Source organism: Lolium perenne, chromosome 6, assembly GCF_019359855.2.
Source record: "Lolium perenne isolate Kyuss_39 chromosome 6, Kyuss_2.0, whole genome shotgun sequence".
Lineage (NCBI taxonomy): Eukaryota > Viridiplantae > Streptophyta > Magnoliopsida > Poales > Poaceae > Lolium > Lolium perenne.
The window spans coordinates 11,765,901-11,836,484 of record NC_067249.2 but is presented as its reverse complement, the minus strand read 5'-3'; the positions used below and the strand labels follow the sequence as shown (position 1 = coordinate 11,836,484).

The window sequence follows — 70,584 nt, the reverse complement described above, 5'->3', positions numbered from 1 at the left end:
AGAAGGATGGTGCAAATCGTTTATGCACGGACTATCGTAAGCTTAACGATGTCACCATCAAAAACAAATACCCCTTACCCAAGATCGAAGACTTGTTTGACCAACTCACCGGATCCCGAGTTTTCTCGAAGATTGATCTTAGAACTGGATACCACCAACTGAAGATCCGAGCCACCGACATTCCAAAAACTGCCTTTACCACCAGATATGGGTTGTATGAGTACAACGTCATGTCGTTTGGATTGACCAATGCCCCCGCTTATTTCATGAATCTCATGAATAAGATCTTCATGAACTTCTTGGACAAATTTGTCGTTGTTTTCATCGACGACATTCTGGTCTACTCCAAGTCCGAAGAGGAACATGAACAGCATTTGGAGATTGTTCTAGAAACCCTTAGACAGCACCAATTGTATGCCAAGTTTAGCAAGTGTGAGTTTTGGCTGGAAGAAGTTGGATTCCTCGGACACATCTTGTCTGCAGGAGGAATTGCCGTAGATCCCGCCAAGATCAAAACTGTTATGGAATGGAAAGCCCCAACCACACAAACTGAGGTCCGTGCTTTTCTTGGATTAGCCGGATATTACCGCAGATTTGTCGAAGGTTTTTCGAGCATCGCTCGACCAATGACCCAACTGCTAAAAAAGGACAGAAAGTTTGAGTGGACCGACAAGTGTGAAGAGAGCTTTCAACAGCTCAAGAGTAGACTGACAACCGCCCCAATCCTGATCATGCCTGACATCGCAAAGCCCTTTGACGTATATTGCGACGCCTCCAAGACTGGACTTGGATGCGTGCTTATGCAAGAAGGAAAGGTTGTATCCTACCTTTCGAGACAACTCAAGCAACATGAACAGAATTACCCAACCCACGACCTCGAGCTTGCAGCCGTGGTCTTAGCCCTGAAAGTTTGGCGTTATTACCTCATGGGTAATCGATGCGAGATCTACTCCGACCACAAAAGCCTCAAATATATATTCACCCAGAAGGAGTTGAACATGAGACAACGCCGATGGATCGAATTGATCAAGGATTACGACATGGAGATTCACTACCACCCCGGCAAGGCCAATGTGGTAGCGGATGCTTTGAGTCGACTGTCATGCCAGTTGAACTCCATGCTCGCAACCGAACAGCCCAGTTTGCACCAAGAGTTTGAACAGTTCAGGCTTGAACTCGTTAGTGAAGGATTCCTAGCCAGCATAGAACTGCAACCCACCTTGGTTGGTCAGATCAAGGAAGCCCAGAAGGACAACGCTAACATTGACGGAATCAAGAAACAGATAGCCGCAGGAAAAGCCCCCGGATTCACCATTGACGAAGCCGGAGTGCTTTGGTACAAAGAACGTCTCTGCGTACCATCGGACTCTGACTTGAAACAAGTCATCCTGCAAGAAGCCCATGACACCCTTTACTCAATCCACCCCGGAGGTACCAAGATGTACCAAGACCTGAAAGAACAATTTTGGTGGCACGGAATGAAGAGAGAGATCGGTAGCTATATCGCTAAGTGTGACATCTGTCAGAGAGTCAAGGCAGAGCACCAAAGACCCGCCGGACTGTTGCAACCCCTTCAGATTCCGGAATGGAAATGGGACTCCGTAGGAATGGACTTTATCACCGGACTGCCCAAATCCAGCAAAGGCAATGATTCCATATGGGTAGTGGTCGATAGACTGACCAAAGTCGCCCATTTCATCGCCGTCAAAACCACCTATCAAGGCCCCAAGTTGGCTGAACTTTACATCTCCAGAATAGTTGCTTTGCATGGAACCCCCAAATCGATAGTGTCAGATAGAGGATCACAGTTCACCTCAAGGTTCTGGCAGAAGGTGCATGAAGGACTAGGCACTCGCCTAAATTTCAGCACCGCCTATCACCCTCAGACCGATGGACAGACTGAGAGAGTAAACCAGATACTGGAAGACATGCTTAGAGCATGCGTACTGGAATACGGATCCAAGTGGGAAGACTGCCTACCTTACGCAGAATTCTCATACAACAATAGTTACCAAGCCAGCCTGCAGATGGCCCCCTTTGAAGCCTTGTACGGAAGGAAGTGCCGTACCCCCCTGAACTGGTCAGAAGTCGGAGAGAGTCAAGTTTTCGGCCCGGACGTTCTTCGGGAAGCCGAAGAGAAGGTTCACAAGATCCGCGAGTATCTCAAGACTGCGCAATCCAGACAGAAGAGCTACGCCGACAAGAGACGTCGGGAGATGACCTTTGAGATCGGAGATTTCGTCTATCTCAAAGTATCCCCCTTGAAAGGGATGCAAAGGTTTCAGCTGAAAGGAAAGCTTGCACCTCGCTATGTGGGACCTTTCCAAGTCCTCAGTCGCCGAGGTGAAGTATCTTATCAACTGGAGTTGCCTGAAGAAATGTCGGCTGTGCACGACGTTTTTCACATCTCACTTCTCCGGAAATGTCTTGAAGTCCCTGAGAAGACCGAAGTGTTCAAGAACATCGATCACCGATCGGTAGATATCAATCAGGATCTGACTTACCGCGAAGTGCCGATTCGCATACTGGAAGAAGCTTACCGAACCACCCGCACCCGAAGCATCAAGTTTCTGAAGATCCAATGGAGCAATCATACCGAGGATGAAGCCACCTGGGAACGCGAAGACTTCATGAAGAAGGAGTACCCAGATCTCTTTAGTACCTAACTTTCTTTTCGATCTCGGGACGAGATCTTTTGTAAGGGGGAAGGGTTTGTAACACCCCAAATTTCAATAAAAAGAAAGTTAGAAGATTCCAGAATTACAAAATTTCAAACCAACAAAAACTTTTCTTTTGCATATAGTACCATGCATAGGACTTGTGCATTTGAGTGATATGCCATGATGATTGTTATTACTTGTTCTTGATATGCTCTAAAACCCTAGAGTGATCATGTGAAGATCCCCAACCAAATAAATCAAAGAGGAAGAAAATCCAACAAAAGGCAAAACCCTAAAAACCCTCACATATGCCCTATGGCATTTTTATAAATTTTGACCCTAGACCTATTTGGTCTTCACCATTAGTTGAATAATGTTACTAAACACTTATTACAACTTTTGGAACCAAGGTTTCACAATTCAATTGAATTTCAAACCCATTTCCCACTCACATGTGATGATGACCAAATCTGCCAATTTTAGTCTGATCACCACTTTGAGCCCCTGCAATTCAATTTTCTCAAACCAATTCTTGCTAACTCTTTGCACCATTTCAAAGTCAACATCAAGGTGAACAACTTTGATAAAGACCACCCTGCCAAATTCATCTTTGATCACTAGCTATGCTCATCCAAAGTCTTGACTTTTTAACATTGTCAACAATCTTCACTTAGCCATTTTGGGCCATTTTTGAAATCTAATTTTTCCACCACCACCTCAATTCATCTCTGGTCTTTTATAACAAATCTCAACACTTACATATCACCAACATTCACCTTTTGACTTTTTCCAAATTTGGATATTTTTGTGAATTCCAAAATTGGGCACTATTTGCAACTATTGCAAATAGTGATCTACCTCACCTAATTCAAACCAAAGCTACACTACATTGTTCCCTGGTCCCCTTAAACCCTCAAGGCAACATAGTGGAGCTAAGGAGGGAGAGAGAGCAAGCATGGCATGGCCATGCCGGCCACATGCCGGCCATGCCGCACCACCCCCTCTCCCCTTGCTTCCCCAACCCTGGCCCCTGCGCCACAGCATGCCACCGCCTCTCCTACGCCACCCTAGCCCAGCCCTGGTCGAGGAGGAGCTCGACAACGCCCAGACCAGCACGCGTCCATGGCGCCCTGGACGCCGCTCACGTCGCGCGTGTGCACGCCGCGGACACACACTGGCCACGCGCCGCGCCATCACCACGAGCACGCCCTGGACTCGCTGACTAGCCGTTGAGCACGCACTCGACACCGCAACGCTCCCAGACATGGCCAAGACCACGACCCGTGCCCGCCGCCGCCGGAGACGACGACGCGATCCCGCGACCAGCACGGCAGACACGGAAGCAATGCTTCGCCCACAGACGCCGCCCGACCGCGCCATCGCCACCTACAGATTCGCCTGGACGAGGAGAACACCGTAGCACCCTTGCCTAGCCCAACACCTCGCCGGAACCGCCGCACCTCGGTCGACTTCTTCACGGCCAAGCAGCACCCTTGGCCATCTATAAATACCGCGTTCCCTGGACGAAGTTGAGCACACCATCTCGTTCACCATCCTCCACTGCTTCTCCTCCACCCAACCACTCGCTCGATTCTCGCCGGAGTTGCTCCAATTTGAAGCTCGGAGCCCGCCAGTACCGCACCTCGCCGCCGTCGATTGGAGCTGATCCAGGAGTTGCCGCCGGTGCCAGGAGCTTCGCCGTCGTCCACATCGACATCACGCACACTGCCAGCCACCGCGGGAGCCCTGGTTAGCTCTCCCACCCCCTAGCGCCGCCGTGCCCGCAACCCTTTCTCGCCGGAGAAGAAGATGGCTCTGAGCCGTCGATCTACCCTCTAATCCTACGCTCCACGTCGCCCCGTACCGTTTCGGGTTTAAACGCCCACTGACGGGTGGCCCCCACCCTGTCAGCAGGCCCGCGCGCACTGGATGCGCTGCTGGGCCGTTTTCTTTGTTTTAAACCATCTCGGCCCGTTAGCGTTTCCCGCCGGCCCTTTTATTCAAATTTCGTTTAAATCTTTTCCATCCAAATTCAATACTGCCCAAACTTTGAAATTAAATAGTTTCAAATTGGCTAAACCAAATTTAGTGAATTTGATATCGTTGGAAAGCCACTGAAATTCTCTATCCAATGCCACTGGCCTCAGGGTCAAATTCGTTGTAGAATTAATGTGACAAAAATAACAAGCCAGGGACTTTTCCCTATTCAAATAATTCTTAAAAATCAACCAAAATAGATATTAAGTTAATTCCAACTCTAGTAGCTCACATTTGACTTACACTAGTTGTTTATGCAATAAAATGGTGTGGTCACTTTGCATGATCATGCCATGGTTTAATGAATGGATATTTTGACTAGTTTAACTAGTTGATATTATCCAAAACTATTAGAATTAAATTGTGTGAAGTATTACACTTCATTTAAACTTGTCTCACATGAATTCATGGGATGTTTGGACCCCTGGTTCCAAACTCTCTTATATGAATTTCTTGAGATTTAAATCAAATATAGTGTTATTTAAATGGTATGAGGTGATCCACCTCATTTAAATCATTCTCCCAAATGATGATGATGATGAACATTTGACTTAGGTCAAGAGGAGTTCATCCCTGATTGTTGGAGAAATTAAATCTTAAGAAGATTTCAATGAGAGGAAATTATTTCTCAAGAACCCTATGGAAACTATCATTTACATATGGAATACAAATTCTATTTAAACCCCACAACCCATGCACCCTAGTTTATTTAGGTGTGTGCATAGAGTAGTTTGTATGTTTATTTGTGATGTGTGGAATAGCCATTGAATTAGTGAGTAATTATACTCGTATTCAAATTTAGACGGTAGCACCGGAGAGTACGCCGAAGAAGAAGGTTGCTACCAGGAGGAGGAGGAGGAACAGTTTGAGAACTACCAAGGCAAGCTAAAATACTATGCAAGCTTTTATTCTTGCAAAATGCAAAGCCCCTTGGGGCAAGGCACCATGTTTCTTACCTTTTCTTATATGAACCCAATCCCAAGTTTTTGCTTTACAAGTTTTTACTTGTTTTCTAAAGGAGTTACTTTTATAGTTAACTTTGGTCAAAATACAAGTTGGTCATTAGAGTAGTGAGTTAGTCTCTTCCCAGCAAAGCAAGGTAGCACCCCTCATGAATTAGAGCTAGTGCTAATGAACTAAACTTGGCTACTCTAGATGGGAACTTTGTGTTTTTGAAAGGATTTTGAAACCTTGGAATGAAGATGCATTCCATTGAATGAATTTTTGAAGGTGAATATGACCAAGAGAAGATAGTGATTTTTGATAAAACATGATGTTGGTTTGAATGCGATACCTTTCCAATTATTGAGTACCCCCACAATACCTGATTATGGGTAGGGCTTAACTGGAAGTTTATGCGTCTTAGTATGGGTTCCCTCTAAACAAGCGTCATCGGGGTTATGCCGAAAGCTGCCTCTACCACAAAAGAAACGATACGATATGATGCGAAATGAGGTGAATGTCCGGCCCAAGCCCTGTGCAGTTCCCAGGCTGACTGTCTGTCTTCACTGGGAGGCCAAGCTCATGGGGAGAGGTGCTCATACTAGGGTTCGTAAGTGAAAGGTTATGGTTGATGATCCGCGTACTGTGTTACGATTATTCGGGGAAATCCCGACGGATGAAATCAAATGTTGTGGCACAAGTGTGCAACCTCTGCAGAGTGTAAACCTATTCGAATAGCCGCGTCCACGATTCTGATGACGGTTGGAAAGGCCATACAGTTTCCGATGTCATATCTTTGAAAATGATGTTGAAAGGTGATGGTGAAATGACTTGTGGTGGATTGAATTGAAATCACCACTTGAATGGTGGGAATGACACTAATGTTCCCCCTTGAGTTAGTTAGCACTTGAGTAAGCTTTTCTCAAAACTTTGTGAACTAAAACTAGCTTTATGCAAATAAACTAGAGCTTAGCAAACCCTACTAGAATGTCTAACACTTACACTAGTATTACTTTGCGAGTACTCAACGTACTCACGGCTTTGTCCCTGGCTATTCAAATGGCCAGAGTATGAAGACGATCAAGGAGATGACCAGCAGGACGCCTACGACAACTAAGCGCCTTCCGACGTCAAGCGTTGGCCTGTGGACTCGAGAGTCCTTGTATCTTACGCTTCCGCTATGTTGAACTATGAACTTGTGTTTGTTCGTTGATCAATAGATCAACTATTCGTGTAATATGGATCAGGTGATTCCAAATTTGTAAGACTTATGGTTTGTAATGAATGATGACTGTGAAACTTAACTATTATGCCTCGCAACAACAATATTCCTGGGATTGCGATGTATGACATAATAGGCATTCAGACTTAAAAATCCGGGTGTTGACAATAATCCACAAAAATATAATAGCATCAATATTTTATCTCATCATTGACCCAACAAGGTTTGGATACATCTCTCGGATACTCCATCATCACTATGATACTCCAAGAAACGTGATTTGTAGAACAATTTCATAACTCTCTTAGATGTTCGCTAAAACTCGTAATTCAAATATTTCCACTATGATCCAATCATAGATATTTGACTTTTCTATTACGATGATTTCCACCTCATGCTGAAATTTATTTGAATCCATTCAAATGTTTCAAACTTCTTCCTTATCGAATATATCCACATATATACTCAATTCATTGTTGGAAGTTTTCATGAAGTAGAAGAATCTCCCGCACACAACTTGCCCAGTGAACCTCATACATCATCATGTATATTTCCACTAAGTTAGTTGTCCGTTCAACTCTTGGCCTATGAACGGTATTTCAGTCATTCTCTTTAGAAAAGATTTGCAAGCGCCAAACGATTCAAAAATCGAATGACTCCAAAAATCCATTTGCATGGAGTTCCTTCATGCGTTCCTTTCTAATATGACCTAAATTGCGGTTCCACAAATAAGTGGAATTCAAATCATTTGCCTTATGGCATTTTAGCGTCAGTATTATGTATGTGTGTTTCACCATTAAGATTTATAATAACTTATCCATCGTACATGGAGTAATGTCATAATTTGAACAACTCATTGTTTTCATTTGACCAGAGCAAAATAACAATTATTAAGTTCTTTATTATAAATTCTAAGGGCTAGATAGGATGCCAACGACGAACATAATAACACTTTATTTTTGTTCCAGAAGTGCATTCCTATCATATTCCTTGTCAGTCACTTAGGCCATTGTATTCTTGTATTGCGTTGTTTTGTATGACATTTCATACCAACCAATATGGTACTAATACCCAAGAATTTCATTGTGTGACCAAACTAGGAATACAACCATAACATGTATATCATGTATATACACCTGAGCTAGACTTTCTAGTCTTTTTTCTTTCTGCCAAAATATCTTTTGTAGTTTCTCTTTTAGCTTTCCTCATTATTCAGAAAATACTTCACCTTCAATAACTTCTAGGTTTGTTGGTCAAATACCAATGACCTTGAGGTTCTTACTTTGAAGTTGATCATCATATGACAAGTGTTTCAGATTTCACTATTAGTAACTTTGTAATATGATGAACAATTTCACTCATAATTTTATCCATTATATCATGACGACTTTCCGAGACCATGTCTGTACATGTTAGGCTCGTAAAGTTTTAACCTTGGTATTCGCATGTGCAAATCTGGCTTGCACTCGTTGTATGCACACGTAGAATCTATCACACCCGATCATCACGTGATGCTTCGAAACGACGAGTCTTAGCAACGTTGCATACTAAGGACGATAACTTCATGGATATGCGAATATTATTAGTGCCCCAATAGTTGGAGGATTGTGACGCCTGGCGTCTTCAACCTTCATACATTCCCATAAAACTTATGAGATTATGTAGTCTCACCAAATTATATTCTATCATCTTGCAATAAGGTCTTAGATATCACATATATCTCATACCTCGCTTATTTCTGAAAACTAAATTTTCAGCTCCTTACTTTTCAAACAGATTTGAACTTCAAGTTTCACGGAGACAAGATGACTTTAGGTACTAATTGAAACCATAGCTCTTTGAATCAACAATGTGAGGTTTACTAAAAGTTTGCAATAGGACTTAATCATTTCTTGATTCTTTAACAATACGGTACCAGTCCGTAAAGTTTCTTGTCAGATTTTAACAGTATTTCTATCTCAATTACAAGACTAGCGCTTGGTAGAAAACGGATGCCAATACTACAAAATTAATTCAAAATACTACTCAGACTATGTTTATGATAATTAGTTCATGTTTTAATCTAATTACTAATGAACTCCCACTTAATACAACATCCCTCATAGTTGTTAAGTGGTACACGATCCAAATCCACTATACCAAAACCGATCATCACATGAGATGATGTAGCTTCAATGGTGAACATCAACATGTTGATCATATCATCCATATGACTCGTGTTCAACCTTTCGGTTTCCGTTGTCCCGAGGCCATGTCTGTACATGCTAGGCTCGTCAAGCAAACCCAAGTATTCCGCGTGTGCAACATGGCTTACACCCGTTGTATATGAACGTTGAATCTATCACATCTGATCATCACGAGATGCTTTGAAACGACGAACTTTGGCAATGGTGCATACGAGGGGAGAACACTTTATTATCTTGATATTAATGTGAGGGATCATCTTATAATGCTACCGTCGCGATCTAAGCAAAATAAGATGCATAAAGGATTAACATCACATGCAATTCATATGTGATATGATATGGCCCTTTAGTCTTTGCGCCTTCGATCTTCATCTCCAAAGCACGGACATGATCTCCATCATCAACGAGCATGATCTCCATCATCGTCGGCGTAGCGTCAAGGTCCATGGCGCCATCTTCATGATTGTTCACCTCATGTAGCAACTATTACAACTACTTTGAAATACTACTCAACATGAAATTTAAAGACAACCATAAGGCTCCTGCCGGTTGCCACAATACAATAATGATCATCTCATATATAGTCATCATCACATTATGGCCATATCACATCACCAAACCCTGCAAAAACAAGTTAGACGTTCTCTAATTTGGTTTGCATATTTTACGTGGTTTAGGGTTTTCGTGTGAGATCCAATCTACCTACGAACATGAACCACAACGGTGATACTAGTGTTGTCAATAGAAGAGTAAATTGAATCTTCACTATAGTAGGAGAGACAGACACCCACAAAGCCACTTATGCAATACAAGTTGCATGTCGAGCGTGGAGCAAATCTCATGAACGCGGTCATGTAAAGTTAGCCCGAGCCGCTTCATCCCACTATGCCACAAAGATGCAAAGTACTCAAACTAAAGACAACAAAAGCATCAACGCCCACAAAACCATTGTGTTCTACTCGTGCAACCATCTATGCATAGACACGGCTCTGATACCACTGTAGGATAACGTTGCATAGAAAACAAAAATTTTCTTATCGCGAACACGCAATCCAAGCCAAGATGCAATCTAGAAGACGGTAGCAACGAGGGGATGATCAAGACTAACCCTTGAAGAGATTCCAAAGCCTATAAGAGTAGGCTCTTATTGCTGCGGTAGACGATCACTTGCCGCTTGCAAAAGCGCGTAGAAGATCTTGATCACGATCGCTTCCGGCGCCACGAACGGGCAGCACCTCCGTACTCGGTCACACGTTCGGTTGTTGATGAAGACGACGTCCACCTCCCCGTTCCAGCGGGCAGCGGAAGTAGTAGCTCCTCTTGAATCCGACAGCACGACGGTGTGGTGTCGGTGGCGGTGGAGAACTCCGGCGGAGCTTCGCTAAAGCTACGCGGGAGATATGGAGGAGAGGGGGGCGGCTAGGGTTTGGGAGGGGGTGGCCGGCCTCAAGGGGGTGCGGCCAACTTGTGGCTTTGTGGTGGCCGGCCCCCTCCCCTATGCCCCTCATTATATAGGTGGATCCCCAAGTGTTGTTGTCCAAGTCTTCGAATAAGACCCGAACCAAAAACCTTCCATATGAGGGGGAAACCTAGCCAAGCTAGGACTCCCACTAGAGGTGGGAGTTCCACCTCCCATATGGGGGGGTTGGCCGGCCCCCTAAGGGGGAGTCCACTTGGGACTCCTCCCCCACTAGAGTTGGCCGGCCATGGAGGTGGAGTCCCATGTGGACTCCACCTTCCTTGGTGGTTTCTTCCGGACTTTTCTAGAACCTTCTAGAACCTTCCATAGAACCTTCCGCGACATTTTAATTCACATAAAATGACATCCTATATATGAATCTTATTCTCCGGACCATTCCGGAACTCCTCGTGATGTCCGGGATCTCATCCGGGACTCCGAACAAATATTCGAACTCCATTCCATATTCAAGTTCTACCATTTCAACATCCAACTTTAAGTGTGTCACCCTACGGTTCGTGAACTATGCGGACATGGTTGAGTACTCACTCCGACTAATAACCAATAGCGGGATCTGGAGATCCATAATGGCTCCCACATATTCAATGATGACTTTAGTGATCGAATGAACCATTCACATACGATACCAATTCCCTTTGTCACGCGATATTTTACTTGTCCGAGGTTTGATCATCGGTATCACTCTATACCTTGTTCAACCTCGTCTCCTGACAAGTACTCTTTACTCATACCGTGGTATGTGGTCTCTTATGAACTTATTCATATGCTTGCAAGACATTAGACGACATTCCACCGAGAGGGCCCAGAGTATATCTATCCGTCATCGGGATGGACAAATCCCACTGTTGATCCATATGCCTCAACTCATACTTTCCGGATACTTAATCCCACCTTTATAACCACCCATTTACGCAGTGGCGTTTGATGTAATCAAAGTACCTTTCCGGTATAAGTGATTTACATGATCTCATGGTCATAAGGACTAGGTAACTATGTATCGAAAGTTTATAGCAAATAACTTAATGACGAGATCTTATGCTACGCTTAATTGGGTGTGTCCATTACATCATTCATATAATGATATAACCTTGTTATTAATAACATCCAATGTTCATGATTATGAAACTAATCATCCATTAATCAACAAGCTAGTTTAAGAGGCATACTAGGGACTTCTTGTTGTCTACATATCACACATGTACTAATGTTTCGGTTAATACAATTATAGCATGATATATAAACATTTATCATAAACATAAAGATATAAATAATAACCACTTTATTATTGCCTCTAGGGCATATCTCCTTCGGAAACACCGATGAGCTATTGGCTATACTCTTGATGATTTGAAGGGGATTTCTCCCTCTATTTGCCAACATGCTATTAATATGGAAGATGATGCAAAGCCTGTTGTTGAACATCAGCGTCGTCTAATTCCGAAGATGAAGGATGTGGTAAGGAATGAGGTATTAAAACTTCTTGAAGCTGGTATTATATATCCTATTGCTGATAGTAGATGGGTTAGTCCTGTGCATTGTGTTCCTAAGAAAGGAGGAATGACTGTTGTGCCTAATGATAATGATGAGCTCATCCCTCAAAGAGTAGTTGTAGGGTATAGAATGTGCATTGATTATCGAAAAGTTAATAAGGTTACTAAGAAAGATCATTACCCTTTACCCTTTATTGATCAAATGTTAGAGAGGTTGTCTAAAAATACTCATTTTTGCTTTCTTGATGGTTATTCTGGGTTTTCACAGATTGCTATTAAAACTAAAGATCAAGGGAAAACCACTTTCACTTGTCCCTATGGAACTTATGCTTATAGACGTATGCCTTTTGGTTTATGTAATGCTCCTGCTACTTTTCAAAGATGCATGTCTGCTATTTTTCATGGCTTTTGTGAGAATATTGTAGAGGTATTCATGGATGATTTTTCTGTCTATGGGAATTCTTTCGATAATTGCTTGCGAAATCTTGATAAAGTATTGCAGAGATGTGAAGAAACTAACCTTGTTCTTAATTGGGAGAAATGCCACTTTATGGTTAATGAAGGAATTGTATTGGGACATAAAATTTCCGAGAGAGGTATTGAAGTTGATAGAGCTAAAGTGGAAGCAATTGAGAAGATGCCCTACCCGAGGGATGTTAAAGGTATTCGTAGTGTTCTTGGTCATTGTCGAGGCGGTTCCTCGGCAATGCCCACCATGAGGGGCTTGGGTTTTTAGAGGAAGGCGACGACGGAAGTTCCGGGAGCGAGGCGGTACACGACGTACCCAGGTTCACGTCCCCACGGTGGAGGATCGCTACGTCCTGCTAGCAATCCACTATATGAATATATGTATACAGGGGGCCGCCATAGGCGGAGTTGTTGGATCTAGTCTAGTTCTAATCCGCGGGTTGCGGTGTCTAGGCGTGTCGCCTCTATGATTATGTTTCTGATTGTGTGTCTAAGGGGTGCCCCTGCCTGGCTTTATATATCAGCCCAGCTAGGGTTTACAAGAGTCCTAGTAGGATTCATATTGGAGTCTTCTTTCCTTGTAGTCCAAGTTGAGGCGCGTGCAGGTCCAGCTTGTTGAGTCCTCGTGTTGGTCCAGCTTCATAGTTTGCACCGGGTATGACAATGCCGGGTACCCGAAGGGTTATGCCCACGTCAGTAGCCCCCGAGTGTCTGGCCGAAGTGAAGCTTCGGGCAGGGACTAAAAATTGTCTTCGCCGAATGTCTTGATCATGTGTTGAATCTTATGCTTGATGTAGAGTCGAAGTTACTTTCTTTCGGGTGCGTGAAGCGCTCCCGATGGGAGTAGCCCCCGAGTCTATGGGCGGGTGCTTGCAGCCACGCATAGACTCAAGTTGTACTACTCGAAGATCTTGATTGTTGATGCCGATGTCTTCAACTTTATTCTTCTTTGTTGGCGAGGTTGCCATATTTTTTATCGGGTGCGCGACTAGCGCTCCCGATGGGAGTAGCCCCCGAGCCTGTAGATAAATATGAAATAGTTATGTATAGGGTGTAAAAAATGCTAAGTCAAACACCGTAGACTTTTTCAAGTTCCGAGAACTTGATGCCGATGACTCTGATGATGCCATAGATAGAGGAGTTGATGATTCAGATGATATCCCAGAGGAGCCGATGATTGAGATGATGGCCCAGAGGAGACGATGATTGAGATGATGGCCCAGAGGAGCCGATGATTCGGATGATGGCCCAAAGGAGCCGATGATTCGGATGATGGCCCAGAGGAGCCGATGATTCGGATGATGGCCCAAAGGAGCCGATGATTCGGATGATGGCCCAAAGGAGCCGATGATTTGGATGATATCCTGGAGGAGCCGATAATTGGGATGATGGCCCAGAAGAGCCGATAATTTTATCGGGTGCGTGTCCAGTGCTCCTGATGGAAGTAGCCCCCGAGTCTGGGCACTGATGCTTGCAACCGTGAGTAGACTCAAGTCGAGCAACTCGATGTCTATAGTTTTCTTCAGGTGTCGTTCACACATTGTTGTTTATTTCAAGGGTCAATGCACCTTGAGCATCGTTGATGCCATTGTTTGTAAGTTTTTCGGTAGGTACATATATATGCACTTTTACCGTGTTAATGCCATTGGCAAATTTTGAAGGAGCAAATCTTAATTGCCCGTTTAAGCGTATGTGTATTCGTTGGTCAGCAAATTGTTTGAGTGATCAGCTCGTGTTGCAGGTCTTGCTAAACCCGTTGTATGTGCAACTTTGCTTTCAACCGATGCATGTCTTGACCGTGGGTCGTTTTCGTACGTGTTTCATGATCCTTGCTATCTGCGGCACTCTTTGAGGCATCTATAGCAAAGGAAAAGAGCAAGGTCCCCGTTGCTTCATGATCATTGCTATTTGCGGCACTCTTTGAGGCATCTATAGCAGAGGAAAAGAGCAAGGTCTTCGTTGCTTCATGATCCTTGCTACTTGCGGCACTCTTTGAGACATCTATAGCAAAGGAAAAGAGCAAGGTCTTCGTTGCTTCATGATCCTTGCTACTTGCGGCACTCTTTGAGGCATCTATAGCAAAGGAAAAGAGCAAGGTCTTCGTTGCTTCATGATCCTTGCTACTTGCGGCACTCTTTGAGGCATCTATAGCAAAGGAAAAGAGCAAGGTCTTCGTTAATTACCATCCATTGCAGCACTCGTATTTTCAGAGGCTTTTAGATGCTAACTTCAGGTATAAGAAGTCTTCATTTCCTCTTGAATTCCAATACACCAGCGCTCCCGATGGGAGTAATAATTCCAGCACACCGGCGCTCCCGAAGGGAGTAATAGTCTTCATATCTTCTTGAATTCCAATACACCAGCGCTCCCGATGGGAGTAATAATTCCAGCACACCGGCGATCCCGAAGGGAGTAATAGTCTTCATATCTTCTTGAATTCCAATATACCGGCGCTCCCGATGAGAGTAACCGCAATAGCTCGAAGATATTCCAGGAGCCCCCGAGTAATTCCAGCGCTCCCGATGGGATCACATCGGGTCGATATTAAATAAGATGATATCCATTGAATATTCCAGATGATGAATCCACCAACCCGAAAGTGCATCGGGAGAAGATATATCCAGAGCCGAAGAAGATAAGTCCATCGCGTAATCATAGATGATGGAGAAAATAAATCCACTGATTCGGGAAAATAAGTCCACCGAGTAATCGAGAGTACTGGAGGTAACGATGTAATGGCGCCTCCCCAATCATCGGGTGTGGTGAAAGAAAGAGGAACACTTAGTTCTGCAGGGGCAGTTGAAATAATTGCGCCACCCAAGATAATTCAGGCGGCGGGCGCAGCCGAAATAATTCCGCAGCCAGAGATAGTCCATGCGGCAGGCGCAGCCGAAATAATTCCGCGGCCAGAGATAGTCCATGCGGCAGGCGCAGCCGAAATAATTCCGCGGCCAGAGATAGCCCATGCGGCAGGCGCAGCCGAAATAATTCCGCGGACAGAGATAGTCCATGCGGCAGACGCAGCCGAAATAATTCCGCGGCCAGAGATAGTACACGCGGCAGGCGCAGGCGAAATAATTCCGCGGCCAGAGATAGCCCATGCGGCAGGCGCAGCCGAAATAATTCCGCGGACAGAGATAGTCCATGCGGCAGACGTAGCCGAAATAATTCCGCGGCCAGAGATAGCCCACGCGGCAGGCGCAGCCGAAATAATTCCGCCATCCAAGAGAGTCCACGCGGCGCCTAGCTGACGTGGCCGATGAAGAGGATGCGGTTGACATAGCCGATCCACTGCGGGTGAGCATCCGAATATATCGGGTCCGTAATGTCGGGTCCGCGGCAGGCGAGCCCCCGAGTAAGAAGAGCGCGCGATGGCGGGCGCGGTCAGCCGAGCAGGGCAGTCGACGGGCGAGCTCCCGATTATATCAAGTCCGTGATGCAACAAGCGAGCCCCGAGCGTGGCAACTATGCGCGGTGAAGCAGTCGAAGCTTGTTCCGATCTGATATTTTTGTATCGGATGTAGGGGAGTGGCAGTCGATGAGGTGGACGTAGTTGATGACGGTGCCGCGACTCCTCCAAAACCAATAACGTTTTAAGTTCTTTTGAACTCGATGCGATGAAGCTTCCCGTAGTTGAAGTATGTACGCCTGTATGCACGAAAGTTCCAACTTGACGGATGTCCCTTTTTTCCTTCTATTTAGAGCTTGATCAGCCCCCATGCTCCGTCGGCCAGGATTTCCGTTTCTACCGAACGTATACTTGGCTCATCTTGATGACTGCTTTGTGGTAGACCTTTTTTCATCTCTTACGTAAATTATTTCCTTCGGACCTGTGAGCACCTTATGCCGGTGGCCATCGATTGATGCACCCGATAACCCAATGTATTGGCTTTAAGTACGTACGTATGTAATTGAATTTCAGCTAAAACTTGCACGTGGCGGCTCCAGGCTCCAGGATTTGATTGGCGTGAAAGCTAATTGATCTTTCCATCCTGCCCGGACAGATGATGCCAGCCTGACTTCAAGTCGAATCAAACAGACGCGCGTGGGGATTTAATCTTGCTAATGATGTTTGATGAAGAATTCCGACGGATCCCGTCCGGATGACGAAATCCAATCGCCGCGATTCCCACAGATGACGCCAATTGTCGAGGCGGTTCCTCGGCAATGCCCACCATGAGGGGCTTGGGTTTTTAGGGAAAGGCGACGACGGAAGTTCCGGGAGCGAGGCGGTACACGACGTACCCAGGTTCACGTCCCCACGGTGGAGGATCGCTACGTCCTGCTAGCAATCCACTATATGAATATATGTATACAGGGGGCCGCCATAGGCGGAGTTGTTGGATCTAGTCTAGTTCTAATCCGCGGGTTGCGGTGTCTAGGCGTGTCGCCTCTATGATTATGTTTCTGATTATGTGTCTAAGGGGTGCCCCTGCCTGGCTTTATATATCAGCCAAGCTAGGGTTTACAAGAGTCCTAGTAGGATTCATATTGGAGTCTTCTTTCCTTGTAGTCCAAGTTGAGGCGCGTGCAGGCCCAGCTTGTTGAGTCCTCGTGTTGGTCCAGCTTCATAGTTTGCACCGGGTATGACAATGCCGGGTACCCGAAGGGTTATGCCCACGTCAGTCATGCTGGGTTTTATAGGAGATTTATTAAAGATTTCTCCAAGATTTCAAAGCCTCTTACTAATCTTCTTCAAAAAGATGTACCTTTTGTTTTTGATCATGATTGTAAGGAAGCTTTTGAAACTCTAAATAAAGCCTTAACAACTGCTCCTGTAGTTGAACCTCCTGATTGGAACTTACCTTTTGAAATTATGTGTGATGCTAGTGATTTTGCTGTAGGCGCTGTTCTTGGACAGCGAGTAGATAAAAAATTAAATGTTATTCATTATGCTAGCAAAACTCTTGATGCTGCTCAAAGAAATTATGCTACAACTGAAAAAGAATTATTAGCTGTAGTATTTGCTTGTGACAAGTTTAGATCCTATATTGTTGATTCAAAAGTCACAATTCATACTGATCATGCTGCAATTAGATACCTTATGACGAAGAAAGATGCTAAGCCAAGGCTTATTAGATGGGTGCTTCATTTGCAAGAATTTGATTTACATATTATAGATAGGAAAGTTGCTGATAATCCTGTTGCTGATAATTTATCTAGATTGGAAAATATTGCTTATGATCCTGTTCCTGTTAATGATAGTTTTCCAAATGAACAATTGACTGTAATAAAGGTGAACTCGCGAGATAGCCCTTGGTATGCTGATTATGCTAACTTTATTGTATCCAAGTACTTGCCTCCAACCTTTTCAGCTCAGCAAAGGAGGAAATTCTTTTATGACTTGAGGCATTATTTTTGGGATGACCCACACTTATATAAAGAAGGAGTGGATGGTATTATGCGAAGATGTGTTCCCGAATATGAACAACAAGAGATATTGAGTAAGTGTCATGGTAGTGCTTATGGAGGACATCACGCCGGAGATAGAACCGCGCAAAAGGTTCTACAATCAGGTTTTTATTGGCCAACTCTCTTCAAAGATGCAAGGAAGTTTATTTTATCTTGTGATGAATGTCAAAGGGTTGGTAATATCTCCAGACGCAATGAAATGCCTATGAATTATACTCTTGTTATTGAACCATTCGATTGTTGGGGATTTGACTTCATGGATCCTTTCCCTTCTTCAGAAGGTAACACTCATATTCTTGTCGCTGTTGATTATGTTACTAAATGGGTGGAAGCTATACCCACAAAAAGTGTTGATGGTGAGACTTCTTTAAAAATGCTTTTAGATATTATTTTTCCTAGATTTGGAGTACCTATATATATTATGACTGATGGAGGTTCTCATTTTATTCATGGTGGTTTTAGAAAAACTCTTGCTAAATATGGTATTAATCATAGGATTGCTTCCGCTTATCATCCTCAAACTAGCGGGCAAGTAGAATTATCAAATAGAGAGATTAAATCTATCTTGCAAAAGACTGTTAATAAATCTAGAAAGAACTGGGCTATTAAATTGAAGGAAGCATTATGGGCTTATAGAACTGCTTATAAAAATCCTATGGGTATGTCACCGTATAAAATGGTTTATGGAAAAGCTTGTCATTTACCTTTAGAACTAGAGCACAAAGCTTATTGGGCTGTAAGAGAACTAAATAAAGACCCTAAACTTGCCGGTAAGAAGAGATTGCTACAATTGAGTTCTTTAGATGAATGGAGAAATGAAGCATATGAAAATGCTAAACTCTTTAAGGAGAAAGTTAAGAAATGGCATGATAGAAGAATTATCAAAAGAGAATTTAATGTTGGGGATAAAGTCCTATTGTATCGGTCTCATCTCAGATTCTTTGCAGGGAAATTGCTCTCAAAATGGGAAGGACCATATGTCATTGTGGAGGTGTATCGTTCAGGAGCAATTAAAATTAGTTCTCTGCAAGGTGATGCCACACAAGTAGTGAATGGACAAAGACTCAAGCACTATATCTCTGGAGATTCTTATAATGAAGATGTTGATGTTATCCAAGTGGTGACTCCGGAAGCTTTCATCAAAGGTCAAATTGACAGTTCTGCAGAGTTCGACTTTGAATAGGTAACAGTACTGGTAATAAAAAGTTCGGGTTTAACTTTACGAACAATGTTTTTGCTATTTTTGGAAAATATGAAAAATTACGAGATCGCAACGGAGTGGAGGAGACGCACGAGGGCGTGCCCCCATAGGCCGGTGCGGGCCCCAGCCTGGCCGCGCCGCCCTATGAGGACATCGCCTCGTTGTCCCTCTCTGACTCTTGTTCGACCTGGTACTTTCCTTGTGCCGTGAAAATTTCTGTATATAATCCCCCGGACCCCTGGAAGTCCGTATATCATTTTCTCGTCGAGTTTTGTTTCGAGCTGTCTTCTGCCAGGATTTGTTTTTGATCTAGAAGCATCATGGTCTCCAACAACAAGGACAAGGAGCCTTTGGAGGAAGATATTCAGGATCCCGATTTGAAGGAAGAAGTCGAGAGCAAGGATGAAGAAGAAGTTGAGGAAGCTTCGCGAGTATACCGCGTGCCACCGTCGCAAGCATAGGAGTGGTGACAAATCCGTTCAATAGCAAGAAAAGCGCACGGATTAGCACCGGAGGAGGAGTTCCACGTCACTACCTAGCTCCAAGGACATCTCCTCCAGGCACCTACAAACCCTTCCACATTCTAATTCATAATAGTCAAACTGAAAGGGTTCCCAAGGCTATATTGCCTAGCAACTGGGATATAGATCGTTCTAACACTGCAGGAAAGATGAAGCCTGAAGCTGAAGAGTGGGGAAACAACTCTAAGAGTTGGGACTCGCCGTCAGATATACTTCTTAACCGCGTCGAGCACAATTCGGAGATGATCCGCAACCTCATGTACAAGATTGATGAGCTAAAGGAGCTTATTGAGAAGCTTATCAAGGATTCACCATCATCACCGAAGGAGTAATTCATCATCGTTATTGGCATCCCCTTGGTTTGTTCCAAGCTTGGGGGAGTGCCGTGGTATCACATCATCACTATCTTTTACCTTTTTGCTATCAAGTAGTGTCATATCATGAGTAGGAAAGTTATTATATAAGATAGTTTGCGGTATGGAAGTATCTCTCTTTAGTTGGTTATCTATGTATCCCTTGGTGTGAGTTATCGTTATGGAATATTAATGAGAAGTTTTATCATTTACATATTGCACATCTTATTTTAGTTTTCAATCTTTATTGTGTGATTGATCTTGTTGTTAGTATTGGTATCACTTTGGGAGCATTGAGTAAATCTATTTGGTTTTGGCAAACTTAGCAATGGTCAATAGCAACAACACTTTGAGTTTAAGTAGGGAAGAAGAAATACATGTAGATATGTTGTTTCATTATCTTTCTTTCTTGTTAACTATGAGCTTAGTATTCTGAAGTTAAAATTGTTTGTGCTTACAAGGAAGATGCATGATTGTTTCTATCACATGTATGTTTGTTTGTTTCCCTCAACTCTTATGCTTGCTAATCAACCTTGCTAGCCAAAGACCTGTACTGATAGGGAATGCTTCTCATGCATCCAAACCTTTAAACCAAACCTATGCCATCAGTGTCCACCATAATTGCCTATTATGTGGTATTTTGCGCCATTCCAAGTAAATACTTCATGTGCTACCTTTAAACAATTCAAAAGTTATCATCCCTTATTTGTGTCAATGTTTTATAGCTCATGAGGAAGTATGTGGTGTTCTATCTTTCAATCTTGTTGGGCAACTTTCACCAATGGACTAGTGGCTTCATCCACTTATCCAATAACTTTGCAAAAAGAGCTGGCAATGGGGTTCCCAGTCCCAAATTAATTAACTTTCATAATTTTACAAATAGACACTCCTCCATGGTATGTGATTGTTGGATGGCACCCGATGATTCGGTTAGCCATGGCTTGAGAAAGCAAAGGTGGGGAGGAGTGTCATCTAAATAAAACTAAAATAAAAAGGCACTCCTTCATGGTATGAGATTGTTGGCTGGCACCCGAGAATTCGGTTAGCCATGGTTTGTGAAAGCAAAGGTTGGAAGGAGTGTCAACCAAAAATAAAACTTTATGGGAGCCGCTCTTTGGGAGTTTGTCTGGCGAGGGGGTTAGAGTACCCGCTACCAGTCGTTGACAACAATAAACACCTCTCAAAATGTTACTTTTATTCTCTTTATATGATTTCAAAACTTGAAAAGCTCTAGCACATGATTTAATCCCTGCTTCCCTCTGCGAAGGGCCTTTCTATTATTTCCATGTTGAGTCAGTAAACCTATTTCCCTCCATCTTAAGCAAGCAATTGAGTTGTTGTGATCCAACCATCTATATTGTGATATATTTAATCCTGCCTTTTATTCTTCCTTGTTCGGTACAAGTTTTATCTGATTGAATATAGCTTTGAAGATTATCAATGATTATGAGGAGATTATTATGATTGAGTATGCAAATTTTGCTATAAGCTTTAATATAAGAGCGCTGCTCGATAAATAAGTACAATCTGTTAAATGTTCTCTGACCAAGAACGAAGTTTGCCATCACCAATTATGATTTCCTATGCACCTTTATTTGTGATTTCCTTTTACTTGTTTCAAGTTGAATCATATTGGGAAGTTGTTCACTAGAATGTCTTGTGTGAATTAATATGATGCTTCTTGTCCGTATTTTATTTATCGACTCTTCACTCCATAAACATGTGGTCTTGTTTACTGAGTTCAGTTTCGCTTGGGGACAAGCGAAGTCTAAGCTTGGGGGGAGTTGATACGTCCATTTTGCATCACTATTTTATATCATAATTTACTGTTATTCATTTATATATTTCATATTTGGAGATGATACTTATGTTATTTCATCTATTTTGCATGTTTCATGATTATTGGGGAATCGCGCACCGGAGTCAGGATTCTGCTGGAAAAAGCACCGTCAGAATGCAATATTTCGGAAGATCAGCAATTGACGGGAATTATACTGAAAATCCTATTTTTCCAGAAGACGGAGGTAGCCAAAAGGAGGAGCCGAGGAGGGCCGCCAGGAACCCCCCTCATAGGCCGGCGTGGGCCCTGCCCTGGCCGCGCCACCTTGTGGGGAGGGGGCCCACGACCCCCTCTGGCCTCCTCTCCTTCGCGTACTTCTTCGTCCCGAAAACCTAAGCTACAGGGGATAGTCGCGAAGAGTCACAGCCGCCTCTGCGGGGTGGAAAACACCAGAGAGAAAAGAGCTCTCCGGCGGGCAGGAATCCGCCGGGGAAATTCCCTCCCGGAGGGGGAAATCGACGCCATCGTCACCGTCATCGAGCTGGACATCATCTCCATCATCATCACCATCATCTTCATCATCATCACCCCGCATCTCCACCGCTGCACCTCGTCACCGCTATAACAATTAGGGTTGGATCTTGATTGTTTGATAGGGGAAACTCTCCCGGTATTGATTTCTACTTGTTATTGATGCTATTGAGTGAAACCATTGAACCAAGGTTTATGTTCAGATTGTTATTCATCATCATATCACCTATGATCATGTTCCATATGATATCTCGTGAGTAGTTCGTTTAGTTCTTGAGGACATGGGTGAAGTCTAAATGTTAGTAGTGAATTATGTTGGGTAATATTCAATGTTATGATATTTAAGTTGTGGTGTTATTCTTCTAGTGGTGTCATGTGAACGTCGACTACATGATACTTCACCTTTATGGGCCTAGGGGAATACATCTTGTATTCGTTTGCTAATTGTGGGGTTGCCGGAGTGACAGCAACCTGAACCCCCGTTGGTATATCGATGCAGGAGGGATAGCAGGGATCTCGTAGTTTAAGGCTGTGGTTAGATTTATCTTAATTACTTTCTTGTAGTTGCGGATGCTTGCAAGGGGTATAATCACAAGTATGTATTAGTCCTAGGAAGGGCGGTGCATTAGCATAGGTTCACCCACACAACACTTATCAAAACAATGAAGATTAATCACCTATATGAAGCGAAAGCACTAGACTAAATCCCCATGTGTCCTCAAGAACGTTTGGTCATTATAAGTAAATAAACCGGCTTGTCCTTTGTGCTAAAAAGGATTGGGCCACTCGCTGCAATTATTTCTCTCGCATTTTACTTACTCGTACTTTATTTATCTGCTATATCAAAACCCCCTGAATACTTGTCTGTGAGCATTTACAGTGAATCCTTCATCGAAACTGCTTGTCAACACCTTCTGCTCCTCGTTGGGTTCGACACTCTTATTTATCGAAAGTACTACGATACACCCCCTATACTTGTGGGTCATCACGCACTCGGAGTGGTACTTGTGTGAGCACGACAGCCGCATCACCATCTGCCGCCGCTCCCGGACCTCGTCTAGGCACACCACGCGCACATCCACCTTCGACATCGTCCTCGTCAGCTCCGCGCGCCGGCGGCCACCGCCCGTCGACGCCGCCGAGGCGGCGGTGAGGGTCGGTGTTGCCGACGGGATCCCTCGCTAGGCCTGCTCCTCCTGCCGCTGCGGCTCTCATCGGCCACGGCGCCCGGCGCCCGACCGTCCCTCCCGCTCTCCCATCAGCCGGCTCCACCTGCATTGTTCACATATCGATGACAGAGTATTAGATTATTGTGGTTTGTTCATTCTGGTATTTTTGTTGCTCGTGCCACAAGTGCTTCAAGGAAACAGAGCACCGCAGGCCAGGTCAGGCTTCAATGCACATTGATGCATGGGTCCTACAATATAGGGGTATAATTGACAATGCACATAAAAACATCATGTTCCTAGAGCTAGATTATGGGTTTCGTAGCATAGAAAACAAAAAAAATCCTACCACAAGAACGAACAAAGGCCAAGATCTAATCTACTAGATGTAAGCAACGAGATAGATCTAGAGTCTTACCCTCAAAGACCGAAAGTGTTTAACGAGATCAGATCTCGTGGATGATGTAGTCGTTCACTTGCCGATCTCAAGATCGCGAAGACGATCCCTCCGGTGCCACAAACGGGCAGCACCTCCGTACTCGGGCACACGCACGGTTGATGATGACGACGTCCTCTCCTCGTTCCAGCGGGGCAGCAGATGTGGTAGATCCTCCGGGAATCCCAGCAACACGACGGCATGGTGATGGTGGTGGAGGAGAAATCCTGCAGGGCTTCGCCTAAGCCTGCGCAGGAAGAAAGGGAGGAGGAGAGGTGGCGGCTAGGGTTGTGTCTTGGGTTTCCCCTAGCCATTCCCTCTCCCATCTTTATATAGGAGAGGAAACTTGGAGAAGGAGGAACAACATCACGTGAACAGTACTTCCGTGAACAGTACCGGTCGTGAATAGTCCCGAATGTGCACAATATTCCCCATGAACAGTACCGACCGTGAAGAGTCGTCCGTGAACTGCCCCGAACGTGAACAATACTTTCTGTGAACAGTACCGGTCGTGAACCGGCCGTGAACAGTGCCGAACATGAATAATACTTCTATGAAATTCTCCCTTTCCTTTTTAGGGTTGCCCTACTCGGGCTGGGCAGCTGGGCCCTTTGGAACCTTCTAGAAACCCTCCGATACAATGCCGGAAAATTCTCGAACTTTTCAGAAACCCTAAAATTGACTTTCCATATATGAATCTTATTCTTCGGACTATCCCGAACCTCTTTGTGATGTCCTGGATCCCATCCGAGACTCCGAACAAACTTTGGTCTTCAACTCATATTCTCCGATATCTCGTATCTACCCTAAGCGTCATCGAACCTTAAGTGTGTCACCCTACGGTTCGCGAATGATGCAGACATGATCGAGACACCTCTCCGATCAATAACCAATAGCGGGATCTGGAGATCCATAATGGCTCCTACATATTCAACGATGACCTTCTGATCGAATGAACCATACACGTTGTGGCCAATTCCCTTTGTCTCGCGATACTTTACTTATCCGAGTTCCGATCGTCGGTATCATCTATACCTAGTTCGATCTCGTTCCTGATAAGTACTCTTTACTCGTTCCGTGATATGACATCCCCTGTGACCTAGTCATGTGCTTGCGAGCTTTTTCATGAGGGCCCAGAGTATATCTCCCCGTCATTTGGATGGACAAATCCCACTTTTGATCCATCAGCCTCAACTATCACTTTCAGAATACCCAATGCCACCTTTATAATCACCCTGTTACGGTGTGATGTTTGATGTCATCAAAGTACTCCTCCGTCGTTAGTGATTGACATGATATCATGGTCTAAGGATTAGGTTACTCCGTGTTTAAGAGCTATAGCAAAATGAACTTAATGACTTGATCATATTGCTATGCTTACATTGGGTGTATGTGTCCATCATATCATTCTCCTAATGATATGATCCCGTTATTAACTAACATCCAATGTTCATGATCAGGAAACCTTGATCATGAATTAATCAACAAGCTAGTTAAATGAGAGGCTTACTAGGGACTCTTGTTTGTTTATAAAACACATGTATTAGCGTTTCCGATTAATACAATTATAGCATGAGAAATAAACATTTATCATAAGCGTGAAATATGATAACAAAAACTTTATTATTGCCTCTCGGGCATATTTCCCACACTGGAGTCCTCTCATTTGCCAAACTGGCGCAACGGCTCCAAGTTTTCGTGGATTTGGTGGAGTGGAGCTGAAGGAAGGTGGAATGGAGCAGTCCCAAACAGACCCTTATTTCTTACTCGTTCTTGCTTTCATTGGCTTTTAGGCTTTTGTAGCATTTTGTTCATAAAGTTAGTAGAGGTCCGTTGTGAGCTGTGACTATTGTAGCCTGAATTTTTGTCATTAAAAGCAGTCACTGGATTTTTTTTTGTCATTAAAGAGCCATTTTCAATGGTAGTTTCATAAGCAACAAATGAGCTATCATGTAGTCAATTCTGATGAGATGTTCGAGGACAGAAATGCCGGCTTGGATGGGGCCTGGAGGGTGACCGTATCATCGCTTCCGAGCATCGTCACGACTGATGACATCATTGGTCGGGCCGCCGGGTTTCCCTGCACACACAGGAGACCTACGTGGAAGCATTTCAGCACGTCGCCCTCATGAAAACTTCCGCCCATGCACGGGTCCACTATCTCCGTCACCATCCCGGCCTCCCAGTGCTCCCATACCTGCATGTCAGTTTGAAGCCTTGAGCTAGAGCGCATCATCGCTACACTTAATTAGCAACAATGATGCATGAGAGCAGATCGTGGCTGGTGCTTACCATGGTCAAGAGATCTTCAGACCTCCCGGAGTTGCTGCAGCCGTTGTTCTTCCTCCCTGTTATGATCTCCAGCACAATTACGCCAAAGCTGAACGCGTCCGATTTCACCGAGTAGTTGCCGCTCGCCACGTATTCGGGCGCCATGTATCCACTGAAACAAGAAATTAGGCATACTTCTTAATTTGACTCAGTAGCCAAAATGAAAGGTTATACTACGGAGTAGAACTTTGAACACACAGTTAACGCTGAGTTTTGCAGGAGTACAGACTAGGTGCCGACGACGCGGTTGGTGACGGCCTGCGTCTGGTCGCGCCCAAAGATCCTCGCAAGGCCAAAGTCCGAGATTTTGGGGTTCATGTTGGCGTCTAGCAGGATATTGCTGGCCTTGAGGTCACGGTGGACAACTTTGAGCTGAGAATCTTCGTGGAGGTACTGCAGGCCCCGAGCAACGCCGTTTATGATCTTGTACCTCTGCTCCCAGTCCAGCTGCTCACGTTTCTCAATGTCTTAAAAGTAGAAACGGTCATTCATGGATATATGTGATGATATTATGCTAGCTTGCCATGGAAAATGGATAGAGTACCAAAAAGAATCAGGTCGAGGCTCCGATTGGGGACGAACTCATAGACGAGTAGCCGCTCCTGCTGCTCCAGGCAGACGCCGAGCAGCCTGGCGAGATTCTTGTGCTTCAGCTTGGCCACCAACGCGAGCTCGTTCTTGAGCTCCTCCCCTCCCTGCGACAGTCGCTTCACCGCTATCTCGTCGCCGTTGGGCAGGGTGCCCTGAGCAAATAAAACCAATGATCCATGAGCATTTTTTCAGTACAGATAAGACCCCAGGAGGCCAGGACGATATGCTTGCTTTCCTGGCAACCTTGTACACCGTGCCGAACCCCCCTTGTCCGAGCTTGTTGCTCTCGGCGAAATTATCCGTGGCGGCTCGCAGGGTGGAGACGTCGATCAGGATCGAATCCACCATTTCGATGTCCTCTGTTTCAGTAGAATACCTTGGATCTGTTCAAGTATATATCAGATAGACAAGGACAAGTCATATCTTCTATTTCAACTAGAGGAAAAAGTGCCGAGTTACTGAATCTTGAAGGAACATATATATATATATACATGGATTCTTCACTTGTGCTGCTGACCGCCGGCGCCTCCAGAAACAGAAGCAAACCACAAGGTTCAAGGCTGATATAATAGGGAGCAAGATTGCAGGAACCACGACGGGAACGCTCAACTTTCTCTCTCCTATGAGTGAAATAAAGATTGCGTGAGCAAAACAGATTCAATCGGACTGATGGATTCATTTATCTTTTATAAAAAAATTTAGTAGCTAGCGTGAGAATTAACGGGAAGGTGCGTCTAATTAGTAATAGCAAGATGCTTTAACATACCTCCTCCTGCCACTCCTGGCGTCCCAACCGTTGGCTGCACAGCCGGCGCCGTCGCCGGCGCTCCCCTGCTCCGTGAAGCCAGACGCACCATCGCCGGTCCATTGTAGAAGGGTGATGTCTCGAACCTGTAGGTGCAGTTGAACCATAGGGTCCTGCCTCCGGTGTGGTTGAAGAAGGCAGGCAGCGATGTCATTATGAGCCGGGCAAGGCACCTCCGGCACTCAGCCGGCGTCTGGTCCGGCGTGCACTGAGCCACGGTGTACACCTTGTGGGGCTGCAGGTCGAAGTCGGCCTCCCCGGTGGCGAACCTCCGTGTGGAGTTGTACGCGGCGTAGTCGGCGGTGTGGTTGACGAGAGCGGCCAGGAGGCGGTTGTACCGGGCCGGGTCTGACGTAACGTTGCCGAGGTTGTAGATGTTGCTCATGTCAAACTGCGGGCCGTAGTCGTCGGAGGAGAGGACGTGCACGTCGGAGTAGTGGAGGATGCAGGCGTCGTAGTAGATGCTGGCGTCCTTTTGGTAGGAGCAGTAGTTGGGCAGGTCCAGGAAGGCCTGGGTGAGGCAGGTGAAGCAGGTGGCGGCGCTAACGTCGCCGCAGCAGAGCCCCATGGCCCAGAGCTGCTCCGGGACGGCGCCGACGACCGCCGCGGCGAAGAGGTCCGGGGACGCCGAGGCGTTGCTGGGCACCGTGGCGGCAGCGAGGTCGAGGTGGGCCTGGTACGTGCTGTTGGGCTTGTAGAAACTGCTGGCGCCGCACACTGTGAACGGGTACGTGGGGTAACACGTACAATGGCTCGCCACCTCCTCCTGGTCGTTACCGCCATGGTGGCCGTCGCCCAGCTCGTGCCCCTCGCCACTGGCTACCCGTGGCCCGAGTGCGGCGGCAACAAGACGTTCAAGGCCAACAGCAAGTACCAGGCCAACCTCAACCACGTCGCCGCCATGCTGCCCAACAAGGCCTCCGCGTCCGCGAAACTCTTCGCCACCGCGGCCGCCGGCGTCGCCCCGGACCGAGTCTGGGCCATGGGGCTCTGCCGCGGCGACTCCGACGCCGCGTCCTGCTTCGCCTGCCTCACCCAGGGGTTCCAGGACCTGCCCAACGACTGCTCCTACGACAAGGAAGCCACCATCTACTACGACGCCTGCATCCTCCACTACTCCGACGCCCGCGTCCTCTCCGCCGCCGCCGACACCGGCCTGTCGGCCGACACGTATGCCCAGCCATTCCTAGTGAATATCACGTCGGACCAGGCGCGGTTCAACGGCATAGTGGCCGACCTCATGAACGCCACCGCGGAGTACGCCGCGCGCGTACAACTCCACGCGACGGTTCGCCACCGGGGAGGCCGACTTCGACCAGGAGTTTCCCAAGGTGTACAGCCTGGCGCAGTGCACGCCGGACCAGACGCCGGCGCAGTGCCGGGAGTGCCTCGCCGGACCCAGTTCCAGTACATTCGTTCGTTATTCTAACAGTAACAGGGGGAAGCAAGTACAGTGTGTCCGGTCTGGTTCTTGTAGTCATGCTGCCTACTCTAGCAGGCTTGAACCTTGTGGCTTGCCTCTGTTTCCGGAGGCTTCAGCGGCCAGCAGCACAAGCGAAACAGCAATGTACGCTAGCTCTTGCGAATTCAGTGATTTTACAGCATCAAACCCTTGTGAAATTCAAGGACCTATATATATATGCAACTGAAATTTGAACAGATCCTATGCATTCCGGCAAAGCAGAGGACATCGAAATGGTGGAGTCGATGCAGATCGACGTGTCCACACTGCGAGCCGCCACTGTGGACTTCGCCGAGAGCAACAAGCTCGGCGAAGGCGGCTTCGGCACGGTGTACAAGGTTGTGACGAGCAATCATGCATGCAATGTCCGGGCAGTTTCTGTACTGAAAATGTGCTCACGCATCACTGACTGGTTTGATGAGCTGTTCAGGGCGTCCTCCCCAACGGCGACGAAATAGCGGTGAAGCGGCTGTCGCAGAACTCGGCGCAGGGAGTGGAGGAGCTCAAGAATCTCGTCAGGCTCGTTGGCGTCTGCTTGGAGCAGCAGGAGCGGCTGCTCGTCTACGAGTTCGTCCCCAACCGGAGCCTCGACCTGATCCTTTTCGGTACTGCTCGCTTGAATCAAGTTCAACTCTGATAGATACACATTTTCTGCAGCTGCATTCTAATTTCTCTAAAAAGAGTGAAATCATCATATCGACCAGTGGCCAGTACGTCCTTACTTAATTTCGTTTACGATTGATTTTCATCAGATGCTGAGCAGCGTGAGCTGCTGGACTGGGGCCGGCGGCACAAGATCATAAACGGCATCGCCCGGGGCCTGCAGTACCTGCACGAAGACTCGGAGCTCAAAGTTGTCCACCGTGATCTCAAGGCCAGCAACATCCTGCTGGACGCGGAAATGAGACCCAAGATTTCCGACTTTGGCCTCGCCAGGATTTTCGAGCGTGACCAGACCCAGGCCGTCACGAACCGCGTCATCGGCACCCTGTCAGTACTCCGCACAGCACTAGTAGTAATGTCCAATTTCCGCGTTAGTAAAATTCCTCTTTTGATCACATGCATGCATGTTTCAGTGGGTACATGGCGCCAGAGTATGCGATGCGGGGTAACTACCACTTCTGCTCCGGTGCTCCACCCCAAGTCGAAACTTAAGTCTATGAAACACAAGGACGGCTAAGATCCTCCGATACCCCTTCGGACTGGAGGGCATGATGGTAAACTCGCACTCTGTATGGTGTACGTAGAACCCACAAGAAAGCCTGTACAGCCTGGTCACACAGTACGCGTATGCATACGCGACGTATACGTATGTGCTCGCTCCGTCTCCACCTGCATGTGTGCGCTGACGAGGGCGAGACCGAAACATCGCGGAGCTGGATACGATCGGGTATGCAAACCCTAGCAAGGAAGAGACCGAGAGCAGCCGGCGGCGATCGGATCCTGGCGAATCTGGAGCGGCGACGTGATCACCGAGGATCGCGACGAGTACCGAGGAGCAGCCGTTGCGGAACCGGTCCGTGCCGGCGGAGAGGCTGCGTAAGGTGGCGTCCCGATGCGTGCCGGCGGAGCAGCTTCGTACGACGGCATCGATCGGATCCTGGCCGCCAAGGAGAAAAGATTCCTCCGTGGCTGTTCCAAAATTCATGTATGCAAGACGTGGGTCGCGAATGACGGAACTGGGTCGTCAGTAGGGGCGTGCAGTTTTTTTTTGACATAGAGTACACATACGGTATGCATACACATAGTTATACAGGGCTTGGATATGGGTTTTGACGGGCCAAAGAAAAAAAACTGGCGGGGCAAAATTACCCCTTCAAACTTGGGGTTAGGGGGGAGCACTGAAGTAGGGCTCGGGTAACTACTCCGTTAAGTCGGACGCGTTCAGCTTCGGCGTCATGGTTGTGGAGATCATCACGGGGAGGAAGAACAACCACAGCTACGACTCCCAGAAGAATGGAGACCTCGTGACCGCCGTAAGTGCAATCGATCTGTTGCCCATTGTCTCTCTAAGGGCATTGTATACACTGTCTGTATCATTGTCTATAGATGACATGGAGTAGTATTACAGACAACATCCGTCTTAACCAATGTACATGCCCTAACTCTTACAAGTTCTGGTGTACTCACAGTGTTGCAAACCGCCGTGCAGGTATGGGAGCACTGGGAGGCCGGGACGGTGACCGAGTTGGTGGACCCGTGCATGGGCGGCAGCTTCCCGGTGGGCGACGTGCTGAGATGCATCCAAGTTGGGCTGCTGTGTGTCCAAGGAGACCCGGTGGCCCGGCCGATCATGTCGTCCGTTGTGATGATGCTCGGCAGCGACAGCGATACGGTCAGCCTCCAGGCCCCTTCCAAGCCGGTGTTTTTCACCAGAAACGCCGCTGCTTGCACAACCAAGGCGATGTCGGTGCTGGGTTAGCCACGCGGAACAATGTTCCGGATTGAGATATCTATATCTATACCTAAATATATAATATACCAACACAGCAGAACAATACATTTTCACATGTGACTGGGTCCGAATCTTTGGTATATCAATATGTATTTTATTTGCTTATGTTTGCTGTAAAAAAAATTTCTTTCAAACTAGGCATGTGTTTCAAGACCCCTCGTGTAGTTTAAGTGTGTCACCAATCACCATGCATGCATCCACAGGAGGTGACGATAATATTGATTTCATGTTAAACACATAAATCAAACCAAGGTGAAAGGTCCTAAATGGCTAGGGGGGGGGGGGGGGGGGGGATAGCCTAATAAAAATTTCTACAACAACACTTAAGACAAGGTGGTTAGATAACTAAATGGCGTAATGCAACTTTTGCGCTAGCACTACAAAACGGTTGCAAGCCACCTATCCACAAGTCTAGTGAGCTATGCTTTTTCTAGGCACTCAAAAGCTAAGGCTAAAAACTAATATTAGAGAACTAGCAAGAAGGCTAATTACAACTAGCAAAGTAAGCTATCACTACACAAGATGTATATCAAAGTAAATACAAAGAGTGACAGAAATGATTATACCGCCGTGGCAAGTGATCAATCAATATACATAATGAAATCCTCGGAACAATGATGACACAAGATTTTTATCTGAGGTTCACTTGCTTGCCGGCAAGCTACATCCTCGTTGTAGTGATTCACCCACTTGGAGGTTCACAAGCTAATTGGCATCACATGCCAAACCCGCAATCAGGTGCCACACAACCAACACAAGATGGGGATCCACAAGCAATGAGCAATAATACACTACAGATGCCTTTCTTGAACTCCCACGGGGAAGGCTCAAGAACCCCTTACAATCACCACGAACGGAGACGGAGACAAACACCACCCTCCGCTCAATGATCCTCGCTGCTCCAAGCCGTCTAGGTGTGGCAAACACCAAGAGTAACAAGAGAAATCCGCAGCGAAACACAATCACCAAGTGCCTCTAGATGCAATCACTCAAGCAATGTACTTGGATCACTCAATCTCACTTTGATTTTCACTATCAAGCAAGGAGATGAGTGGGAGGGAGTATGCTTAGCTCAATGGGATGTATAGAATGTCAAAATGTCAAGGGTATTGGCCCAAAGCCGGCCAGCCACTATATAGAGAGCTCTCCCTCAAGACATACCCGTTGGGCAACTTAATGGCCAGTCTGCGCATGCACCAGATGCGCTGCAGGGTGCACCGGACGCGTCCGGTCAACAGCTTCCGGTGTATCGCCCGTTAACACGTGTCCTGACCGTTTGAATGTTATCGTTGGCGTGCAACGACTCTTTCACGCACGCTCACTACGCTCGCACCGGACACGTCTGGTCAACTGACCGGATTCGCCAGCCTCAGCGTCCGATCGTTACTCATAGAGGTTCAAAAATGATTTTTTCCCGACCGGACGCGTCCGGTCGTCTTCACCGGACTCCATCAGCGTTCGATCAATCTCTGTCAGACAGTGAGCAGTGTCACCGGCACGTCCGGTCGAGCTAGCGCCGCTAGCATATGCCACCGAACGCGTCCGGTCATTGGCCGAGCCAGAGTCCGGTCAAGCTAGCGCCGCTAGCATATGCCACCGAACGCGTCCGGTCCCATGGGGGCCAGCGTCCGGTGCTTCACAGTGAACCCTGTAATTTCTCTGATCACTTCACCCTTGCTCCCAAGTGCTAAACACAAGATGTATACAACCTAGCCCGGAGCACCCGGCCGTTGTGCCCTTGCCCGCCCCACCGAGAGCCACCACTGAAACCACCATGTCTCACCTCCATCAACCATTGTTGAGACCGCCAGGACCTGTCGCATCCCAATCTCGAAGTATCTGCGCACATAGATGGCAATCAGCCCCCACTTCCGCGAGATGCAGCCCCGCCGCTGCCGGTGTTGCGCGGGCTTTGTCCGGTGATGCCCCCATGCTGCGGTGAGGGGAGAGGAGAGGACGGGGAGGACCCCGCCGGCGAGATTTGGCGCCCTGTTGCGACCCTTCTGGATCCACGCGGGAGTGGTTTTCAAAACATTTTTTGTCACCCGGATATTGATAAGATGTTTCCACAATCATCACTACTTTTGCAAGAAAGTTTGATTTCATGGTATGAACAAAGTTCAGCTTCATGCTTTACCAAAAGAGGCCTCAAGATTCTCGTGTGTTCCATATCAAGTGTTGTGTAACATAGCTGAAGATCAATATGCTCACTGAATTCAAAAGTTATTGTTGAGAGATGAAAACGCAAGGTTTATGCAAAGTGGATACTGAAATCAGTAATAACCAAATCTTTGTATATACAAAGTGCATACTGAAAATGAAATCCATGTATAAGAGCAAGGATTCAAACAAGAGCAATACCTAAGTCGGGCACGATATGCTTGAACATAGACATCTAACCATGCCCATTCTTCCTCTCTATAGTTAGGTTAGATGTTAGGGATTTCTAATTTCGTGCCCCTCCTTCATTAGTTCTGCTCATTTTTCACTAGCCTCTTAAAATTTATCACTTTTATCCAAGCTTTTGTCTCATACTCCACAAAAAGGATTAACGGATGTTGTCGTCGGGTCAACAACATTGACCGTTATTCTGATGCATGGGTCTGCATAGGACCATGTCTGGCTCACCTGCCCCTGGAAAAATGTCTAGTGATCCCACGCTTTACGTGATACCATGGTACCAACCTTGATAATTCAAATTTATATACATCAAAAAAATGATACAAAAATCCTAGGCGTTCACGAGTTGTGTGTTTACACTGCCTATAGAAAGAGTCACACATGTTTCTAGGCGCAAGTCTGCTGCAGATGCGTAGGAACAACGATGCACTGTCCAGTCAATTGGATCGCTATTGAGCCGCAGGAACAGTGAGGAGGCGCCCCATGGGGCGCCCCAACCACTAGTTTCCGTAAACTACATGGTGTTGGCCTAAACTCTTACCTAGCAAACTTAAACATGGATTGGGCTGACACGTTAAACGTGACATGGCATACCGTGTGTTTCCATAAAATATATTCTTATACGTAAAATCTTTGAATGTTGTCCGTTAAAATTAATGATCAATTACTGATCTAACGGTTAAAATAATTTTGATGATGTGGATCAACGTAGTGTCTCTATTTTACACCCTCGTATCTTGCTTTTAGTATATAATAATATATCTTAAATAAATAAGAAAATCCATGTAAAAATTGATACCTGGAAGACTATGTACACCCATAATTTGACTGCTGGCTCCGCCAATGGCGTCAACGTATCCAATCTAAGGCATGTGTAAACTCAAAAACACAGTCGGTGGGTTCACGACCCATTAATTAATTGTCCGTGTAAAAAAAAGTAACGAATCAATAATTCATGATATACCTTCATAAGCAAGTTTTCACAATTAATTTAGTGACAAAAGAGTCGGGAGAAGGTGTGCTCGATTTCTTTCAGTTCGAGTGAACAGTAGACTGAACCTGTGTACAGAGGGGCAGGGAATCCAAATCTTGTGTACGTACAGAGGACGCATGCCGTCAAAATTTAGAGTAGTTCCAAGCACGCAGCGTGTGATGTCTAAAAGAAACGGTTGATACTTTTGCATGCACTTGTCATGTCATCTTTTATACGCATGCACGCGCTGATCGATAAAGCAGCTTTGGGCATGACAAGGCCGCATAGTTGTTGCTGGTTTCCACTTATATATGAAAAATCTGAATTCTTTGGTCGAGTCACGGGCCGATCAGGTTGTAATGTATAGAGACGAAATCTGAATATGTAGCTGGGTGGTGACTGGTGAGTCACAGACACTGGATGCATATCAGGAGACCAGTGACCTACGTACAAGACCCGTCTGGATTAAAACTTGACGCTCTCCCGAGCCCCGGCCACCGATAACGAATCTCATTAAGTTGTCAGCCTGCTCACGAGCTCCAGGTAGCCATGAACGGATGCACGGTGCAGCTACGGGTGGGCAAGGAGCACCTGCTCTGAAAGTCGTCACTCGACAGAAATACACAAAGAGATGGCAGGAGTCTTACCATGGCTTATCTTTGAAGTCACCTTACTGCTATCAGAGCATCCCCACCCTCGTCTCCCCGACGAGGCCCCCAGGACCGCGTTTTGTCATCCGGACGGCGAAATTCGGTCCAGTCGTGCCCCCGGTTCCTCGTTTTCGTCCGGATTTGGGCCTAAATTCATCCGGCGAGCCCACGCCATCCCCGGCCCCCCGGGGAGCGCTCGGGGAGTCCGGACGAAACGAAAGCACGGGAAACACCGAGGAAACTTCCCGCGCGTCTGGTGGCCCCAACTTGTCGGCGAGAGACACCGATCGTCGTCCTCATCGCATCGTCTTCCGCGCCGCGAGCTGTAAAAGCCTGCCGCCGGTCAGCATTCGCCGGCCGCGTAGCTTCCACGCGGCGAGTTAATGCCGTCGCCTCGGTTTCACGCGCGCGTCTGCCCCGCATTCACCTCGCTCGCCTTCCCCCAAATCTTCCCCGAACTCGAACGAACCAACAATGGCGAACGACGGTGCGGCCAACAACGGCTTCGGCCACCGCTCTCTCCACCAATGGGAGGGATGGCTCCTCCATGCGGCGGGCTACCCGGCGCCGCCGGACTTCCGCGCGCCGGGAGGATGGAGGCTTAGCGCGGGCGGCGTGCCGATCCCGCCGCCACCGATGGGTCGGGCCACGCTCGAGGCGGAGATCGACGCGGTGATCGTCACTCTCAGTGACAAGCAGCGCGCGGAGCCACGCTTCTTCCCCGACAACTACGAAGCATGGACCGAGTTCTTCCGGCGCAGGTACGAGCACGAACTCGCCGCGTATGACGGCCTTCCTCCTCCTCCGGCAAGGAACAACGCCGCCGGCCGCCGCCGGTGGTGGAGCGCGCCTGACCGCACCCTCTCCAATGTGCTCGCGCACATCGAGGGCGGGAATTCCCCCGTCCTGCAAATGCCGCCGCCGGAGGCGGCGACTCTGTCGCGCCGACGCGGTACCTCCTGGCTACCGAGGAGGATGGCGCCATCCTCCTCGTCTGGGTCAAGGTCGGCGTCCAGGTCCGGCGGGTCGACGCCGGTCTTCGTTAAAAAGGATCCGGCGTCTCCGTCGACACCGGCGCGCGTCAAGAAGGAGCCGGCGTCTCCACCGCCGACCAGAGGGCGCAGCAGTGGCGCCCTCGTCATCCGCGACCAACCCTCCTCGCCGTAGCGCGGGCGGAAGAGGAAGTCTGCGAAGAAGGAGGCAGCCGCGGCCGCCGCCAACCAGCTCGCCGAGGAGGAGGCGAAGCGCGCGGAGGACGCCGCGGTGGCGGAGGCGATCGCCAGGTCGCTGAAGGACCTGGTGCCCGCCGACAACAGCCTCCCCATCGACGCCGCACTGGAGTGGTCCAGCGCGCGGGGAGCGCCAGAGGCGAGCAGCCACGGCGGCCGCCGGATCTCGGCCGCCGCGCGTCAACTCGCCGCCCGCCGCCGCACCATCCGCCGGTAGGAACGCCGCGCCCAGTGAGGTGATCAAGCTCGAGGAGAGCGGCCGACGACGACATCTACCGTCCGTCGCCGCCACGCGCCGGCGACGCCAGGTTGTGGCACGAGCCGCTGGTACGAGGCGCCGCCGCCCCAGGACGACGCTGGCTCGAGCGACGACGACGACGGCGGCGACTACACGGCCTTCTACCGCCATTTTGGCATGTAGAAGGCCGCTTTTTTAGTTTAAGTTTTAGTTTGCCAATCGCCGAATTCAAATATATGTACGAAATCGGCCTATTTATGTACGAACTCGCCTCTATATGTTAAATATCATTAAATTTCGCTTATGTCTGAACGAACTCGCCAATTTTGTCTGAATTCGCCGTATTTCGTTACATCCATCCTGGGATCGCGGCTGGGAAGCTGGCCCTCCCCACCATTTTTTCGTCCAATCCGGACGAAATTAACCCTAAATTTCGGCGTGGGGAGGCCAAACGAGTGGAGATGCTCTCAAGCATCAAGAGGTGGACTGAGATCCGGTGCCTCGCCTTAAGCAAGGCACACAGCGCCTTGAGGCCTCGTATCCACCCTTCATCTACATCCAACGGACAGGAGCGCAAGTCATGGGTCATTCCTGAGTCTCACACGCGCACAAGGCAAACGAGCACAACATTCAGATACGACGTCGGGCAGCTCTTGGAACGGAGCTTGCTGGTCCGGCCGCCGCAGCTGTGCTCACCTCCGGCTATGAAGGAGCTCTGGTTACCTGCCATATCCCTCCACCCACCTGCGACCGTGGCTGATGCGCCCACCTCCGGCAACGACGGAAATCTGGAGGTGACCCACGCCGGTCCGGCCGCTCGCTTCTTCCACCTCCAATGAGCCTTGGACTGCCTTCTCATGCCCCGTTCCTTGCCGCTGGTAGCCAGTAGCTCAAGAATCAAGATCGATTGCACAACACATATTTTTCCAAACGAACAGCAGCAGAACAAAGAAACTGAATTAACGCAAACGACAGAACATCTGGCTAGTTCCAATTCAGAAAAACAACAACAAGGACGGCGGCTGTTTTGAAGGGTCTGCAAGGTCGTTGGAGGGAGCAGAACTGGGCGTCGGATGCGCTCGCCGGCGGCCATCGGAGGGGCGGCCGCGATCCGTCGGATGGAGACGGAGGGGCAACTGCAGAGGCGGAGCGACCAAACGGAGGTGCGCGGAGGAGCAGCAAGTAGGGAGGAGGTGGACGGCGCCGGCGGGCGGCGGCAAAGCGCTGGCCGGGAAGAACCGCCCGCGTTGCTCGTTTGCCTTGCGCGCAATGTGAGGATGGAGGCGTTGACTCGGGGGACTGACCCGCATTTTGCACTGCTGTCCGTTGGATGTAAGTGGAGGGTGGATGCGAGGCCTCAAGGCGCTGTGTGCCTTGCTTAAGGCGAGGCACCGGATCTCAGTCCTCAAGAGGTACCGCAGCCAGGATGGCCAAGACTGTATGCAGAGAAACATGCGGCAACCTCGTATAAGGACCAGCCTGTGGTGATAATGTATGCTTGCATCCAAGTCGATCGAGATAGCAGAATTTAGTCCAGGGATCGATCCATGGAATAATCCTATCCCTTAATCTCAGTGGCCACTATACTAACACTGTAATGGAAAATCAGTTCACCTTCGTTCCTTTCATGTACCACTCACTGTCTTGGCCCTGTGTCACCAAGTACATTTCCCGGCTTGTTCACCTGCAGCAACACGACATTAAACTTAACCGGCTAGTTTTAGTTACTGGTGATGATACTAAATACAGCAATAATGCAGTTCATCCATGCTGACCATGCATCAGGAATTCAGGATAGAAGAGTCTGCCAATCTTATACGTGAGTTCAGACCCACCTTGAGGCTGGAGCCTACCAATTGCCACTACACTGCTTCCATTTAATAAAAAAGGACCAGTTATACAGATGTGGCATTTCATTAAAGAATGTGATCATCAGTTATTCTGGTAGGTGGCGAGATGCTTTCAGGAAAGGCCAACTGGGCAAACAACTGAGAAGGGGAGAACTCCACCGTTGTAGCCATCATATCAACATCTAAACGCGTGGCCCTGTTTCTCAAGGAGCCTCCTTTTCGCTTTATATTAAAGCAGGGGCAAAGCGATCTATGCCTAGCATCTAAACATGTGCTAATGTAAGTGCAGACTTGCTTTTCTGCCTAAGCATGACACTAATTTCAGCGCACTAGTGAGCTGTGATCATTACCAGCTGGGGAAAAAAAAAAACTACCAATAAAAAGTCACGGTCTCACATTTGGTTGCAGAATGGACAAGCTAGTGCATACCCTGAAACCACTTTTTTGACTGTGTCTACACCGTGATTGGACAAAAGAAAGGCATGTAGGACCAACTGATGCACATCTTTTTTTGCAATATAAGCATAACAAAGGAGAGCTGGATCATACTAGGACAAACACAATGGACAAGCTAGTGCATGCCCTGAAGCCAATTTTTCTGACCGTGTCTACACTGTGATTGGACAAAAGAATGCCGTGTAGGACCAACTAGTGCACATCTTTTTTTACAATATAAGCAGAACACAAAGGAGAGCTGGATCATAGGACAAACAGAATAGGAGGCAGAAACACATAGCGAGATGGCAAGAGCCTTACCATGGCAAATCTTTGCAGCCACCCTGCTGCTAGCAAGCATCAAGAGCAGCGGAGCATCCGGGATGGGGAAACCTGGATGCAGAGAGACATGCGGCAACCTCACCATCCCATATCCCTTTGGCATCGGTCAAGGTTGCTTCTACAGTCAAGGGTTTGATGTTTCATGTGAGAACAATCGAGTTTTCATGGGGAACTCAAGCAGCCAAATGGAGATCTACAACATCAGCCTGGTACGAGGGCAGGCCCGAGTCAGCACCCTCATCGCCTCCAAGTGCTTCTACAGCAATAGCAACAACACCGATGGATGGGTCTCATCAGGTACTGCTGATTTCTTCACAATATCCACCAAGGCAAACAAATTAACAGCAGTTGGATGCAACACCCTTGCATTTCTGGGAGGCTTTAACGAGCACAATGTCGGAGCTGGGTGTTTCTCCATGTGCGCGGACAAGCAAAGTGTGGATCAGAGTGGGCAGTGCTCCGGGATGGGCTGTTGCCAGACATCCATTGCACCGAACCTCAGTTCCTCCAACATAACATTCGATGCTAGATTCGACAATTCTGGGGTGCGTGGCTTCAATCCATGCAGCTACGCTTTTGTCGCTGAGCAGGATTGGTTCAGGTTCGAGGCTTCCTATCTCGAGGGCAACAGATTCACAGAGAAGTTCAGCGACGGGGTCCCTACTGTGCTTGACTGGGTTGCTGGACATGAACGCTGCGATGAAGCAGTCAAGAACATCTCATCGTATGCCTGCATCAGCAAGAATGGCCGTTGCGTCATGTCACCAAATGCTACAGGATATCTCTGCGCCTGCAACGATGGTTTTGCAGGCAACCCATACCTGGAAGAAGGATGCCAAGGTCAGTAAAAGTAACTCAACTTCTTCTTTTCAGTTCATCTTAAGTTACCTGTGTGTTGGTATTCAGTTGTTTCTCTATTGCTGCATGTTGTTTGCAGATATCGATGAGTGTAGTTTACCAGATCAGTATCCTTGCTATGGAACCTGCAGTAATACGAATGGGGACTACAGTTGTTCATGCAAATCTGGGACTCAAAGTATAGATCCAAAGAGAGAGACCTGCAAACCAATTGCAGTTTCAGAAAGAGCTAGATTAACAAAAATGTTTATAGGTAATCTTCATATACTCAAAATATTCCAGTAAGTGTCTTGGAGTAGCATATAGTAAGGCATTAGTGACATCAATTCCAGAAATCTAAACTCAGACCCATGCACAAACAAATAGGAAGTAACACTTTTCACTCTTAATTATAAAGTATGCATATTAGGACAGTAATCCTACATTATCCTAGAAGTATGCACCGCAATCGGAATAGAGATAAGGTGCACAACCTTAAATTGTAGTCTTGTACATAATTTAAAAGATGCTGATGGTAAATTAAACAGTAACCAGATGCCATGTATACCGTCAGATCACAGCTTGACCTGGGACCTGTATTTTTTCTTGTACCATGCCTCCTAGGAGGATTGTAAAACTCTTTATCTTTTCAATGAAATGAAACACAAAAGTCGAAAAAGATCACAGATAAATGATACCAAGTTCTTGTCATAAAGCAAAACAATGCGAGTTTTGGTATATTCATATGCAATTCGTTGTTCATACTTTACATGTAGTATGAAGTACATACGGCTATTTTGGTAGTACATATACTACTTTGTAGGTAGTATGTATATTTTTTACGCATGCTCTTTTTTAGTATAAATATGCATGTATTTCGGATATATAGTGCAAATTATGGGTTCACTTGCATTTTTTCACCAAACTTGGTTCGAAATATCTTAGATAAAACGTAGCAACATACTCAAACCGGTAAAGTATCATATATACTTCCGTATGGTAGTATATAAGACATGGGTGTAACTACACCCAGGGGTAGGAAGTATTTAACCAACAAGGTATATGTATGAGATAGAGTGCGAAATAGAGATACAAAAGGAAATACAGAGTCCTAATGCAACAATATTATCTCTCTAACAGTAGTCAGCACTCACCACCAATAACTCAATCCTCTGTATTAGTTGAAGTGATGACAATGGACAACAGCTAAACAAAGATACAAAAGGCAGCCTCTTAGGCTGTCATATAAGTAATTCTTGCATATGTCCTATTGACTTCTATGCAGATCATGTGTAAATTACCCACCACATTGCCCACATTTTTCATTGCATAAGGAACAGAAGACAAAGTAACTTAATTATCTGTTCAAAGGTAATGAATGATAAAACTATTATAAGTAGTAGTGCTCCTTATCTTCTAAAGAAAGCAGTTGAGGAATTTCCGCTTTTACATTTGTGCCTCAAAAAAAATCTTCTAGTGACTGAAAGAAGAAAGTCTTATAGGCAAATTAAGCTAGATGCACAGTAACTGAATTACTGAAAGAATGTTATTCTTCGCAGGTATTTCAGCATGTGCTATGCTTCTCCTTATCTGCACTTCTGCACTGCTCATTGAATGTCACAAGAGAAAGCTGAAAAAAGAAAAGGAGACATTCTTCAAGCAAAATGGGGGTCTGCTATTGTATGAGAAAATCAGGTCAAAACAAGTTGATACAGTGAGAATATTCACACAGGAAGAACTAGAGAACGCAACAAACAATTTTGACTCAAGCAGAGAACTAGGAAGAGGAGGCCATGGAACTGTTTACAAGGGAATTCTCAAAGACAGCAGAGTAGTAGCCATAAAGCGCTCGAAGGTTATGAACATGGTCCAAAAAGATGAGTTTGTGCAAGAAATGATTATACTTTCGCAGATAAACCACAGGAATGTGGTAAAGCTTCTAGGCTGTTGCTTAGAAGTGGAAGTTCCAATGTTGGTCTACGAATGCATCCCAAATGGCACCCTATTCGAACTGCTACATGGTAAAAACAAAAGGCTGCCTATTTCACTGGACACTCGTCTCAGGATAGCTCAGGAATCTGCAGAAGCACTAGCATATCTGCACTCATCAGCATATCCTCCCATAGTTCATGGAGATGTAAAATCTCCAAATATTCTCTTAGGCGACAATTACACAGCAAAAGTGACTGACTTTGGAGCATCGATAATGCTTACTACGGATGAAATACAGTTTATGACACTGGTACAGGGAACCATAGGTTATCTGGACCCTGAATACTTGCAAGAGCGTCAACTAACAGAGAAGAGTGATGTTTATAGTTTTGGAGTTGTGCTCCTAGAGCTAATTACGATGAAGTTTGCAATTTATTCGGATAGTGCTGGAGAAAAGAAAAACCTTGCATCAACTTTCCTTCTGGCAATGAAACAGAACGGACTTCAGTTCATCTTGGACAATAATATCCTGGAGTTTGAAACAGAGCTGCTCCAAGAAGTTGCTCAACTGGCAAAGTGTTGCTTGAATATGAGGGGGGATGAACGACCATTAATGACAGAAGTCGCTGAGAAGTTGAAGTCAATACGAAGCACCTGGAAAGAACAATTGATTCAGAATCCTAGCAAGGAAACTGAATGTTTGCTTGAGAACTCATCACACTATGACCCTTCTAGCACTGGACAGCACGGAAGTCTGATGGCACTAGATTTAGAAAGTGGTAGATGATAAATTGGTTATGATGATAAATTGTAGCGGAGATTGAATTTAATAGTTCGTGGCACAAATATCATGTAAGAATCTAGCTTGGTTGCAATATGCTTGTACGGTGACATCTAGCTTAATGCAAAATGTGAGAGAAAATTTATAATTTGCAAGCATCTAGTTTACTGCAATAAATTTTCACATGTGTGATATCTACTCCTAGTAATATTGTCTGAACCAAGAGTCTTGGATAGAAAATGCTAAATAATTTAGTTCATCCGAATGCTTGGTTGCTCCTAAAGGAACTGATTACACAAAGCAACGTTGTGGAGAAAGCAGGGATGTACTTTATTCAGTGGCTGGCATAATTCAGATTCCAAAAAACTGTACAGTAGTTAGATGCTTAACTCCACAACCTTAGTTGTAAAAAGAAAAAAAAAGGTGAATTTTTTGCAGCTGTGAGAAATAAAGGTAAATTTTTGGAGCTGTGAGGAAAAAAGGTGTATTGTGCACCAACACCGTGCCTCTCCTCTCCTGCTTACCGTTTCTCTTCTCGTGACTTGACTCAACCAACATCTATCTCATCAAGCCCACCTAAGCCAGAGCTAGCGTGTTGATTGCGCATAGGATTTGTCTCCGGCTGACTAGTCCTAGTTTATGGACTTTATGAGATCACATGGTTTGGAGCCTGTTGTTTTGCCTTCCAAAGCACATGTAATACTTTCCTTTGCCCTTTCTGTGGAACTGAGAAACAGCATCAACTCAACAGCGACTTTCAGAAATATTTAAAGTGAACTGGTAAATTTTCGATGACAAACTATGCTCCAAAGAGTAATATGGAAGAACAGAAAGTGGTAGCGCGTTAACCCAAGGACAAACCTGTTGTGAAAATCTGTTGGCATCCAAGTTGATCGAGACAGCAGAATTAGTCCAAGGTATTCAGCAGAACAATCTCACCCGCTTTACCAGTTCCAGTCTAATCAATGCCGTGACACAAACAAGTTCACCTTCTCCTTCATCGACTCAGACGTGCATCTGATTATCTCCACGTCCTTTTAATAGATTATTATCTTTTGATGGCTTGACCCAATCACAGATAAATCGGTCGCATCAGGAAACCTCAACCAGGTGACTAAAACATGTTTCCGGCTCAATCAACTACCGCAACACAAGATTAAGTTTAATACATCAATAAAACTCTTGTTAGCTCGATGTGTGTGCTATTTGCGTTTACAGTGTCCAAAGGGTAAATACTGTAATGAAACAGTTCGTCCATGCAATCAGGAAAGAAGAGTCTCCCCAATCTTATATGTGAGTTCAGGCTCACCTGGAGCCTACTGATGGGCACTACACAACTTTCACTTCATTAATAAAACAGTTGTACGATGTGACATCTTATCAAAGAAGCACAGGCAAGTTAAGCCAAATGGAGCATGTCCGCGCAACAAGACTCTGATGGCCGGGCTTTCTGGTAGGTGGCAAGATGCTTTCAGGAATTAGAAGGCAAATCGGTCCAAGCTAATAAATTAAAGAGAAAAGGACTGGACAGCTTGGTTTCTCAGAACCTCCTTTGACCAGTTAAAAACTTCATTTTTTGTTAATATGCGGCATAGATAAAGAATTTACTAGTGGCATCCCGCTTTAATAGATTCTTTTTACTGTAATTGTCCAGTTTGATTATATAAGAAGTTTTCAAGATAAAAGTTGTGGAAAAAGCTAATACTTATTATGTACACCAAACTTTCCATGTGTAAGAATAGGAGCTGTATCTACCAACAAGAAACTTACAACTAGTAGGTTTGCAAAACTAGCACTCTCTCAGAAGATAAAACAAAACTTCCAATTAAGTCGCAGTCTCACGTTTGGGCTGCGGAGTATACAACCCCAAACCCCCAAAACACTTCTGACCTAGTCTACACTTTGATTGGAAAAAAAAGAGCAGCAAGACCAACTATTCCACACCTCAATCGTAATATAAGCATAGCCAGGTTAGAGAAACAGAGCTGGATCATAGGATAAACAGAGGAAGAAATAAACAGAGAGATGGTAGTAGCCTTACCATGGCTAATCTTTGCATCCACCCTGCTGCAAGCAAGCATCAAGAGCAGCACAGCGTCCAGGATGGCAAAGCCTGGATGCAGAGAAACATGTGGCGACCTCACAATACCATACCCCTTCGGCATCAGCGAAGGTTGCTTCCGTGAAGGGTTCGACGTTTCATGCGAGAACAACACTGTTTACAGGCATAACTCAAGCAGCAGACTGGCGATCTACAACATCAATCTGCTAGGAGGGCAGGCCCGAGTCAACACTTTGATTGCCTCCAACTGCTTCAACAACCCAGGTGGATGGGCATCACTAGATACTGGTGAGTTCTTTACAGTATCCACCAAGGCGAACAAATTAACAGTTGTTGGATGCAACACCCTTGCATTCCTAGTCGGCTTTAACGAGTATAATGTCGGAGCTGGGTGTTTCTCGATGTGCGCGGACAAGCAAAGTGTGGATGATAGTGGGCAGTGCTCTGGCATGGGGTGTTGCCAGACATCCATCGCGTCAAACCTCGTTTCCTCCAATATAACATTTGATGACAGATTCAACAATTCTGAGGTGCGTGGCTTCAACCCATGCAGCTATGCTTTTGTCGCCGAGCAGGATTGGTTCAGGTTTGAGGCTTCTTATCTTGAGGATAGAAAATTCACAGAGAAGTTCAAGGATGGTGTCCCTACTATGCTTGACTGGGTTGCTGGAAATGAATACTGTGATCAAGCAGTGAAGAACAAGTCAACGTACGCCTGCATTGGCAAGAATAGCCAGTGCATCAGGTCACCAAATGCTACAGGATATCTCTGCACCTGCAAGGATGGTTTTGCAGGCAACCCGTACCTGGAAGAAGGGTGTGAAGGTCGGTAACTAAATTCCTTTCTCTGAGTTCACCTCAAGTAATCTGTACAAATGATCTCAAGTTTTTTCTCTATTCTTGTTTGACGTTTGCAGATATCAATGAGTGCAGTTTCCCAGATCAGTATCCTTGCAACGGAATCTGCAGTAATATGATTGGGAACTACAGTTGTTCATGCAAATCTGGGACTCAGAGTATAGATCCAAAGAGAGAAACCTGTGACCCAATTGCAGCTTCAGAAAGAGCTAGATTAACAAAAATGTTTACAGGTAATCTTCATATGCTACAAATATTTCAGTAAGTGTCGCATAATAGCATGGATAAGTGGAACTGATATAGCGCATATAGTGAAGCATATTAACATTCATTATAGAAATTATAATCTTGTGCACAACTTAAAAGATGCTAAAGGTGAATTACATACTTATAAAATAGTAACCACGTGCACGTGTGTAAGCTCATAACATAAAGAGAAGGTGGGTTTTCTTACATCCATATGTCATCGGTTGCTTGTAAGTTACGATTCAAACTTTGCACTAAAGACATTATATTAATAAAGCACCATATGAAATATATATCAACCATACATTTATCATTTAGCCAATATAGTACCTCTCATGCAGAGTGCGTCATTTTGGGACCCAAGCTCCATGGCGCTCATTTTTTAAACCTTCGGAAAATTTAAATTTCAAGCTTAAAAAAATCATAAAAAATGCAGAACGTAATCAATGATTTATTCTACCCCTGTGTAAACTTTCAATACGAGATACCTTATATTCTATCCTCAGCAAAAATGACAAAATTCAGATCTGGGAGCATGAACAGTGCAACTTTCGAATCTTCTAAAACATGTCCAATTTATATTTTTTGCTGAGCTTAAAATCCAAGGTATTTCTCGTGAAAAATTTGCACTAGTGTACATAGTTCACTACATCCAGGTATTTTTTGGAACTTTTTGAAACTTTGAATTCAAGTTTTCAGAAAAAAAAAAAAGGACTCCATGGAGCTCGGGTGCCAAAGCCGTTTTTCGCTCTCATGCATAAATAATTATCTGTGGATCTGGAAACTGCATACAAATTTGCATTGGATCAGCAAGCCACAGATAATCATGTCACACACTAGAATGGTACACATATTTGCAAATAATCCTACACTCCAGAAAATAACACTGTGATACTTACACATGTATGCATCTTATGTTAGTCGTAGCAATGACTAGAGCCGGTTTTAGAACCTGGTTCATATGAACGCAATGTTTTAACTTAGCAAAAAAAAACATATTTGCAAGTTTTTAAAATGAAAAAACTCATGCAAGTAAGCTTCTGTGTAAAATAATACACACTGTGTACTGTGTAAACTTCCGAAAATGAATTTATGCGCAACAAGTTTCAAGGCTGGTATCAGCAATTTGTTCCATACCACAATATTCCTATTCTTGCACAGCAAGCAGATGATCATATTTTCCATGAAAATTTTCCCTGCTTGCATGATTGTTTTGCAATTTTTCAAATCTTAAAAATACGAAAAAATAAGTTGCCAGTTTCAGAAATTGAGTGCATATGTACCTAGGTTCTAAATATAGTTTTCCTAATAAGGACAGCAAATGACTACTAAAACACACAAAGTGCTGCCTCTAAGGTTGTCACGTAAACAATAGCTGCATATGCTCCATTGAATTGCATGCAGATCATATGTAAACTACCCACCACGTTGCCCACCTTTATCACTGCATAAGGAACAAAGGGCGCACCTATTTATGCATTCAAATGTACTAAATAATAAAAATATAAGTAGTTATCCGTCCTTATGTTCTAAATAAAGCAGTTCCACAATTTTCCTTTTTATGTTTGAACCTGTGACTCAAACTAAACCTTGTTCTAGTAACTGAAATAAAAATGTCTTCTGGGCTAATTAAGCAAATAATTCCAGTAACTGAAAGAATGTTATTCTTGGCAGGTATTTCAGCATGTGCTATACTTCTTCTTATCTGCATCTTTGCGCTCCTGATAGAATGTCAGAAGAGAAAGCTGGTGAAAGAAAAGAAGACATTCTTCCAACAAAATGGCGGCCTGATATTATATGAGCAAATCAGGTCAAAACAAGTTGATACAGTGAGAATATTCACAAGGGCAGAACTAGAGAATGCAACAAACAATTTTGACTCAAGCAGAGAACTAGGAAGAGGTGGCCATGGAACTGTTTACAAGGGAATTCTCGAAGACAGCAGAGTAGTAGCCATAAAGCGCTCAAAGGTTATGAACATGGCCCAAAAAGATGAGTTTGCACAAGAGATGATTATACTTTCACAGATAAACCACAGGAATGTGGTGAAGCTTCTAGGCTGTTGCTTAGAAGTGGAAGTTCCAATGTTAGTCTATGAATGCATCCTGAATGGCACCCTATTCGATCTGATGCATGGTAAAAACAGAAGGCTGTCCCTTTCACTGGATACTCGTCTCAGGATAGCTCAGGAATGTGCCGAAGCACTAGCATATCTGCACTCATCTGCATCCCCACCCATAGTCCATGGAGATGTAAAATCTCCAAACATTCTCCTAGGTGAGAACTACACAGCAAAAGTGACTGACTTCGGAGCATCAAGAATGCTTCCAACAGATGAAATACAATTTATGACAATGGTACAGGGAACTATAGGTTATCTGGACCCTGAATACTTGCAAGAACGTCAACTAACAGAGAAGAGTGATGTCTATAGTTTTGGAGTTGTGCTCCTAGAGCTAATTACGATGAAGTTTGCAATATATTCCGACAGTGCTGGAGAAAGGAAAAACCTTGCATCATCGTTCCTTCTGGCGATGAAAGAGAACGGACTTCAATTCATTTTGGACAAGAATATACTGGAATTTGAAGCGGATCTGCTCCAAGAAGTTGCTCAACTGGCAAAGAGTTGCTTGAGTATGACGGGGGAAGAACGGCCATTAATGACGGAAGTGGCTGGGAGGTTGAAATCAATACGAGTCACCTGGAGAGAACAATTGATTCAGAATCCTAGCACGGAAACCGAATGTCTTCTTGAGAACTCATCACACTATGACCCTTCTAGCACAGGACAACACAGAAGTCTGATGGCACTAGATTTAGAAAGTGGTAGATGATAAATTGCTTACGAAATCATATATTGTAGTGAAGACATGTAAAAATGTGTATTTGTTTTAAAGGACAGCCTTCCTTACATGAATAGCGAGCTTCTGTGTACCATGATTTGAAGTATTCCAGTATGCCAGCAACATTGAGTTGCTATATCATACAAGAACAAAAATTAGCCATCACCTTCCCCGAGGGGTTTAATATCCCTCTAGCTTATGCTTGTATCTGGGGAGCAACTCCTTCTGTATAGGCTCTCTCATGCACCTCCTGTATATATCTTGAACACCTTTTACTCTATATTAAGTTCTTTCTTTTAGTCTGTACCAACAGGGAATGTATTTTTGTTTTGAATTTTTTCCTATGTTTTAAGTGATTAACACGAACTTGCCCACTTTGAATGTTACACTATTCTCCAAAATCAAACTGTATACTACAATATACTGATGACCTCAAGAACGCCTCTAGCTTACAAAGTTGCAGAAATCAGCTTGTAAAGGTGTTTCAACATATGGAATAGAAACTTCAGGTATGCATGTACTTGACAGGTTACACTACAGATACTCAGCAGACATAGCCAGCAGAAAACAATAATTACAAGATAACGTACACTGGGGTGAAAATATTCACAATTAATAGTAACAAAAAGGGAAGCTTAAGTCCACACCTTGTCATGTGGCACTAAAGCAAAGAATGACGCTTGTATTATCTGCACAACAAAATGAAGGAAACACCGTAATGTTTTGAGAGCTGCTCATTTCAAGTAGACCCATAAAACCAGCCTCTAGCCAGATAGATATACATTACCACAGATAAAGCGAACAAGGTCCATTAATCACTGGTACTTCATAAGGTCATAAAAACAGGTTTATATCTTTATTTTCTAATTTTCAATAAGCGTAAGCAGCATGTCATTTGTTGACTCAAAGATAACGTCTTGAGCAGTTTGAATATATGACAAAAAATTGGATCTGGACAAACCAACAAATCAGACCATATATGGATAAGGTGGTGGGTCCCGCACACTCGTGCTTCTCAACAAAAGCCTAGAAACAGAACAGAGGGGGGAGGAGAAGTCATAACAAAATGCCAATTCTAGTATCCAATAGTGTAACAGATCATTTCAGAAAGAACAAGCTAAAACAGCACAATCTGAGTTTGTTAGACAGGGTAGGTAACAAGCTTTTCTTGGCCAAAACAATCATAGTACATCCCTCTGTGAATATATCACAACAGATGACTGAAGGTCTCGATCGATCTTGAAATGGGAGTGAAAAAACCTCCTAACCTGTCAACCATAATACATGTTAATGAGTGCAAGTCAAGGAGATAAGAGAAGGAAGAAAATTGGCATGTAGTATAGAACTGAAACTGATCATGCAATGTTGTACAACTCATCCATTTCACTAAAAGAGATGTAATTGTAAGTATGATAAGCTATTAACTATCGGAACTTCAGAAGTACAACAAATGATACCATAATAGTATTTATTGCTAAGGATTTTGGAATAAGATTGTTCTTTTTGTCCAAAATGACGTTAACCACTTGCAAGCAATTGGAAACTTATCCTTATCACTTGATAAGTAATGTTTTTCAGGAAGCCACGAATTAATATTCGTAGGAACAGGACTATGGGTGTGTACTATTAAAGTCCACCTGAACCTCACAAGAAAAGGACAAACATTCAAATGTGACCGCTCTTTGACAATAGATTTTTCTTGGTTTAACTGAGACAGCTAGATTGTAACCCTTATAGGAGAACATGGTAATCAATATCATATTTGTTTGAAGGCACCCAACAATATCTGTTTGCAAGCAAACTTAGTCAATATGCTCATAAATACTTTTAGATATCAAAAATCATTTTATGTTGGCTCCATGTAAGACAACCAGAGCCATGCTGGCGATGGTAACCAGCGGACCTGAAATGCTGGTAAGTCTGTGGAAACTTAGACCAGCTAATAGCCGATATTACCTGGCAAATCATGATAGTTATTTTAGGGTGACGAATCATGATAGTTGGCCAGTCAAACAGTAACAAGTAACTACTGTGTGTTTATTGAACTGCAAGAAAGTCATTCTAAACATTAAGCTTTCCTCGTACCTACGGAAGCAACTTTGCAGCTCATTAATGTGTGCAGCAACCTAGTTGTCAGAACATTAGTAGTACTCCCTCCGTCTAAAAATAAGTGTCTCAACTTTTTCTAGATACGGATGTATCTATAACTAAAATGGGTGTATCTAGACAAAACTGAGAGACTTATTTTTGGATGGAGGTAGTATATGGCTAAGTTCTTTCCTGTCTGCCTTTCGGGTTGTATTCGCTATGAGTGTAACTTGACTAGTGATGTGGAATAAAATGAGCATCCGGTTTGATTTTTCAAACTGAAAAGGCACATTGTTACTAATAAGGTGAAATGTGATATTACCTCTTCAAAAGAATCGCGCAGAAGCAACTGAAGTACGCGTCTTTCTTCGGACTCAAACAATACAATGTGACTGAAGGAAGATAAATTTCCAAAAATCTCACCCACAAAGTCAAGTGGGTTCATAAGGAAACGATCTGACTCATCTAGGGTCCCTTTATTATCACTGAGAACATGGAAATTAAGTCAGGGGACATCAGCTATGTCTTTGGGCACAATCTAGTCCAATGCAATGTTATGTCTACATGACTAGAACCATGTGGTACACGTGGTGAGCAACTAAACAATTGTTAAAAAAATGTCTACATGACTAGAAAGAGTACAAAGATAAAATACCTGGGAGTACAGTCCAAAAAGCGCATAGGTAGGCTGCTATGTAAGCTAGAGTAATAAGGCGTCGAATGGCAAGGCATGAGAAAGAGGACACTGTTAACTCTTCCATCATGGGCTTCTTTTGACAGATAAAACATAGCATCTTCAGTTCCTCTCTGCCACAATGGAAGGTGTATATAGCTATATAAGAACATGTCGACAGAAAAAAAAAGATATCTGAAAGGAAGACTAATCAGAAATAACAGCAAAACGTTGAAACTAATCCATAGAACAAGTTCGCCCTAAAAAGTTCGACGAACAGCAGAAACAAGAACAATGTGACAGATACACGCAAAGAAAACGGCTTACTTGATGGAACAGTGACATATATAAGGCCATTGGAACATTGGTTATGACGAGAAGAATAACAGAAAGTTGCAACTTTGAAAAGAGTCTTTTCTCATGCAGACTTTTACCCTTAAACTGCGACATTGAAGCTAAGCAGTAACCAGAGAACATCAACGCTAATGGTAGCACTGGAAGAACAAACCTGCGGTATTCAATTTATTCATGTGTGTGTGAAGAAGATAATGGTTGATTACAAGAACATTATACACTAACGAGAAGAGGCGAGTACCTGAACTCTTTGTGTCCAAGTAAGCTATATACCCCTAATACCCAGGCAATTAGACCTGAAATCCTCCATTCTCGAGACTTTATGACTCCAAAAACTAAAAGTGGTAAGAACGTCCAAATCATAGATGGGAAACCTTGGGTGAAGTACCAGTGGAAAACGTGTGTTCCATAGTAGTCTCCTCCCGAAGAAAATAGGTTGAACTTCAAAAAATTAAGTGGCACTATGACCCGGGAACCATACATCCACCAATCAAGGAATGTTGTTACTGCAAGGATGATGGCCCTGCATAAAGGTTAAACCAAAATAGAGATTTCAAATGGAAGTTTCATCAATAGTGACAGAAAGAAAAATACCTAAAAGAATGAACATTCAACTGCTTGCCAATAAAATAAAAGTAATTAAGGACAATTTAGTTTTCTGAATCACTGCGTCTTCATCTTATGACTCTGACTATATGGATGCTTTTCTTGCTGCTACCCTGTGAACATTGTACCTCCCCACCCACCCTCCACCCAAATGGGGAACTTTCTAAACTGCCCTGTGCAATTCAGCATTGTGCATATCTAGTGGACGAAAACAAGACAATATAGGGAGGAAATTATATAGGAATTTACCAAGTACGAATGCCTAAGCAACCAAACACTGCAAGTTGACATGAGTCCTTACCCTAGTGGAATGACCTCAAGAAATAGAAGTCGGCACTTTGATTTTGTCTGAATGAAATCCAGAAGACCAACATACAACCATGTTATGGCACTTGTTGGGCGAACGGCGCAAGCTAAGGCTGCTATGAGTAGCGCCATTTTTCTTGACTGGGGACTTTGGTAGCTGGCGGTCTGCTGCTTCGAATCGACAGAAATTCCCTTGGAAGACTCGATTGCACTAAACCAATAATAGAGTCCAGCCACAGTCAAAACTGTCTCCAAGCTGTTTGATAGAGTCCGCGTGATGCAGAAAAACATGAACCAGTTCACCAACTGCGAAAACAACTGAGCGATTTGTTAAGGTCACCATCCACAGGGTAACTGCAATAGTTAATCCATGGAAGTATAATCATCTTGACAGATGGGTTCAAGGATACAGCCCACTGGGCAACGTGCTCGTTGAATATAAGTTTGGAGAGTTTATACAGGTATAGATCTCCAAAAGCTGCAAAGACGGATTGCAGAAGACGTGGAGCCATCGCCTACAACAGAAACGGAAGACTGGATCAGGATATGGTCCCTGTGTGTGGATACTGTGAAACCAATTAAGCTACACCGGAGGGGTGGGGTGGGCCGAACAGAGTTTGGCATTGTAAAAAAAAAACAGAGTACACATTCTGGATGTTTTTGGCGTCAGAGAACAAACGAACGAGGAATTTAGTTAAGGCCTTACCAAATGCAACCTATTCAACCTGAGTTCTCATATTCGTGGACATTGCTGTAACGTAACCTACCACTAGAACAGTACAGGGGTAGAAGCTGTGTTCACTGATAGCTGGAAGCAATATCCGGCACCAATACTCTACCAGTTTCATTTGCAAAATGTGAGAGTAATTACCATGAACCATGGTGTATCCAGGTGGAGAAGCGCCAGGAACTTGTAAAGAGCGGCGAAGATCAAGGGGTGGAGGTAACCACGAAGACCCCGCTTCCACTCCCATGTCAGGTGGCCGTACCTGTAAGCAGGAGCAAAACAGAATCGTCAAGTGCGGCAGTAATCCAGCTTCGAATCTTCAGAAGGAGCATCCTCTGGAAGAATGGGATCGTCACGCGCGGCTGATATGGCGACCCCGATCCCGCTCTGGCAGAGGGGGAGGCTTACCCGAAGGCGATGCGGTGGGCGACCTCGAGGCACTGCCAGTGCTCGTCGGGGTTGAAGTAGGTGCGCACCAGCAGCGCGTTCGCGGCGCGGAACGCCAGCGCGAGCGCCATCACCCGCCGCTCAGGCCACGGCCGAGGCTTCCCCGGCGAAGGGGGCGAGGAATCTCCTGCTCCCTCCTCTTCCGGAGGAGGCCGCGGCGGGCCGGCCGCCTGAGACCGCCTCCGGTGGCTCATCGTGCGGTGGCCGGTGAGCAGCTGGAAGTGCCGCCGGCCAGGAGGAAGAGAGCGCGCGGCGGAGCAACCGGCGGGAGGAGCGGCGAACGGAGGGTCCGGCAGCGGCAGATTGGTGATGCGGTGGTGGTTCCCTTCCCGTCGAGCTGACAGTGGGCCCTCACTAATTCCGAAAACACAGAATAGCCAAAATACAAAATACTACTACTACCTCTTGTAATAAATAAATAAAATAGATGTATGATATTTATCTAAATCCAGTCAGATACATTTAAATTTAAACAAAACTCAGACATATATCTATAATATCTATAAAGTTGATCCCCACTTTTTGCATTTAATGTTTGCAAGCTGTTTTCACAGTAAGCCACGTCACCTCAAATAGCCACAGCCGTTTGATCAATTATTGACGCACTGGATTTTTTTTATATGATCACGTTTAACTATCTAGCGGTCCAGCCAATTTTCATTATCATGGCCCAGCTGATCCTTCAAAACCAAACGACGACACAACCGCTTTATCTCCCCAGTCCCCACTATCACCGCATTGACAACCCACTTCTTTTCATTTTTCTGGAAACGTAGAAGCTGTAAAGGCTGCCATGGTATGACATAAACTTCCCACCATGCAAGTTTTCATCTGCACTACCGCTACTGCGCTAGCACCTCTGCAGGCGCCTTGCTCTCAAGCAAACCATGCCATTGAAGTGCGCACGGTCCACCAATACTGCAGGTCGCCGCCGCTACACTCTTCGTCGCCATCGCCTGGTCGCGGTCGCTACGGCTTCCGCTTGTCGCTGCGACGCTCTTCGCTGCCTTGGGAGTGGGCTGCCGTTCGGTTCTCGCCACCGTGCTCTTTGCCGGATGCGTTCGTGTCGCGTGACAAGTTCGCTCAGAGGGCAGGCGATGGTTGAGCAACTAAGTGAGGCGCTGGTCAGGCTGCTATTCGGCTTCCTTTTATAGTCTTCCAAGCTTCTTCTGTTTAAGATTAAGTTGTAAGAACTGGCATTGCATCATTAGCAGCACAGGGCACCTTATGACGTCTGTGGCTGGACATCACGGACCATCGACACCTGCGGAGCCGCTAGACTATTGCGGTGAACATAGCAGACACGGAGCCGCCGTATCCACTTCCAGCCTAAATCAGGATCACAGCTCTTAACAGCGAGGTGTCAGTGTCACATGTCGGCAAGGTTCTTTCATAGTGGGATTACCTGCGCTCTGCGCGTGGCCGACACCCATCCTCCTGCATCTCTTCCCGGTCCTTTGTTGCCATAGCTGCAGCTGGCAGGACATGCAGTACTGTGCCTCAGAGTGGATGTGCTGAACATGAATCTTCACGGTACCAGCTCTTTGCATATAGCAATATTAAGGTACCATGATCAGTGACCATTTCTTATAAAAATGTACTCCCTTGATCCGGAAATAAGTGACTCGGATTTGTATAGATTTACATACTCAGATTTTTTTCATCCATAGTCCTTGATTAAATTGGACCTTACTCCAAATATATTCCATTAAATGAATAACTCCAACACACATTTTGAATCTTTTAATGTATTGCACTAATGGCCGGCAGCAATGTTTTACAAATGAGCATTATATTCATACGATATCCATGCTTTGGCGTCTATGCAAATCATCTCTAATGCCCGCGGCAACGCGCGGGGGAGTAGTACTAGTCTCCACTAATATGAAAAGATCAAGAGCTCTGATCTGAATAACATCAACCGTATGATTGTCCAAATCTGATGCTCCACGTTCGACCAATGTTTTGTTGCCTGTTGTCATGCTCACTGGAGGAGGGTCTGGCTGGGCCGTGGCCCATCTTTCTCACTGAATTTCATCAAGAAAACTGATATTAGTTCGGCCTAGTCAGAGGAAACGATGCTGATTTGGCTCGTTCTTAGTACTGATGCCATTTGCCCTGAGCGGGGCTTGCGGCAAGGGTGCCCTCTGTCGCCGTACCTCTTCATTTTGTGTGCGGAGGGACTCTCGGCCCTGTTCCAGAAGGCCGAGCGGGATGGATCCCTTCAGGGAGTGCGGATCTGCCCTAAGGCGCCAAGAATCAACCACATGTTTTTCGCTGATGACTCCCTCATCTTTATGAAGGTGAACGAAGCCAGTGTGTTGAAGCTTCAACAAATTCTATCGCTGCATGAAGACGCTTCGGGTCAGGTCATTAATAAAGACAAATCGGTTGTCATGTCCAGTAAGGGAATGGGAACAGACGCGAAGAGAAAATTCAAGTCTCTGTTGCAGATCAAGGATGAGGCTTTTAATGAAAGGTACTTGGGCTTGCCAATCTATCTGGGCCGCTCTAAAACAAAAGCCTTCGGATATCTCAAGGAGAGAATTTGGAAACTGATTCAGGGATGGAAGGAGAAATTTTTATCCAGGGTTGGGAAGGAAATTCTGGTGAAGGCTGTGGCTCAGGCCATTCCAATATATGCGATGTCATGCTTCGACATCACCAAGGACTTGTGCGATGAAATTTGCTCCATGGTGTGTCGGTATTGGTGGGATAATCAGGAGGAGGATAGGCACCACTAGCTCGGTGCTTATCGAAGCCAAAGAGCGAGGGAGGGCTGGGCTTCAAAGACCTGCACATCTTTAACTTGGCCATGCTCGCTAGACTCATTGAAGAACCTGACTCTCTCTGTGGCCAGGTTTTGAAGGCTAAGTACTTCCCTGAGTGTAGCATCCTGGAGGCATCTCCGAGACCTGGCATCTCCTACTCGTGGATAAGTATCCTTAAAGGAGTGGCACTTCTGAAAGAAGGCCTAGTGTGGAGGGTCGGGGACGACACTAACATTAGCGCCTGGAAGGATCCTTGGCTTCCTGATGGCGACACTAGAAGACCAAGGACGCTCCAAGGCCAATCTTTGGTAGGAAAGGTTGCTGATTTGATAAACTCTATCACGGGCGAGTGGGACGAGGGCATTATAAATGACAATTTCCACCCAGAGGACGCAAAGTCTATTCTATCCATCAGCATTGGGGAAAACATAGAGGACAGTATGGCCTGCCATTTCGATCCAAAAGGCATGTTCTCGGTAAAATCGGCTTATAAGCTTGGGGTGCTGCTGAGAGATAGGAAGGTTGGGAGAGAAGCTTCTTTCTCCCAGGCAAGCCCTAGTGCTGTCGGTGAGAGGACCAACTGGAAACAAATCTGGAAGCTAAAGGCCCCAAACAAATTAAAAATGCGTGTGTGGCGTCTTGCTCACAAAAGCCTGGCACACAAAACAAGGATCCAAAGGCTGGGGGTGGAGCTTGACACCTCCTGCCCTGTTTGCAAAAGACTGGACGAAGACGGTGGCCACATCTTCCTAAAATGCAAAAAAAGTAAAAGAGTGTTGGAGTAGATTGGGGCTGGGGGCCATGAGGGAGTCTTTGTTGATGTGCAAAAATGCTCATGAGTTGCTGATACGTCTCCAACGTATCTATAATTTCTTATGTTCCATGCTAGTTTTATGACAATACCTACATGTTTTATTCATATTTTATATCGTTTTGATGCATTTTCCGGAACTAACCTATTAACAAGATGCCGAAGTGTCAGTTCCTGTTTTCTGTTGTTTTTGGTTTCAGAAATCCTACAAAGAAAATATTCTCGGAATTGGACGAAATCAACGCCCACGATCTTATATTTCACGGAAGCTTCCAGAGAGCCAGAGAGGGACCAGATGGGAGCCCTGGGGGCCCCACCTCACATGGCGGCGCGGCCAAGGGGGGGCGCCAGCCTATGGGGGGGCCACCCCCGGCTCCTCCGAGGCCGCCCTTCCGCCTATATATTCTCTCCGCCTCGAAAACCCTAAAAAGATAAGCCACAGGACGAGAAAAGTTACGCAGCCGCCGCCATCGCGAAGCCAAGTTCGGGGGACAGAAGTCTCTGTTCCGGCACGCCGCCGGGACGGGGAATTGCCCCCGGAAGGTATCTCCATCGACACCATCGCCATCTTCATCGCCATTGCTGCCTCCTATGATGAGGAGGGAGTAGTTCTCCCTCGAGGCTAAGCGCTGTACCGGTAGCAATGTGGTTCATCTCTCTCTCCCATGTGATCTTTATGTGATCATGAGCTTTGTATCACTATTAATCTATGTGCTACTCTAGTGATGTTATTAAAGTAGTCTATTCCTCCTTCATGATGTAATGTGGACAGTGTGTGCATCATGTAGTACTTGGTGTAGGTTATGATTGTAATCTATTGTAGATTATGGAGTTAACTATTACTATGATAGTATTGATGTGATCTATTCCCCCTTTCATAGCTATTGTTGACAGTGTGTATGCTATGTTAGTATTCGGTCTAAATTGCAACGGTCTATTATGCTCTAGAGGTTACTTAAATATGAACTCCGAATGTTGTGGAGCTTGTTAACTCCGGCTTGAGGGAGCTCTTGTAGCCCTACACAATGAATGGTGTTTGTTATCAAACAAGAGAGTGTTGATACGCTCAAACGCATCTATAATTTCTTATGTTCCATGCTTGTTTTATGACAATACCTACATGTTTTGTTCACACTTTATATCGTTTTGATGCATTTTTCGGAACTAACCTATTAACGAGATGCCGAAGTGCCAGTTCCTGTTTTCTGCTGTTTTTGGTTTCAGAAATCCTAGTAAGGAAATATTCTCGGAATTGGACGAAATCAACGCCCACGATCTTATATTTCAAGGAAGCTTCCAGAGCACCGAAGAGGGGCCAGAGGAGAGCCAGGGGGCCCACCCCACAAGGCGGCACGGCCAAGGGGGGGCGCGCCCCCCTATGGTCTGGCTCCACCAGAACCCTTCCGACTCTGACTCTTCGCCTATATAAGCCTCCCTGACCTAAATCTTCGATACGAATAAGCCACGATACGAGAAAAGTTCCAGGGACGCCGCCGCCATCGCGAAACTCTGTTTCGGGGCCATCGCTGTCTCCCATGATGAGGAGGGAGTAGTTCTCCCCCGGGGCTGAGGGCTCTACCGGTAGCTATGTGGTTAATCTCTCTCTCATGTACCCCAATACAATGATCTCATGAATTGCCTTGCATAATTGAGATCCATATGATGAGCTTTGTATCACTATTAATCTATGTGCTACTCTAGTGATGTTATTAAAGTAGTCTATTCCTCCTTCATGATGTAAAGGTGACGGTGTGTGCATCATGTAGTTCTTGGCGTAGGTTATGATTGTAATCTCTTGTAGATTATGGAGTTAACTATTACTATGATAGTATTGATGTGATCTATTCCCCCTTTCATAGCTTTTGGTGACGGTGTGTATGCTATGTTAGTTCTCGGTCTAAATTGCAATGATCTATTATGCTCTAAAGGTTACTTAAATATGGACACCGAATGTTGTGGCGTTTGTTAACTCCGGCTTGAGGGAGCTCTTGTAGCCCTACACAATGAATGGTGTTTGTCATCCAACAAAAGAGTGTATGTAGCACAAGAAGAGAAGTTATTTATTTGTTATGTGATCAATGTTGAGAGTGCCCACTAGTGAAAGTATGATCCCTAGGCCTTGTTTCCAAGCACTGAAACTCCGTTTATTTACTGTTCTGTTGCATGTTTACTTGCTACCATATTTGTTTCAGATTGTTATTACCACTCATATTCATCTATACCACCTGCGTTTTAATATCTCTTCGCCGAACTAGTGCACCTATACATCTGACAAGTGTATTAGGTGTGTTGGGGACACAAGAGACTTCTTGTATCATAATTGCAGGGTTGCTTGAGAGGGATATCTCTGACCTCTACCTCCCTGAGTTCGATAAACCTTGGGTGATTCACTTAAGGGAAACTTGCTGCTGTTCTACAAACCTCTGCTCTTGGAGGCCCAACACTGTCTACAGGAATAGAAGCGTGCGTAGACATCAAGCTATTTTCTGGCGCCGTTGCCGGGGATCTGAAGAAAAGTTACACCACATAGAATTGCCTCCCACGGCAACAAGCTATTTTCTGGCGCCGTTGCCGGGGAGGTAAGGTAAAAGGTATTCACATCCTCTGACTACTAAGCTATTTCCTAGCACTGTTGCCGGTGTGTGAGTGCTCGAAGATATTTTCTTTAGATCCTGCAATTATATCTTTTTGTTTCTTGTTTTCACTAGTTAGGCTTAATGGAAAACAACAACAAAATGAGAGATCTTTATGAACTTTATCTTGAATTAGGACATGATGTGTTTGAAGAGAGAATTAAAAGAAACCATGGAACTTTATATGCATGCTAATGGGAATGTTATTAGTATGAATGCTTTGAACACTATTGTTGCTAATGCTATGGAAAATTTTAAGCTTGGGGAAGCTGGTTTTGATGAGCATGATATTTTTAGTCCCCCAAGTTTTGAGGAGAAAATTTTCTTTGATGATACTTTACCTCCTATTTACGATGATTATAATGATAGTGGTATTTTGGTGCCACCTACTATGGAGGATAAAGGTTATTATGATTATACCATGCCTGCAATTTATGATGATATTTTCAGTCCACCTACTATTGAGGAGAAAATTGATTATGATTACAATATGCCTCCTATATATGATAATTATGGTGATGAGAATAATAATGAAGGCTATCTTATTGAATTTGCTCCCACTACAATTAATAGTAATGATTATGCTTATGTGAAGAGTAATAATTTTATGCATGTAGCTCATGATAAGAATGTTTCATGTGATAGTTATATTGTTGAGTTTGTTCATGATGCTACTGAAATTTATTATGAGAGAGGGAAACAAGGTTATATGCATCTTAATAATATTAAGTTTCCCCTCTTTATGTTGAGAATCTTGAAGTTGCGCTTGTGTTGCCTTCCTATGCTTGTTGCATTATTCTTACATGACTTGTTTATTTACAAGATTCCTTTTCATAGGAAGTGGGTTAGGCTTAAATGTGTTTTGAATTTGCTTCGTGATGCTCTCTTTTTGATTCAACTCTCATCCTTATGTGAGCATCATTAAAATTACTGAGCCCATCTTAATGGCTATAAAGAAAGCACTTCTTGGGAGATAACCCATGTTTTATTTTGTTACTGTTTTGTTGTGTCTTGGAAGTTGCTACTACTGTAGCAACCTCTCCTTATCTTTATTTTATTGCATTGTTGTACCAAGTAAAGTCTTTGATAGTAGGGTTGATACTAGATTTGGATTGCTGCGCAGAAACAGATTTCTTGCTGTCACGAATTTGAGAAGAATTCTCTGTAGGTATATCAGAAAAATCTGCCAATTTACGTGCGTGATCCTCAGATATGTACGCAACTTTCATTCAATTTGAGCTTTTTCATCTGAGCAAGTTAAGTGCCCCAGAAAAATTCGTCTTTATGGACTATTCTGTTTTGACAGATTCTGCCTTTTATTTCGCATTGCCTGTTTTGCTATGTTTGATGGATTTCTTTGTTCCATTAACTTTCAGTATCTTTGTGCAATGTCCAGAAGTGTTAAGAATGATTATGTCACCTCTGAATATATGAATTTTCAATTATGCACTAACCCTCTAATGAGTTTGTTTTGAGTTTGGTGTGGAGGAAGTTTTCAAGGATCAAGAGAGGAGGATGATACAATATGATCAAGAAGAGTGAAAAGTCTAAGCTTGGGGATGCCCCCGTGGTTCATCCCTGCATATTTTAAGAAGACTCAACCATCTAATCTTGGGGATGCCCAAGGCATCCCCTTCTTCATCGACAACTTATCAGGTCACCTCTAGTGAAACTATATTTTTATTCAGTCACATCTTATGTGCTTTACTTGGAGCGTCTGTTTGCTTTTGTTTTTGTTTTTGTTTGAATAAAATCGGATACTAGCATTCTTTGTATGGGAGAGAGACACGCTCCGTTGTTGCATATGAACACATGTGTTCTTAGTGTTACTCTTAATGTCCATGGCGAAGGTTGAAAACTGCTTCGTTCATTGTTATATGGTTGGAAACGGAAAATGCTTCATGTGGTAATTGGTATAATGTCTTGAATAATTTGATACTTGGCAATTGTTGTGCTCAAATAGATCATGTTTAAGCTCTTGCATCATGTACTTTGCACCTATTAATGAAGAACTACATAGAGCTTGTTAAAATTTGGTTTGCATGATTGGTCTCTCTGAGTCTAGATATTTTCTGGTTAAGGTGTTTGAACAGCACACTACTAGGGAAAAGCTTATAGGTGGAGGCAAAACGTGCCGGCGCACCACCTAGGACGTGCGCCGGTGGAAAGTGTTGCCGGCGCACCAGGAAGTCGCCGCGCCGGCGATGCGAGCATCTTCTTGGCGCACCTACGGTGCAGCCGCGCCGGGGAAAATTCGTTGCATGGGCTCGGCCGAGGCGGGCCAGGCCCAGGAAACGCTGCTGGCGCACCAGCCCAGGAGCGCGCCGGCGGTAATTTGCTGTTGCCGGCGCGCTTTGGGCTGGTGCACCGGCAGTGTTTCGGCTCCGGCCCGGAGCAACTATAGCCGGATGGGGTATATGTTGTCGGCGCACCATGGTCCAGGTGCGCCGGCAATAACCTGGGAGTTATTTCAGCCACCAACCAGCACACTCACTCACACACTCACTACACTCCACTTCTCCACACAACCCGAGCCTTCTCCCAACCCAGCTCATTTTTGCCTATTCCTATCCCCAATTTAGCTAATTTGACCAAACAAAATCATATTTTTTGAGCAAATCTTCCCTTCCTACATGCATCTCCCACATCCCCCTATGTAGATCTAGATCTACTATCCCGCGTTGACCGCTCAATCTAGATCTAGATCTAGAAAGTCGGCTTCCATACGCCATTGTCGCGGCGCGTCGTCTCGATCTCGTCGACAATTATATCAAACAAATAGGTGATTAATGAACAAATTGAGGAATGAAATCGATGTATGTTGGACATTTGAAGCAAAGCTCTCGTGTGTGGCATATATATATATGTTGTGTTTGTGCTTGTGCTTGTGTGTGTTGGCGTTGAAAATGAGTTGCCAACGTTGCGCCGAAATGTTGATTCTTTAATTTTCCGTTTCGGCACATTTCTGGCGCTCCTATGTCCTACCGTGTAGGAAGGTCATGCCGAAATTTTCCGTGAAAACTACCGACGGATGCATGGTTCTAATCAATTATGTAATCTTACCATGAAGGCAATAATGGTTATCGAGATGAGTGAAAGCATTGTGATGAGATATCTGAAACATGCGATCATCGACATGTATGAAAATAACCGCACGGAGGTATTGTGTCCGTGCCGGAGATGCAAACGAGGGAAATGGTTTGACCCGTATTCAGGCAAATTGCAGGGGCACCTGCTCACTAATGGTTTCATGCATGGACACACTCAATGGATGAGTGATGATGGCGCGGAGGTCAATGGGGCGACGGCGGCAGGTGGTAATAATGGCCGGCAAGAAGGAGGGCATCATGATATTGATGACGATGAAGAGTTTGTCGCACAGGACGATAACCTTGACGACGACAATAACCTTGACGACGACAATAACCTTGACGACGACGAAGAGGTGCCGCTAGCTTCAGTCGTGCGGGACCCTCATCTTCAAGATCTGCTTCTCGAAAAGACGAAAGGCGCCAAGCGGAAATCAAAGCTTGAGCAACTCGAGATAGACTCGAATACTCCGTTGTACGACTCAGGTCGCGGGTTGGGGGAGTCTCGCTTGAGAGTAGCTCTCGATGTGCTGCAGATGAAGGCGAAACACGGATGGATGGACACAAGCGTCGACGACATCCTGGAATACGTGAAAGATCTCCTTCCTGCCGGGAACACATGTCCTGGTAGTCTAGCTGAGGCCAAGAGAATCACGTGCCCTCTCGACTTACCCCACGAAAAGTATCACGCCTGCATCAACGACTGTATCATGTATCGCAAGGAGCACATGGACAAGACCAAATGTCCTGTGTGTGAAGCTGAACGGTACAAGAAAGGGAAGAAGAAAGCTCCTCGGAAAGTTGTGTGGTACTTCCCGCTCGCCCCCCGGCTTCAACAGTTCTAAGCGGACCGCAAGGAAGCAAAGCTCATGCGCTGGCACGCAGAAAGAAAGGAGGCAGTGTTGAATGATAAAGAGCGGATTGAGCACCCAGTCTTTGCCGACGCACCCTTCGGATGCAAGCCGGTGGAAAGCATTAGACAATGAATTCGGAAGTTTTGAGGCAGATCCCGAAACATCGGGTTGGGTGCGAGCACGGACGGATTCAATCCGTTCGGAAACCAGAGCAGCACACATAGCACATGGCCCGTGTTTGTATGGATCTACAACCTCCCGCCCTGGTTGTGCATGAAGAGGAAGTACATACAGATGAGTATGCTAATTCAAGGGCCGACACAGCCAGGAAACGATATCAACATGTATCTCGAACTATTAAAGGAGGAGCTTGAAACGTTGTGGCCGGAGGAAGGGGTAGATACATGGGACGCCGTCGCGGAAGAATATTTCCCTTTGAGAGCCGCGTTGATCACGACGGTGCAGGACTACCTCGGATACGGTTACATTTCGTGCCAGGTGTGCCATGGACACAAGGCATGTGTCAGGTGCATGGAAGAGACGATGTTTTTGCAGCTTGGTAAGGATCCCGGCTCTTCGAAAAACGGTTTACATGGGGCATCGAAGGTGGCTACGTAAGATCGACCCATGGAGAAAGCGTGGAGATCTGTTCGATGGTACAAATGAACCCCGAGGACCTCCACGTAAGAAGAGCGGCGAAGAGATCGATACATTCTTGAAAGGTTGGAAGGAGTGCCCCTGCGCCGGGAAAGATTCGTCAAAAGCCTGGAGAGAAGAAGAAGAAAAAGGAAACGACGCCGCTCATTGGTGTATGGAAAAGGAGGTCCGTGTTTTGGGACTTGCCGCATCGGAAAATTCTCGATACACCTCACCGCCTTGATGTCATGCATATTACAAAGAACGTGTGCGAGAGCTTGCTTGGCACTCTTCTCAACATGCCGGACCGGACCAAAGATGGGCCGAAAGCAAGACACGACACAGAAAGTTTTGGGCATCGGGGAAGAGCTTCAGATCCCGCGGCCCAAGAGGGACATTCGGAGGAGGAGGCGGACGGCGGTCGAAGCGCAAAAGGATTAAGCAGCGGACTATTACTGTCCCCCTCTGCTTCACTTTTAGTCCGGCCGAGGTCGATCAATTTTTCAATTGCCTTCTAGGAGTCGAGTGCCCTTCGGTTACTCCGGGCTAATAAGCAGATACATGGACCCCAAGAAACGAAACTTCAGCAGCATGAAGTCTCATGACTGTCACGTGATGATGACGCAGATTCTTCCGGTTGCAATCCGAGGTATAATGGATGACCATGTCCTTGCAACGCTGACGGGGCTCTGTAACTTCTTCGACGTCATAACTCGGAAGTCGATAAGCGTGAAGAAACTCGCAAGGCTCCGGGAAGAGATCGTGGTGATCCTAGGTGATCTTGAGAAGTACTTCCCGCCCGCATTCTTTGACGTGATGGTCCATCTCGTTGGTCCATATCATGGATGATATCGTCAGTCTAGGGCTGGCATTCTTACACAACATGATGCCGTTTGAAAGAATGAATGGGGTCATTAAAGGATACGTTCGTAACAGGTCACATCCGGATGGAAGCATCGTACAGGGCTGGCTCACCGAAGAGTGCATCTCTTTCTGCACGAATTATCTAGACATCGAGGACCCTGTTGGTTTGCCTCAAAACAAGCACCTCCGCAGGTTCGAGGGAGTAGGCCACAAAAATAGAAGGAAGGAACTGCACGTGCACATGTCTGGTCGGACTTCCGACTTTGACAGTGGCCAACTTAGTAGCGCTACAACACATTGACTTGATCGATCCTTGGTTGAAAGAGCACAAAACCATGATAGAGAACAGTGGCAAGCCGATGATGACGGAAGCAGAAATATACAGAGAGCACAACTCCTCTTTCGCGCGCTGGTTCAAAGACCACATTGATGCTAATCCCCCACCAATGGATTCTGACAAGGATAAACTAGTATTGGCCTTGTCACATGGCCCCGCGCCCAACATCATGACTTACCAAGCGTACGATATCAACGGGTACACATTCTACACAGAAGAAAAAGACAAGAACAGTGTTTACCAGAACTCAGGGGTAACGATGGATTCCTGGACGGGTGACGTAAAGACTAGATACTACGGAAGAATCGAGGAAATCTAGGAGCTTAGCTACGCTGGGGAGAAAGTGTCGATGTTCCGTATCAGATGGGCTAAGAGCGTCAGAAAAGAAGACCAGTATTTCACCACCATGTTTCTACCCGAAGCCAACAAATCAAAGTCCACGAACGCCACCGCGCAGAATGAGCCATGGGTACTGGCAGAACACGTGCACCAATGCTTCTTTATAACCGACCCATCCAGGCCTAGCCGTGTTATCGTGAGGAGAGGCAAGAGGACCATCGTCGGAATGGATGGAGTCGCCAACGAGGAAGACTTCGAAGGACAAGTCGGAGACCCAATGATGGAAGAATCCGAGGACGAAGACACAACATACACCACAAGAAGAAGCAGGACCACGCTACCGAGGTCAGGTCGACCCTTCAAAAGAAGAAGTCACGACACGGGGCTAAATTATTCAACGACGAGCAAGAAAAGCAGGAAGAAAGCGAAACACTCTTCTCAATCGATGATGTAAAACTTTATTTGCAATCTATAACTCATATTTTGTGTAATTCATAACTACTCATATGGTCATGGCCAATATTTTATGTATGACTAATTAATATTGTGTTGGTCAATATTTTGTGTATGTATAACTCATTTTTTTGTTTTTGCATACTCATGCATATATATATTGCTTTGTTATTATCTTGAAAAGATAAGAAAAATAAAATAGTATAGCATTTGGGGTAAAATAAAAGAAACATAAAATAAAGAGAAAAGAAATAAAGAAAAAGAATGGAAAAAAAGAAAAGGAAATGGGCAGGCTAGCTAGGTGAATTGACATGTCCCAGGTTACAGCTGTGCCAGGCTTATTGCCGGCGCACCAGGCTTATTAATTCGCCGGGGGTATACTTGTCCCCGGCGAACCAGGTAGGTGGTGCGCCGGCAATAAGCCTGGCACGGCTATACTACGGACTTAACCGTTTTCTCCTCATCTTCTCCAGTACACAGTCGATCCCATCCCCTTTCTCCTCATCTGCCACCGTTCACCGCCAAATCCCCCCTCCACCGTCCGCCTCCGTTCTGCCCCACCACCATCCTCCACCAGCGCCGCCACACCGTTGGAGGAGGGGACATCGGCGCCGCCGTTGGAGAAGAAGGAGCCGCGCGCCAGCCGTTGGAGAAGAAGGAGCCGCACGCCAGCCGTTGGAGGAGGGGACGTCGGCGCCTCCGTTGGAGAAGAAGGAGCCGCGCGCCAGCCACTGTGAGCTTCCCTCTCCCCTTCCCTCTTCCCTTTCCTCTCCCCTTCCCTCCCCCTTCCCTATCCCCTCCTCCGTAGGGTTAGGATTTACCTACTGCTAGTTAGGGTTAGGGTTCCTGCTAGATGCTCTCTGGTTGCATAGACATATTGCATCATATTTTTCATGTTGAAAATGAAATTGAATCATATTCATACATTCAAATGAACTACTTCCAATTGAAAAATTGTTGAATAAGAAAATGGAACAAGTGCTGTTGAAAAAAGAACAAGTTCTACTGAATTGGGGTTATTCATAAAAAGAACAAGTGCTGTTATTCATAAAAAGAACAAGTGCTGTTATTCATAAAAAGAACAAGTGCTTTTATTATAGTGGAAATGAAATGGAAATGCTACTGGTTCATTTAAAATAGTTCTCTGGTTTAGTTCACTATTGCTACTTCACTATTTAAAATGGAAATGGAAATGAAATGAATGCTCATGTTGATGCTCACTGGTTGCAAATAAAGATTTTGAAATGGTTTTGAAATGCTACTGCTCATGCTCATGCTCACTGCCAAAAAAGAAAATGAAAATAAAAATGCTTGCAGTACCTAGGTAGCTAGGCAGTAGGGTTTTTTGGTTATGCTACTGCCAATAACTACTATACTATTTGGGAACAAACTTCTTTTTTCTCATAATTTTGAGTTATCTTTTGTGTTAATGTGGAGCTGACACGTATGCTCTTTTCTAAGTGATTTCCGAACTTTGTTTTTCTGTGTGAACTGATTGGGTGCTCTGTAAGAATTTTAGTGAGCCTTAGAATTATTGTGGTGCTGCCACATTGGCAGTCATTATTGCTTCTCTTTGTTCATATACTACTTGTATGGTGGGCTGGATGGAGACGTTGATCGGGTGGCTGTAGCTCGGAAATGGTTTGGGACATTGTGTCGGTGCGGTGTCTGTCTTTCACTTCCCATTGTGTTTGGTGGGCCCATGTACTTAATATTTGTGCAAGGGTCGCACCGCTTTGACTTAATCTGGAAGGCTCACTTATCTCCCTCTCAAGTCCCTAGGCCAAAAAAGAAACAAAACAGAAAACTCTCGAGCCGACGAGCCCCACTGCGTCACCACCGCGGATCCTCCCCTACCCCCGCTATCCTCAGCCTGCGGTGGCGACGAATCGCAAGGGCGGCATGGACAGCAGCCCTAGCCCCATCCGCACCTCTACCTAGGTCGCCGTCTCCCGAACTTGCGTCCATCCTCTCGCCCACGTCCCCTTCAGTGCCGCCGCCCTACCTAATCCCTCCATCTCGCTTAGCATCCGGCGGCGAGGATAGGCAGCGCACACGCGGAGCATCAGCGGCGGCTGGCGCGTCCTTGGTTCTGCTCCGTCCGGCGCGTCCTCCCCGCGGTTACTTCTTCCTCCACGGCAAGCGACAGCGGAGGATAGCGGTAGGTCACGTCCAGCGCCGCGTCTCCTCCTCTTCCGCCTCCCCGCCATCCGGTGCTCGGCCGCGCCCTTACGCACGCGCCCAGGAAACCCTGGCCCCTCCCTGGGATTGGTCGTCGGCACTTCTCCGACGCCGCTGCACATCCGGCTACTCCTCCCCGTGGAGCACGACTTCCTCTACTTCGTGTGCACCTCTTCCTCGACGTCCCCGAGCTCCTGCTACTGCCTGATGGGATGGCCGTGGCCTCCCGCATCTTAGTGCGGTGGTAGGGTTGGCTTTCCCCCTTCTCCTTTCATTTTTGTGTAGATTGGCTTCAATTGGTGAGGGCGGCAGCCTCGCTGGCATCCAACTCTTATGAGCTACATCTGTATTGGCCTCCCTCGCCAGCGAGACCACGAAAGCAGCTTTGCTGTTGGCGGCGGTTCCATGCGCCATTAGAGGCCGTCGGCATCACCAGCTGTAGCGACCTAATCGAGCGCCTCTGATCTCTCTCTCTCTCTCTTTTCTCTATACAGGCCAAAGAAATCACAGTAGCGAGGAGGAGCTTGAGTTGCAGCTTCAGGACAACGGGCTTCACCGATTTGCTGCTCTTGTGATATTTTTAGGAGAAGATGTTCCTGACGAGAAACACCCCTTGGGTATGCTACTAAATTTTTGTCTCCTAGATTTGTGTGGTTTGTTTTTTCGCTCCTCGTGGTGGTGCTCTCGATCTGTCCGTCCAGCAGTTCTGTGGTGCCAGCGCTGCTGGTGCCTATGTGGATTTGATGGTTGCTGTGCCTCTGCGTTTCAGACCTCAACAAGAAGATGTGTCATGGGTAACGGTAACAGAAAAGAGGAAAGAAAGAACGATGCCGTGATTTATTCACTACTATCATGGGTAACAGTTTAGCACATGATCTTGCTCATCCTCATATCCATGAGACCATAAGGGACAATTATATCTTATTTCTTCCATCATTTGCTTTTATACCAGTCCCGACAAATATTAAACCTGCAAAAGTGCCATTCATCACACTTTCACTACATCTACATGCCTCTGCAGGTACATTTGTCATCTTAAATATTATCTCAATCCTTCATGGCCCATTGATCATACATCGAACTTCTCCAATTTAATCAGTTTTAGCTTTATTTATAAACAAGATGGTTAGTTTATCTTTACCAATAGATGATACTGATTATATGTTTGTAATACTTGGGGCTGTGGTATTCTTGCTTCACATATTCTTCT

The 70,584-nt window shown here is 45.6% G+C and overlaps 4 protein-coding genes, 2 long non-coding RNA genes and 1 pseudogene across 26 annotated transcripts in view; 4 read left to right on the top strand and 3 right to left on the bottom strand.

Moving 5' to 3' along the window:
* Positions 1-25,513: 25,513 nt before the first annotated feature.
* Positions 25,514-28,327, bottom strand: LOC127308881 (cysteine-rich receptor-like protein kinase 6). 2 transcript variants are annotated; one of them, XM_051339783.2, is made up of 7 exons: positions 27,574-28,327; positions 27,299-27,427; positions 27,051-27,190; positions 26,761-26,959; positions 26,446-26,683; positions 26,178-26,328; positions 25,514-26,082 (listed from the first exon to the last, which is right to left on the bottom strand). In XM_051339783.2, exons 1-7 carry the CDS (start codon positions 28,178-28,180, stop codon positions 25,834-25,836), a joined length of 1,713 nt encoding a protein of 570 aa, XP_051195743.1. In that variant the 5' UTR covers positions 28,181-28,327; the 3' UTR covers positions 25,514-25,833. The 2 variants fall into 2 exon arrangements, with proteins under 2 accessions (XP_051195743.1, XP_071677500.1); XM_071821399.1 differs by lacking the exon at positions 25,514-26,082 and having other exon boundaries at positions 26,199-26,328; positions 26,415-26,683.
* Positions 28,328-28,354: 27 nt separating this feature from the next.
* Positions 28,355-31,634, top strand: LOC127308879 (cysteine-rich receptor-like protein kinase 6; annotated as a pseudogene).
* A 6,327-nt stretch (positions 31,635-37,961) lies between these two features.
* Positions 37,962-48,040, bottom strand: LOC127308884 (uncharacterized). The gene is made up of 7 exons (XR_007856823.2): positions 46,693-48,040; positions 45,238-46,296; positions 44,058-44,258; positions 43,721-43,922; positions 40,535-43,069; positions 39,626-40,467; positions 37,962-38,703 (listed from the first exon to the last, which is right to left on the bottom strand). It is a non-coding gene; the product is annotated as an uncharacterized lncRNA (long non-coding RNA).
* On the top strand, positions 39,478-43,344 carry LOC127308877 (putative wall-associated receptor kinase-like 16). The gene is made up of 3 exons (XM_051339781.2): positions 39,478-40,486; positions 40,584-40,757; positions 42,043-43,344. Exons 1-3 carry the CDS (start codon positions 39,610-39,612, stop codon positions 43,200-43,202), a joined length of 2,211 nt encoding a protein of 736 aa, XP_051195741.1. The 5' UTR covers positions 39,478-39,609; the 3' UTR covers positions 43,203-43,344.
* On the top strand, positions 45,032-49,565 carry LOC127308878 (wall-associated receptor kinase 5). The gene is made up of 3 exons (XM_051339782.2): positions 45,032-46,083; positions 46,176-46,349; positions 48,037-49,565. Exons 1-3 carry the CDS (start codon positions 45,222-45,224, stop codon positions 49,194-49,196), a joined length of 2,196 nt encoding a protein of 731 aa, XP_051195742.1. The 5' UTR covers positions 45,032-45,221; the 3' UTR covers positions 49,197-49,565.
* Positions 49,566-50,119: 554 nt separating this feature from the next.
* On the bottom strand, positions 50,120-54,727 carry LOC127308882 (mannosyltransferase APTG1). The gene is made up of 10 exons (XM_071821400.1): positions 54,680-54,727; positions 54,368-54,646; positions 54,104-54,221; positions 53,643-53,747; positions 53,228-53,550; positions 52,562-52,843; positions 52,294-52,474; positions 51,949-52,100; positions 51,616-51,778; positions 50,120-50,473 (listed from the first exon to the last, which is right to left on the bottom strand). The coding sequence occupies exons 2-10, from the start codon at positions 54,598-54,600 to the stop codon at positions 50,387-50,389; spliced, it is 1,644 nt and encodes a 547-aa protein (XP_071677501.1). The 5' UTR covers positions 54,601-54,646; positions 54,680-54,727; the 3' UTR covers positions 50,120-50,386.
* A 13,938-nt stretch (positions 54,728-68,665) lies between these two features.
* Positions 68,666-70,584, top strand: part of LOC127308885 (uncharacterized) — a 6,160-nt gene continuing 4,241 nt past the window's right edge. For 2 of the 20 annotated variants that reach the window (XR_011746443.1, XR_007856837.2), the window contains exons 1-2: positions 68,679-69,618; positions 69,869-70,499. This is a non-coding gene — a long non-coding RNA (uncharacterized lncRNA). Of the gene's footprint in view, positions 69,619-69,868; positions 70,500-70,584 lie in introns of all 20 variants that reach the window. The other 18 variants (XR_011746440.1, XR_007856825.2, XR_011746453.1 and 15 more) reach the window with 17 other exon arrangements.

What these genes read in the sequence shown, in the direction of transcription:
- LOC127308881 (XM_051339783.2), bottom strand. Translation starts at nt 28,180, where the DNA reads ATGGGGCTCTGCTGCGGCGACGTTAGCGCCGCCACCTGCTTCACCTGC. An exon ending in GCCAGGAGTGGCAGGAGGAG is followed by an intron (nt 27,428 to 27,573) that starts GTATGTTAAAGC and finishes TTTCACTCATAG; the next exon opens with GAGAGAGAAAGTTGAGCGTT. An exon ending in GGTTCGGCACGGTGTACAAG is followed by an intron (nt 26,960 to 27,050) that starts GTTGCCAGGAAA and finishes TTATTTGCTCAG; the next exon opens with GGCACCCTGCCCAACGGCGA.
- LOC127308877 (XM_051339781.2), top strand. Translation starts at nt 39,610, where the DNA reads ATGGCAAGAGCCTTACCATGGCAAATCTTTGCAGCCACCCTGCTGCTA. An exon ending in CCTGGAAGAAGGATGCCAAG is followed by an intron (nt 40,487 to 40,583) that starts GTCAGTAAAAGT and finishes TGTTGTTTGCAG; the next exon opens with ATATCGATGAGTGTAGTTTA. An exon ending in ATTAACAAAAATGTTTATAG is followed by an intron (nt 40,758 to 42,042) that starts GTAATCTTCATA and finishes TATTCTTCGCAG; the next exon opens with GTATTTCAGCATGTGCTATG.
- LOC127308878 (XM_051339782.2), top strand. Translation starts at nt 45,222, where the DNA reads ATGGTAGTAGCCTTACCATGGCTAATCTTTGCATCCACCCTGCTGCAA. An exon ending in CCTGGAAGAAGGGTGTGAAG is followed by an intron (nt 46,084 to 46,175) that starts GTCGGTAACTAA and finishes TGACGTTTGCAG; the next exon opens with ATATCAATGAGTGCAGTTTC. An exon ending in ATTAACAAAAATGTTTACAG is followed by an intron (nt 46,350 to 48,036) that starts GTAATCTTCATA and finishes TATTCTTGGCAG; the next exon opens with GTATTTCAGCATGTGCTATA.
- LOC127308882 (XM_071821400.1), bottom strand. Translation starts at nt 54,600, where the DNA reads ATGAGCCACCGGAGGCGGTCTCAGGCGGCCGGCCCGCCGCGGCCTCCT. An exon ending in GCCCACCGCATCGCCTTCGG is followed by an intron (nt 54,222 to 54,367) that starts GTAAGCCTCCCC and finishes TCCTGCTTACAG; the next exon opens with GTACGGCCACCTGACATGGG. An exon ending in TGGATACACCATGGTTCATG is followed by an intron (nt 53,748 to 54,103) that starts GTAATTACTCTC and finishes TTTCTGTTGTAG; the next exon opens with GCGATGGCTCCACGTCTTCT.